Here is a 50,904-nt window from a genome sequence, read left to right on the forward strand (position 1 = left end):
TGAATTAAATGCAGTATGATGTGTGCTAAGTTCCGTGAACATCGGTTCACATATAGCTCCCGTAAATATTTTCGTCCGATTTAAGGTAAATGGTGCACAAAAGACTATATATATTCCTCGATTTGCACGAAATGTGGCATAGTGTATTGAAATGAGTCTAGATTGATGTGTACTATATGTCGTGAAAACCGAAATGATGTGTGCTAAGTTTCGCGAAAATCGATTCAGATTTAGATATAGCCCTACATATATTTTGTCCGATTTAATGTAAATGATGCTCCAAATTCCGAATATATTTTTTTTGCACGAAATTTGGTATAGTGTACTGAATTGAGTCTAGAATGATGTCTGCAAAGTCTCGTTAAGATCCGTTAAGATTTAGATATATCTCCTACATATATATTTTCGTCCGATTTTACATATATAATGTTTGTCCGATTAACAGGAAATTTTGCACAACGTATCAAATTGGGACTTGAATGACGTTATTGGGTTTTGTTGAAATTGTTGCAGATGCAGTGCGGCGTATCGAATAGCGTGTATCAATTTTGCTATAAATCGTTTTCCATAAGTTTGTCCCATGGTATGCTGACGATTCTAAATCTGCCCGAATGAAATGAAATTTAGCATAGGTTGCAGAAAGGCATGAGACTAGGGAACATTGACATTTACCCAAAGTGGTGAATGGTATCATATAGTCGGCCCAGTCCGACTTTACTACTTTCCTTACTGGTTTTTCAAGTAGATTTTTTAAAAAAAAATTTCAGGGCGTAGATTTTTTAAAAATATATTTATAAGGTCTATCCAAACACATTTTATCGTCGATGTGTTACAAATGTGATAACCAAATTAATACAATCTCCGTTTCTTGATGTGACAGCCATGAAAAAATACCGTAAAAACGAGCAACATTTTATCACAGAACATACATCAAGGGTGTTGGCTCTGGCCCTCAGTCTGCTGGCAGTGTAAATCCCTGAACATAAACAGGCCAACAACATTGTGGGATGTTGTAGCGGCTTGTAGCCTTTTAGCTTAAAGCATACTTATGTTTTAACACTTACTTTAGTGGAGTTTTTTTCGTTTTCTTCCTTTTTTTCCCAACATCCCCATGGAGTCCCAAAAATAAAGGAAGGAGGAAGAATTTCTTTTAAAAAGTTCTCATTTTGTTCGATTAAGTCATGTTGTTGTTTTTTTGGCTTCAGGTGGTGTTGATGGACACAGTTACGCGTTTAAATACATAAACAACTTTTAAAGAAGATGCACAGTTGACCTTACTCCGCTAGTTCCATCAAATTAATCGTCCGGATTTTTTTAGCAGATGTGCCTTTTAAAAGAACACCCATCAACATCACAATGGGTAATGGAGATCTTCATCATTATCATCAATTGAGAATGACGACGACGACATCATGGGGAACAACAATGAATGATTTTATTTTTAGCTTTGTGGCGGTTACATTTTAAAGGACCTTTAATGTTCCAAGGGCACATTGGAGACCATGGAGAAGTGTTCAAAAATATTCTTTAAAAAATCCAAGCCTCTGGCAGGCTTTAAAAAATATACTTTAAAAAATCCACGCCTCTGATAGGCCTTGTAAAAAATATTCTTTAAAAAATCCACGCCTCTGATAGACCTCTTCAAAAATATTCTTTAAAAAATCCACGCCTCTGATAGGCCTTGTAAAAAATATTCTTTAAAAAATCCACGCCTCTGATAGGCCTTGTAAAAAATATTCTTTAAAAAATCCACGCCTCTGATAGGCCTTGTAAAAAATATTCTTTAAAAAATCCACGCCTCTGATAGGCCTTGTAAAAAATATTCTTTAAAAAATCCACGCCTCTGATAGGCCTTGTAAAAAATATTCTTTAAAAAATCCACGCCTCTGATAGGCCTTGTAAAAAATATTCTTTAAAAAATCCACGCCTCTGATAGGCCTTGTAAAAAATATTCTTTAAAAAATCCACGCCTCTGATAGGCCTTGTAAAAAATATTCTTTAAAAAATCCACGCCTCTGATAGGCCTTGTAAAAATATTCTTCAAAAAATCCACGCCTCTGATAGGCCTTGTAAAAAATATTCTTTAAAAAATCCACGCCTCTGATAGGCCTTGTAAAAAATATTCTTTAAAAAATCCACGCCTCTGATAGGCCTTGTAAAAAATATTATTTAAAAAATCCACGCCTCTGATAGGCCTTGTAAAAAATATTCTTTAAAAAATCCACGCCTCTGATAGGCCTTGTAAAAAATATTCTTTAAAAAATCCACGCCTCTGATAGGCCTTGTAAAAAATATTCTTTAAAAAATCCACGCCTCTGATAGGCCTTGTAAAAAATATTCTTTAAAAAATCCACGCCTCTAATAGGCCTTGTAAAAAATATTCTTTAAAAAATCCACGCCTCTGATAGGCCTTGTAAAAAATATTCTTTAAAAAAATCCACGCCTCTGATAGGCCTTGGAAAAAAACATTCTTTAAAAAATCCACGCCTTATGTTGGTCTTTTGTAAAAAATATTCTTTAAAAAATCCACGCCTTATGTTGGTCTTTGTAAAAAATATTCTTTAAAAAATCCACGCCTTATGTTGGTCTTTGTAAAAAATATTCTTTAAAAAATCCACGCCTTATGTTGGTCTTTGTAAAAAATATTCTTTAAAAAATCCACGCCTCTAATAGACCTCTTCAAAAATATTCGTTAAAAAATCCACGCCTCTGATAGGCCTTGTAAAAAATATTCATTAAAAAATCCACGCCTCTGATAGGCCTTGAAAAAAATATTCATTAAAAAATCCACGCCTCTGATAGGCCTTGAAAAAAATATTCATTAAAAAATCCATGCCTCTGATAGGTCTTGAAAAATATTCTTTAAAAAGTCCACGCCTCTGATAGGCCTTGAAAAAAAAATTCATTAAAAAATCCACGCCTCTGATAGGCCTTGAAAAAATATTCTTTAAAAAAAATCTATGCCTCTGATAGGCCTTGTAAAAAATATTCTTTACAAAATCCACGCCTCTGATAGGCCTTGTAAAAAATATTCATTAAAAAATCCACGCCTCTGATAGGCCTTGTAAAAAATATTCTTTAAAAAATCCATGCCTCTGATAGGCCTTGTAAAAAATATTCTTTAAAAAATCCACGCCTCTGATAGGCCTTGTAAAAAATATTCTTTAAAAAATCCACGCCTCTAATAGGCCTTGTAAAAAATATTCTTTAAAAAATCCACGCCTCTGATAGGCCTTGTAAAAAATATTCTTTAACAATCCACGCCTCTGATAGGCCTTGTAAAAAATATTCTTTAAAAAATCCACGCCTTATGTTGGTCTTTGTAAAAAATATTCTTTAAAAAATCCACGCCTCTGATAGGCCTGGTAAAAAATATTCTTTAAAAAATCCACGCCTCTGATAGGCCTTGTAAAAAATATTCTTTAAAAATCCACGCCTCTGATAGGCCTTGTAAAAAATATTCTTTAAAAAATCCACGCCTCTGTAGGTCCTTGTAAAAAATATTCTTTAAAAAATCCACGCCTTATGTTGTTCTTTGTAAAAAATTTTCTTTAAAAAATCCACGCCTTTTGTTGGTCTTTGTAAAAAATATTCTTTAAAAAATCCACGCCTCTGGTAGGCCTTGTAAAAAATATTCGTTAAAAAATCCACGCCTCTGATAGGCCTTGAAAAAAGTATTCTTTAAAAAAATCAACGCATCTACTAGGCCTTGTAAAAAATATTCTTTAAAAAAGCTAAGCTAAGCTGATAGGCCTTGTAAAAAATATTCTTTAAAAAATCCACGCCTCATATAGGCCTTGAAAAATATTCTTTAAAAAATCCACTCCTTATATAGGCCTTGAAAAAATATTCTTTAAAATATTCACGCCTCTGATAGGCCTTGAAAAAATATTCTTTAAAAAATCCACGCCTCAGATAGGCCTTGGAAAATTATTCTTTACAAAAAATTCACGCCTCTGCTAGGCCTTGAAAAAATATTCTTTACAAAAAATTCACGCCTCTGCTAGGCCTTGAAAAAATATGCTTTAAAAAATCCACGCCTCAGATAGGCCTTGAAAAAATATTCTTTAAAACATCCACGCCTCAGATAGACCTTGAAAAAATATTCTTTAAAACATCCACGCCTCAGATAGGCCTTGCAAAAATATTCTTAGTAAAATCCACGCCTCAGATAGGCATAGAAAAAATATATTCTTTAAAAAATCTACACCTCTGATAGGCCTTGTAAAAAATATCCTTTAAAAATCCCCGCCGTGTATGGCCCTTGAAAAAAATATTATTTAAAAAATCCATGCCTTGTATGACCCTTGAAAAATATTCTTTAATATAAACCACGCCTTTAATAGGCATTGAAAAAATATTCTTTAAAAAATCCACGGCTCTGATAGACCTTGGAAAAATATTCTTTAAAAAAAATCACGCCTCGCCTCTTGTCCTGTTGGTCCATGTATTCCACAGTGCTACACAATCGCCAGGAAAAAAACATTATGTAACCCTTATAAAATTTGAATATTCTTCCGCTTTCGAAAGAAATTTTATACGAAAACATGGCCAAACTGCTTTTTCAAATTATTTTACATAAGCCATCATTGAATGGCCGTCGCTGCAGTCATCAAGAACTTCACAATTTTATATGAGCGGGGCATGACGTGTTCATCACAGCCCAGACAACCACTTTCGGCGTGCGTCCATCAATCCATCCGCATACATAGCTGAGTGACTCAATCCCATCATGCTGCACTCCTGCCATTCAGTCACTCCGTCAACCATCCATCCATCCTGCCATTGATCTCAATCAGTTTAGCTTATTGATGTATTCGATTGTGATCGGTGCCTTAGGATATGTGTTTTTGACCGCTGTTGCCTCTTTTATGCTAAAATGTAACGCACCGCAACGAAATTTGTGTGAATTATGATAATAAAAGTGTAAAAAATATGTTCGATGCATAAATATTGGCCGGCGATGGCGTTTAGCGATTTTTAACGCTATCAACAACGCGCTGTTGCACACTCGTTCGCAAGAAGGGTCACCGGACATAAATAACTGTAATTTTCAGAATATAATAAAGGCATATTTTATTTGCACGAACTACTGGATAAAAAATGCCAGATGGACGAGGGATTTGATTTCATTTCGTTATGGAGGATGGGATGGGGGGAGATATAAGTCAATGACAAGGAGGTAATTTACACCCTCATCTTCAATAAGGGAGGTAATATATGGCAATGACAATTCAAATCGTGGATTTTTTTCTTAAAGAATTTTTTAAAGAATATTTTTGAAAACGACCTATACAAGGCGTGGATTTTTTAAAGAATATTTTTGAAAAAGATTTTTTAAAGAATATTTTTGAAAAGGACCAATACAAGGCGTGGATTTTTTAAAAAATATTTTTGAAAAGGACCTACACAAGGCGTGGATTTTTAAAGAATATTTTTTCAAGGACCTATAAAAGGCATGGATTTTTTAAAGAATATTTTTGAAAAGGACCTACACAAGGCGTGGATTTTTTTAAAGAATATTTTTTCAAGGACCTATAACAGGCGTGGATTTTTTAAAGAATATTTTTTCAAGGACCTATAAAAGGCGTGGATTTTTTTAAAGAATATTTTGAAAAGGACCTATACAAGGCGTGGATTTTTTAAAGAATATTTTTGAAAAGGACCTATACAAGGCGTGGATTTTTTAAAGAATATTTTTGAACAGGACCTATACAAGGCGTGGATTTTTTAAAGAATATTTTTGAACAGGACCTATACAAGGCGTGGATTTTTTAAAGAATATTTTTGAAAAGGACCAACACAAGGCGTGGATTTTTTAAAGAATATTTTTGAAAACGACCTATACAAGGCGTGGATTTTTTAAGGAATATTTTTGAAAAGGACCTATACAAGGCGTGGATTGTTTAATGAATATTTTTGAAAACGACCTATACAAGGCGTGGATTTTTTAAGGAATATTTTTGAAAAGGACCTATACAAGGCGTGGATTTTTTAAAGAATATTTTTGAATAGGACCTATAAAAGGCGTGGATTTTTTAAAGAATATTTTTGAAAAAGAACCTTTACAAGGCGTGGATTTTTTAAAGAGTAGTTTTTCAAGGACTATTACAAGGCGTGGATTTTTTAAAGAGTAGTTTTTCAAGGACTATTACAAGGCGAGGATTTTTTAAAGAGTAGTTTTTCAAGGACATATACATGGCGTGGATTTTTTTAAAGAATATTTTTTCATGGACTCAAACAAGGCATGGATTTTTTAAAGTATATTTTTGAAAAGGATCCATACAAGGCGTGGATTTTTAAAGAATATTTTTTAATATTCTTTTTATTTTTTGGCAGCACTCGAGAATACCAAAAACTGGTTCCTAAGAATGTGGCATATCCCCACCATATGTCATATCCTTGTTAAGTGATAACATTGCATCTCGTCAAAGCGTTTATTTAAACGTTATTTTTAGCATTCCTGTTGAAATAGTTTCATTGGTCAATGACAAAATCGCCAACCCAAAATGTCTGGATGGACGGTTGGTTGGTGGCTGATTGGCAATGGGTGTTTGTTTGGTGCTGCTGAAACGATGTGGCAAATGTTGTTCATCATTCTGAATGGTGTTGTTGCTGATGTTGATATTCGTATGACCATCTTCGCTGGAACTGATGTTACTGCTGCTGCCGCTGATTTGGCTATGTCAACACAAGGGTACTAATTAACTTCAACTTGTCATAATTGTCAAAAAATTATCGGCAACTCAATCGTTTCAGTTGGTGCTCTTATCAATTGTTGGTCTTTGCCGTCGTCCTCATCATTTTCTTTTTTTATTTCACATTGTATTCGATATTTGTGTGTATTTCTTTGAATTTTATTTCAAACTTGGCAAGAAGATTCACTGCGACAGTCACTGAAGGTGTCTTCCTTTTTATTTCACGCCTCAATATTCGATTCTCTGCTGCTCATTAATTTGGGGTTTCAGGTGAATTACATTTAACACTCGGATCCCATCCTTCTCTCTTGCCTTTAGAATATTTGTATGTGTATGTATTTGTGTACGCTTGTGTCTGTGTAATTTTTATTTTCACACCTTTTTCATTTCTGTCAGTGAAATGTCGGTGACATATTCAAGATTAACTGGTTCCCGTGGCACTTTGTCACCGTTGACTTGTCCAACAAAGCGAATGGTGGTGGTGGTGGCTCCTCTTCCACAGCCAAAGATACAGATTCAAACTCATCACGGTGTGTGTGTGTAAATTATTATTAATAACTTTGTTGGATTGTGAAATTGTCAAAAAAAATGTTTGCCTGTCTTTACAACACATGGCAGAAGAATTTTTATTTGTAATTAATGAATCATCTGGAATATTGTCGACAAAAAATTGCATAATTTTCTTCGGTTCCGGCAGTATGACCGGATTGAATCGCAAAACAAAATGTCAATTTTTATCAGAAACAAAATTATAGATTTCACACGACACATGTCAGAAGTGTTAATGATTTGATATTTTCTTATTGATTGTCAAATTTGTATAACAAATTGGAATATTGAGAATTTTTTAAAGGAAATCAAAGCTGGAATTCGAATCAAAACTACGTGGTTAAAAAAAATTCAAGCATTCATAGAAGGCGTGGATTTTTTAAAGAATATTTTTGAACAGCTACCATCCACACAAGGCATGGATTTTTTAAAGAATATTTTTCAACAGCTACCATTCACACAAGGCGTGGATTTTTTAAAGAATATTTTTCAACAGCTACCATCCACACAAGGCGTAGATTTTTTAAAGAATATTTTTCAACAGTTACCATCCACAAAAGGCGTGGATTTTTTTAAGAATATTTTTGAAAAGCATCCCTTCACACAAGGCGTGGATTTTTTAAAGAATACTTTTGAGAAGCATCCCTTCACACAAGGCGTGGATTTTTTAAAGAATACTTTTGAGAAGCATCCCTTCACACAAGGCGTGGATTTTTTAAAGAATACTTTTGAGAAGCATCCCTTCACACAAGGCGTGGATTTTTTAAAGAATACTTTTGAGAAGCATCCCTTCACACAAGGCGTGGATTTTTTAAAGAATACTTTTGAGAAGCATCCCTTCACACAAGGCGTGGATTTTTTAAAGAATACTTTTGAGAAGCATCCCTTCACACAAGGCGTGGATTTTTTAAAGAATACTTTTGAGAAGCATCCCTTCACACAAGGCGTGGATTTTTTAAAGAATACTTTTGAGAAGCATCCCTTCACACAAGGCGTGGATTTTTTAAAGAATACTTTTGAGAAGCATCCCTTCACACAAGGCGTGGATTTTTTAAAGAATACTTTTGAGAAGCATCCCTTCACACAAGGCGTGGATTTTTTAAAATATATTTTTGAATAGCGTCCACCCACACAAGTCGTGGATTTTTTGAAGAATAGTTTTCAATACTTTTTTATACCTACCCTATAGAACCTTTAAATAAAACTCTGGCGTATTTTCGGTACTATAATCGAGTACATAGTAAGTGTTTATAATTTTTATTCAGACGATATTTATATTTTTGTTGTTGTTGTTTTTTATCATTATTGTTTAGTAGGTTATAATAATTATTTTTTTGTTGCATACAAATATGTTGTTGTTGGTTTTTTGGTTTAAATTACTAATTTTCTATCAGTCTACTTTAAAAAATGTGAATATTTATTTTTTTTTGTTTTCTTTAAAAAAATCATACATAGACAGATATTTTTCATAAAAAGGCTTGCCAATGTTTTAAAATTAAATATTTTTTGATAATTTCAATAAAAATAATACAAAACAATGACCACCAATTCATAAGATTGCTACATATATATCATTATTGTTATTATTAGATTTAAGGTAAAAAATGTTAACTTATTTTCATGTATTAAAAAAATCAAAGAAATCAACACTAAAAAAATTCTAAAATAAAAATTAAAATAATAATAATAATTAAACATAAATTTGAAATATATATATTACTATTTGCTTTCACTAAAAATACTTAATAACATCACAAATTCAGTTTGTTTGTTTTTGTTGTTGTTGTTGGTATTTCTTATACACTGTTTTGTAAAATATTTTTGCCTAACATTAAGATCTTTTGTTGTTGGTTGTTGGGAGTGATTATTTTTATATGTGGAATGGGAAAAGTGGGAAGTGTATTTTTTTATTTTTTGGTTTAGGGGTTCTAAAACATTTTTAGAATGTAATTTTTTGTCTTTTTAATAAATTGTTTATTCTTTTGTTTTAAAGGAAAGTCTTATTATTGTTTTCAGATTGATTTTAAAATTCTTGTAATTAATTATTCATTAAATCAATTTTTGGTGGGCTTTTGTTTAATTTGAGAATGCAAAGTTTCATATTATTGTTTGATTATTTTTTTATTTAGACATTATCATAAAAACAGTCTGATTACAAGGTGCTACGAAAAAATATTTAAATACTTCCAAAGTGAGAGCGTCATAAATGGAGACCTATTTTTAAATTATTATTTAGAAAATAATTTTTTATAGGAAGAAATTTGATTTTTTGTATTTTTTAAATTTCCTGAACTTCTAGACCGAATAAATATGTTTTTTAAAGAAATTTTCTAATAGACTATGTGTTCTTTATAGAAAAATATTACCAAAATTATAGATTTTTCTATAGATAAGTTTTCCATATAAAATAATAATGTACATTTTTTGCTTTGGGTAAACTATATTTTTCTGTGGGCATATAAAAAAAATCCCTGAAGGGACCCATTGTCTTTCTATAAAAAAAATCCTAAAGAACTAAAGAATCTTCCTGAAGTGCTAAATAATTTTTCTATTAAAAAAATTGCCAATTAGCCAAGATTGGGTAATGATTTTTTTTTCAATATAAAACAATGCCAAAAAAATTGCCTCAAGGGCTAATAATTTTTTTCTCTAGAAAAATTTTACATTTTTTTACAGAAAACCGTGAACGCAGAAAAAATATGCAACAATTTATCTCTGAAGACACCATTCAGACTTAACAATGAAAAACTCCCTAAAGTTCGCATATAAAACCTACCTTCAGTTTGTCCTGAAATACACTCTCAGACTCCCCCCATTTCGTTTCTATAGACTCCATTCTTCAGTTCATCTATGAAATACTTCCGATCAATCTATCAGTATTGCCTTCAGATTTTTTTTTAATTATTGCCTTTAGATCATATGTCAAGATTGCTTTCATGTATTCCATAAGGTCTAAATTTAGGATGCCTTCAAAGTCTTTCATCAGATTTCAATGAATGTTCTGTTTTGAAGACTCGAATATTTCATCTCGGAATACTCCCCTAGGCCTTTTCAAGGATGAAGCTCGTCCTTGAAAAAGTCAAAACAGTTCTCATATGAGTATTACCTTACGCTCGCCTTGAAATACTTCTCTCAAACTTCCCCCATTCCTTCTATGTAAAATCCACTTTTCTGATGGTCTCTGAAATACTCCCTATCAATCTATCGCTACTACCTTCAAATTTTCTATTAATATTATATTCTGATCATATATCTAAATTACCTTCAGGTCGTCTATAAGGACTACATTTAGGGTCCATATACGCACTCTCATAAGTTTCCAATGAATAAGTCATCAATTCTTCTATGTTGATTCTCTTGAACTCATCTATGAAGAAAATCTACCAGAGTCTTTAACTCGGCTTCAAATACTTCTTTCATTTCGTCTATGGAACCGATATTCTTCAGCTTAGCAGGAAAGAAGGAAGACCCCCTTCCTTCATCAACTGGCCTGCGAAAGACTCCTTGCTTCAGATTTCCTTTGAAATACCCCCTTCGTCAGCTCGTCTAGGGAAGCCTCTCTCCTTCAGCTCGTATATTAAAGACTCCCAGTTTCCGCTCCCGTTCTTCAGCACGTCTAGGAAAGATACCCCTTTTCGACACGTCTATGTAGGACTCCTAGCTAGTAAAGCCTTCCAGCTTTAGCTCGTATATAAAAAATGCCCCTGCTTTAGCTTATTAAAGAAAGTCTTCCATGTTCGGCTCGTCTATGAAAGACTGCCAGTTTCAATTCGTCTATGAAAATCTCCTGCCTTCAATCCGCCAATAAAATATCCCTTGCTTCAGTTCATCTATGGAAGACGTCCTATTTTAGCTCCTATAATATAGGGTCTCTTCCTTACTTCTATCAAAGAAAGTATATAAAAAGTCCGTACTTCAGCGTGCTTATGGAAGAGTCCCTGCTTCGCCATGTTTATGAAAAACTTCCTGTTGTCTCTAACTGGCTTTCTGCTTCAGCCTGTCTATGAAAGAGCCCTTGATTCAGATGGTTCATGAATGACAACTTTAGTTCATAAGTTCGTCTGTCAAAAACTCCCTGCTTCAGCTCATCTAAAAAGGTTTACTGCTTCAACTTGTCTAAAAAGACCCACCCCTAGCTTGAGGTGTGATAGACTTCCCCCATCACGTGTTCTATGAATGACTCCCAGCTTCAGTTCGTTTTCCGAAAAACTCCCCATTTCATCTCGCCTATGAAATACCAACTGTCTTCAAAACATCTACTAAAGTCATTTTACGTCGGAAAATCTAGGAAAGACTCCTCTCAACAAATTACTAAAGGCCTTCCTCAACTCATCTCGAATAGTCTATCAACTCATCTGCTAAATTTTCTTCATTCTGCACGTCTAGGAAAGACTAGTCGATGAAAGACTTTCTTCAGAAAATTTATGAACGATTCCCCTCAGCTCCTCTCCCTTCAGTTTGCCTATGAAAGACTCCTCTCAAGGATTTACTTCGGGTCATCTGCGAAAGATTTCCCTCTGCACGACATTACCAAAGAACTTCTTGCTTCAGTTCTTCTATGGAATGCCCTCTTTAGTTTGCCTATGAAAGACGTCCTTAAGCTTGCCCCTCAGTTCGTGTATTATTATCCGGCCTTCACTTGACTATCCTCAGCTCGTCTTTGAAAGAATGCCTGCCTTGTCAACTTGTCTATAGGGACTCACATTCAAAAAATGTATTTCTGATCGATTTTTCTGAATGATTTGCTTCATGTCGTCTATGAAAAACACTCCTTAGCTTACCTATGAAACGTCTCCTTAAGCAAGCTCACGAAACATATCTTCCGGTTGTCTATTAAGAATCCTCTCAGCCCCCGCCCCTTGAAAGTCTCACCCCCGTCGCCCCTCTGTTCGTGCATTAATGCCTTCAGCTGCACTCAATTCGTCAAAAATACTCGCCTTAGCTCGTCAATGAAAGGCTCCTCTCAGCTCGTCTATTAAAGAATGTCTGCCTTCAACTCGTCTGAAATAACTCAATTCGGCTCACCTTTGAACGATTTCCCTCTGTCCGATTTCTCCGAACCATTTTTTGCTTCACGTTCTCTATGAAAGAACCCCTCAGCTCGTCTATGAAACCCGCCCCTCTTTAGTTTACATATAAAATACCTCTATAAGCTCGACCTTCGTGGTCCATATCTTCAGGTCGTCTACTAAGTATCTTACTAACTCCTCTTTGAAAGTCTTACCCATGACTCATCTAAGAAGGGCGCCGCCTAAGCTCGTCTATGAAAGAATGCCCGTCAACTCGTCTAAAGAGGCTCGCTTTACCTCACCTTCGAAATATTTCCCTCTGCTCGACTTCCTTGAACGTTTTCTTATTCCAGGTCGTCTATGAAATACTCTCTTAGGATTACCTATGAAAGACCTCCATATGGTCGACCACAAAGTTTATCTTAGGGTCGCCTATTAAGACTCCTCTTTGAAAGTCTCACCTTCGGGCTATTCTAAGAAGGGCGCCCTATGAAAGAATGATAGCCTTCAAATCGTCTAAAAGGACTCACTTCGGCTCAACTTCGTCTGTGAAATGCGCTCCTCTCTTTCTTTTCTATATCTCTCTCTATGAAACACACACTTTCTTACTAATTCACTTTGGAAGTATCTAATTTTTGTTTTGTAAATATGTAGCACCCGTGTGTGTGTGTGATAAATTTTAATATAAATATTTTTAGTTTTTCTTATTTTCTGTTGGGGTTTGATTTTTAAAAGTATTTTTTTCAAGATAAAATATTTCTTGTTTGATATAATTATTTATGATTTTAAAATTTTTTAAAATTATTTGATTTTTGTAATTAATGCCCCAATGTTATTTGGTTTGGATTAAAATTGACGACAAAGATATTTACGTTTTGAATGGCTGACTGGCTGGGTAATAAAAATGGGGCCAATATGGGATGGGGAATAGTGTTTTTTGGCTTTACTACTAGAAAAGTGAACAATATATAATTTCTTGTTGTTGTTATTTAGTTGACTACAATTGCTGTTAATGTTCTTGTTGTTTGTTGTTGGTATATATCATGTTGTTTTCTAATATATATTTTTTGTTTGTATGTATGTAATTATTATTGTTCTTTGGTTTATTAGCATTGCTTCTTTCATTAGTTTCTTTCTTTGTCTACTGCTGCTTTGCTAATTATGTTGTTGTTGCCTTGCTTTCTTTCGCTCTTCTTCTTCTTCTGCTTATATTTTATGATTAGCATGACCATTTTGATGATGTGGATGTTGGTGTTGTTGTTGTTGGTGCTGCTGCTGTTGTTGGACTTTATTAATGACCGCATTCATGTCGACGATAACGGCATCCGGCATGGTGCAAGTACTGTCCAATTCAGTTTGTCCCTCCAAGCTGACATGACCATTTGGCGTGCTGATGGGAATTTCCTGTGAGTAAACACAAATTATAAAGTGTGTGGCACAAACCGAAACAGAATCCGCCACAAAACAAAAGACAAAAACAAAAAACAGAGAACAAAATTTATTATTAGTAATTATTCTAAAATATGAAACAATTATTTTTATTATTTGGATTTAAACAAATTGTACTGTTCTTTGCTTAGGGTTCATCGCTCGCTCACTATATTTTTTCGGTATTCGCAACGGTATCTGTAAGCGTACATTTTGCTTTTAGTGAGTTACAGAAATTTGAAATTTCTGTTATTTTTTATATTTGTGACAAATACTTAACCTTTTGGATGGGAAATTTTGGGGGTCTTGGAGGGGACAATTTTTTTTTTAATTTATTTGTATAGAAATTTATTTATTACCTGATATAGAATAGCTGCATCCAGAGCCATCAACTCTTTGCGAGATAACTCCTCAACAATGGCGGCGGTATAACAATCACCCAGCATGTTGTTGGTGGTGCGAATACGATCCCTGAAAATAGAAGAAAACCACGATAATGTTATGATTGCATTCAAATAAAAGTGGAGTATTAATAGTGTATAGGAAACAAAACAATTCAAAAATATTATTTTAAGAATAATGTCATATTCTTGTCACTATATATGAATTATATTGAAAAATTTGGTTTAAAATTTTCCGAAACCGAAAGACAGGTCTATGAACGATTCCCTGATTCAGATCGTCCATGAAGAGACTCATCCATCAGCTCATCTATACAAACTCCATTCATGTCGCCTACGAAAAATCACATCAACTCGTCTTTAAATAGACCCCCTAGTTCGTCTATTAAAGACTCCCGTCAGCTGGTCTACGAATGAATGCATGCCTTCTTATCTCGTCTAAAAGGACTCACTTCGGTCATCCTTGAAAATTTTTCTTCTGATCGACTTCTTGCTTCAAGCTGTCTATGAAAGACCTCCCTTTATCTTGCCTATGAAAGACCTCCTTAAGCTTACCCACAAGGCCTTTCTTCAGGTCGTCTATTAAGAATCAATTCGTATATTAATGTTCGTTCCTTCATCTAACTATCCACAGCTCGGCTGTGAAAGAATGCCTACATTCAATTCGTCTAAAAGAACTAGCTTCGGCTATTCTGCGAAAGATTTCCCTCAGCTTGACTTCCCTGAACTACTTTTTGGTTCAGGTTCTCTATGAAAAACCCCTTTAAGTTGGCCTATGAGAGACCTCCTTAAGCTGGCCCACGAAGCCTATCTTCAGATGTCTATAAGGAAACCTCTCAGCTCATCTTTGACAGTCTCATCCTGTGAGACTGTCAAAGGGGGCGACCCTTAGTTTGTCTATGGAAGAATACCTGCCTTCAACTCGTCCTCTTTAGCTTGCCTATGAACGACTTCCATAAGCTCGACCTTCGTGGTCCATATCTTCAGGTCGTCTACTAAGAATCCTCTTTGCTCGTCTTTGAAAGTATTACCCTCGGGCTAATCTAAGAAGTAAATCGTGTATAAATGAATCCAGCTTTTAGCTGCACTTAGTTCATCAAAAATTTTCCTCTTAGCTCGTCTAAGAAAGGCTCCCCTCAGCTCGTCTATCAAAGACTGCCTTCCTTCTCGTCTCGTCCAAATGGAAACACTTCGGCTCACCCTTGAAAGATTTCCTTCAGCTCGACTTCTTGCTCCAAGTCGTCTATGAAAGACCACCCTTTATCTACCTTATGAAATATATCCTTAAGCTCACCCACAAAGCCTATTTTCAGGTCGTCTATTAAGAACCATCTCAGCTCCTCTTCGAAAGTCTCACCCCCGGCTATCTAAGAGGGGCACTACTTAGTTCTTGTGTTAATGAATCCAGCCTTCTGCTGCACTCAGTTTGTCAAAAATACTCGCTATCGTCAGCTCGTCTATAACAGAATACGTCTTAAATGTCGTCTATAACAGAATACGTCTTAAATGTCTCATTTGGGTTCATCTTCGAAAGATTTCCCTCAGCTCGACTTGCCTGAACAACTTCTTACTTACTTCTTACAACTTCTTCTATGAAAGACCCTCTTTAGGTTACCTATGATACACATCTTTAAGCTCACAGCTGCAGCTCGTCAATAAAAGACCACATATTTTCAACTGATCAACTAAAGCCTTTTTGATCCTGTACAGACTTTTCTTCCTTGGAAGACTTTCCTCAAATAGTTTATGAACGACAATTTTCAGATCGTTTCAGCTTGCGTATGGGAGAATCGCTTACTTCAGGTCGTCTATATAATGTCCGTTTATATCGTCTAAAGAAAACTCTCGTCAGCTCTTCTATAAAAACTATCTTCAGTTCCACAATGAAAGACACTCCTCAGTTATGTCTATGAAAAAATTGCTGTCCACTCGTCTACAGGAATTCTCTTCTGAATTTAAGGATTCGTCCATGGCTGATTCAATGCTCCAGCTCGTTTATAAAATATTATCTTTAGTCAGTTCGTCTATGGAAGGATTCCCTTAAACTCATCTATGATCAGAGATAGCCTGTCAGAAACAGTGACGTAAATGACATACATTTTCGACGTATAATACTTACATCAGAAACATCGGAAACCTACCTAAATCCACTAGGTTTTTGACAAAATAGCTATTTCCATTAATCAATTTGGGAATTACGCATGCTTTACTCAAATCGATATAAAATTTCAAAATTTTCTTCTCAAAAAAATTTAGAAATGTTTATCAGTTCTAGTAAGGATTGTTGAAAATAACTGTATATGCTGATAATATTGATATAAATGACGTTTACTACGTTTATTACATTTTATATAGGTATATGACGTTTTCGACGTTTACACCTTTTTGACAGTCGAAAACCTAAAAATTCGTCACACGGACCATCCCTATCTATGATTAACACTAAAAAATAAAAAAAAGAAACAATAACCAGTGAGCGGAGCATTGTAGTCGGACGGGGCCGACCACATGACACCCTACACAACTTCCACGAAAATCTAACTTTATGAGGCACTACATTCTGAGCAACGGTAATTTTTCGCGATATTTGCACCCTCTTACTAATATTCAGTACAGCTCTTCTAGTTACTCGTACAGATTATTCCCTTCAGTGCGGGTGTTGTAATGTTCGGCTTATAATTGTGGCCTATAGATCGAATCGAACAAAATACAAAAAATTAAGTTTTCGGTCCACTTCATCCCAAATGTATTATCTGATCTTCACCAGGCGTTGTCCTTGACTATATCTGAAACATCAAGAAAATTTCAAAGCGATCAGCGCTATATTTCCGCCCTCTAGTGTGGTAATGGGTTACTACATAATATATGAATACGTAAACACCTATAATCATTTAAGTGTATCTACCACATCCGTATGACAATATAATTGGTATAAATTTAAAGTTCAATCACTCCTCTCGGATATACTATCAACTTCTCGGGTCTATGGCCTTCAGGGTTAAATATATACGCCAAAGAATACAAATTTTGAAATTTTCCACACAAAAGTCAGGGTCGATCTGACCCGCTACATATTGGCCGCTCTTTATCAAAACCGGCATGCTTATTCCTTTGTCCGATCCTTTTATCTATGTAATAATTTCGACTCAGCGATCGGTTTAATAAAAGGTGGTATTAGGACCAATATTTCCCGGCGTTACATACTCTTGGGGCTGCACAAAGCTATAATATCCTGACAACATAGTTGTGTACGACTCCAGCCTGATCGGGATTCCAAATCCAAATTACCCATAAGTACAAATATGCATAACCACATTCGCACCATCACCCTTCACTCCAACAGTAATTTTTATTCCAAATTTCAGGATTCCAGCTCTATCATATCACCTAAATCCAAATTGTATCTAATTTAGTATCATTTTGTACGCATAAGCACAAATTTCCATTATTACATACAACATACAATCCAATAGAAGTCGTATTTCCCAATTTCAGTATTCCGGTCCTATCCTAAATCCTAATTGTACCAAATTTATTACCATTTAGTTCACATAACTACGAATTCCCAAACCTATATTATACCTTACTTCTACACTCTAACAGCAATTTTTACTCCTACTCTATCGGTTCACCTAAATCCAAACATTAGAAAATGTAGTTCCTATAGGTACAAATTTTCAATCCTACACTCCAACAGTGACTCTCACTCCAAATTTTTGCATTCGAGCTCTATTGGTTCATCCAAAACTCGAATTGTTCTAAAATTTAGTACCATATTCTACAATGCACTAGTAATCTTATTTCCAGATTCAAGGGTTTCAGCTCTATCGGTTCCATCAAATACAAATTGTTGCAAAAATGGTACCATTTAGTACATTTTTCGTACACATAAGTACAAATTGCCAAAACTAACTACATATCCCACTTAATTTCGAAATTCAGGATTTCAGCTGTATCGATTCCTCCAACTACAAATTGTACCAAATTTAGTACCGTTTAGTAGTTTTCGTGTACATGTGTACACACTTCCAAAACCATATCTTTATTGGCTTTTTTCTACCCTATTTTTCTCAAACATGATTCGCATTCCAATTTTCAAATGGTTAACTCAATCCATTCACATTTTTCGAAAATGTACCAAATTTAGTACATTTTAGTACTTTTTGAAAACTTGTTGTTCGAATTTTCAAAAAAAAACCCTTTGATAAAAATATCCTACATAAAAATATATCTACCGATTCGCCAAAATACAAATGGTACTATTTCTGGTACTTTTCGCACCGTTCCAGATGCTTTCGGACTAAGAGTTACCAGCCGTTTCGCCTGGGCTTTGACGAATCTTTAAGTCAGTCAATAAGTCATAATTGGGTCGTTTATTTTGAAAGTGGCTTAAGTCCATTTTTTCTGATATTGAGATATTAAAAGGTTTGAGTTTGATTTGATTCAAATATATTCTTAAGTGGTATTATTATTATTTTTTTGTTTTGTAATTTAAACAAGAAAATACTTACACAAACCAATCGACAGCGAACAACAATGTGACATCCTGCACGGGAGCATCGATAGCCGTCAATACAACCAGTAGCAAAACCAAAGCAGCACTTGGAACACTTGCCGAACTCATAGAAGCCGCAGTCGATGTCAACAACACAGTGACAATTTCACCAAAACCCAATGTCATGCCGGACATCTGGGCAATAAAAATCGAAGCAATCGAAATGAAGAGAGCCGTGCCGTCCATGTTGATGTTACAGCCAATTGGGAGAACAAAGCGAGTTATGCGTTGATCCACACGCAACTTGTCGTTCATGCAACGGAATGTCACAGGAAGTGCAGCGGCACTGTAGCAGTAGTTGTTATATGTAGGTGATGTTGTTGTATCACAGTTATAGCAGTTGTAGAATATCACAGTTTTGCAAGTTTTTATCACAGGATGAATTTTTTTGTATTAGTATCACAGGATGTTTGAAAGGAACAAATTCATTAACGAACATGTTTGGGTTTGAAGATGTAATTTTTTTCACATTTTTTGGTGGTGTTGTTGTTTTGGGGAATTTTTGATTTACAATTTTTTGTTGTTGTTTTTTTTTATATAAGGTTGGGAAAATTTAGTTTGAATAATTTTCACAAAAGGAGGTGATTTGATTGTTGAAAGAACGTAAAAATCAAAATGTTGCATTCAAGATCGAACAAAAACCAAAAAAGGAAAGAAATATTTGTAGCAAATGTGGTAAAAATATAATTTTAAATTATTTTTTTTATAAGGAAGAAACTAAGGTTTCTCCCTCAGCATGTTAATAAATTTGAAGTGAATCGATTTTTTTCATAATTCTCTTATAGCAATATGATCCGAGGATTGGGAGGTTTCAGTGCCAGAAACGACACCCACCTCCCTGCATTATTATTTTTCAATTTAATTTTTGTTGTTGTTTTCCAACACATTAGTGGGTGTGTGGAAATTTCCAAACAAAAATGTTTTTTTCTCTCTCATCATCTGATGATTTACGATATAGTCTGTATATATAATATTTATATAGATTGTATGTATATGTATTAATGGCTTACGTTGAAGCTGTCGCAAATGCGGTCAGCATGGCTTGTATTAATCCAGCATAGAATTTGAATGGATTGCGACGCACAACAATATAATAGATGACTTGCATTATCACAAACTGATACAGCACCACACCAATGGTCACCGTCAGTATGAACCACATCAGCTGAGCCATCACCATATGCAGATCATCGACACTCAGAATTTTGCCAGCTATCACCGAACTGATACCGACTGGCGTCAGCCACATAACACAGGTGACCATTTTCATGACAACCTCAAAAATGGCCGAAAAGAAATCCACCACCACCTGGCCCTTTTCGCCGATTGTACCAAGGAATGTGCCAAAGACTAAACAGAAGAAGACAATGCCCAGGGTATTGGTGCCGCTACGATATTGGATAACACGTATCAATGTCGGCTCTGCGTCCTGTCGTTGGGCATCTACGCCGGCGTCTACATCTACGAGACTAGTTTCATTGAAGGTTTCATTGAATGTATTCGAAATGGAGGGTTTAGGCAGATAAACAGTGTGCGCTTGTTGAAATGAGGCTTGGAATAGATTGTCGGGGAAGACGTTCCTGGAAAATAAATATAAACAAATATTAATAAAAATATTGTTAAAATAAAACTGTTATAAAATATAACACTCATCTAATAGTTATAACATCTTTCATAATCATTTATAACTTCCAACCCTGGAAAAACATATTTATACAACCACCAATCCACAAACATCACATAACATATAAATATACTGCAGCATAGATACAAACCCAAACCTAGGGTTATACAACACTTCCCATAAACTATAAAATATAGCAGCATAGACACACACCACAAACGTTTGCTATAAACTATTCATTATAACACTAGAAGAAATACAGAAAATAAAAACTGTTATACTAGAGCGCATTATATTGGTCATGCTTGTTTCTATGCCCTCCTTGAAAAAATATTCTTTAAAAAATCCACGCCTTGTATAGAGCCTTGAAAAAATATTCTTTAAAAAATCCACGCCTTGTATAGAGCCTTGAAAAAATATTCTTTAAAAAATCCACGCCTTGTATAGAGCCTTGAAAAAATATTCTTTAAAAAATCCACGCCTCTGATAGGCCTTGAAAAACTATTCTTTAATAAATCCACGCCTCTGATAGGCCTTGAAAAACTATTCTTTAATAAATCCACGCCTCTGATAGGCCTTGAAAAAATATTCTTTAAAAAATCCACGCCTCTGATAGGCTTTGAAAAACTATTCTTTAAAAAATCCACGCCTCTGATAGGCCTTGAAAAACTATTCTTTAATAAATCCACGCCTCTGATAGGCCTTGAAAAACTATTCTTTAATAAATCCACGCCTCTGATAGGCCTTGAAAAACTATTCTTTAATAAATCCACGCCTCTGATAGGCCTTGAAAAACTATTCTTTAATAAATCCACGCCTCTGATAGGCATTGAAAAACTATTCTTTAATAAAGCCACGCCTCTGATAGGCCTTGAAAAACTATTCTTTAATAAATCCACGCCTCTGATAGGCCTTGAAATAATATTCGTTAATAAATCCATGCCACTGATAGGCCTTGAAATAATATTCGTTAATAAATCCACGCCTCTGATAAGCCTTGAAATAATATTCGTTAATAAATCCATGCCTCTGATAGCCCTTGAAAAACTATTCTTTAATAAATCCACGCCTATTCTAGGCCCTTGAAAAACTATTCTTTAATAAATCCACGCCTATTCTAGGCCCTTGAAAAACTATTCTTTAATAAATCCACGCCTCTGATAGGCCTTGAAAAAACATTCTTTCAAAATCTAAGATTCTTGTGGGCCTTGTGCGATAGGCCTTGGAAAAATCTCCTTTTAAAAGTCGACGCCTATGTTAGGCATTTGAAAATAGTTTTAGTCAATATGTTTACTCACCTTCCCAAATCCAACAAACTATCCAATAAATTCACAGCCCTTTTATCTGTGGAACGATCTATATTGTTATGTAAATCTGGATCTCCGGGGTGTATTAGTAGCACCAATGCAATGCCCAAGGCTGCATTCATCAGCGAGGTGGTGGCAAAGTATACCAAGGTCCGCAGGGCAATTTTACCATTCATGCGTGCATTTAAACTTGCCGAACCGGCAATGAGACTCGAGATGACCAACGGTAAAATCATTAATTTCAGGACACGCATAAATAATTCACCCGGATATGAAATCAGCATTATGGAGTCCTCATGCAGCTGCAGGGGGCGTAGTGAGAAACCTAAAAATAAGCAGAAGATAAAAGAAATAAAAATGAATGGCTTATTTATGATAAAAATTTAAAATAAAAACACATAATAGTGTTTGTTTATCTAACCCCCTCATCCCCGGTGACACCGGTGATGGTCTTCTGTATCCTTCGAAGTGAATACAAAGGATGTCAATGTGTCTCAGAATGCATTAATGTCCTCTTAGCTCGAAGATTATGTGACAATCAACACCATCAACACTTTTGCTCTTCAAAATGTGTTCATAGATGTTTTTGTTGGGTTTTAACACCTTCCCTCTATCCCTCCTCTTCCTTGGTATCCTTCCGCTGTATATAAAATTTCTTTCTATTTTTATCTGACCTATTTTGTATTAAATGCTTTGTTTTTTGTTTTGTGTTCTCAGAGAAATTATATTTACTCAGGCGAAAAACAAAACAAGTTTGTATGTAGCTGTTGCTTCTGATATGGTTTGTGTGTGTGTGTGTGAGGATTGAATTGGTTCCGTTTTTTATTGCCACCATATGCTGGTGTTGCTGATGTTGTTTACCTTGAACTTGAACCAATACATAGTTATCCCCGTTCTGTTTTCTATTTCCAAGTGCACTGAAGTGTGCAATGTGAAGCCTCAATAAATAATGCAACAGTTGGGCGCCATTAAGGGGAATTAAAATCTTTCACCAAGTGCAATTCATTTGGATTTTCCTATTTGTTTTTGTTTTGCGCAATAAGAGTATTGTTGCAGTTGTTGTGAATGCAAATTAATTAATTTATGTTTGTTTTGAACTTATACATAAAATTAAGAAGAACAATGGTAAATAGTGGATAAATAAAAAAAATATTCTTTAAAAAATTCACGTCTCTGTTAGGCCATGAAATAATATTCCTTAAAAAATCCACAACCCTGTTAGGCTATGAAAATATTCTTTAAAAAATCCACGCCTCTGTTAGGCAAAGAAAAACCATTTTTTAAAAAAAATCCATAAAAAAATATGGACCTAATTCAGTTCTCTTTGCCAAATTTCGTGTAAATCGAAAGATATATATGGACTTTGGATCCCCATTTACCTTAAATCGGACGATATCTCGATATTTGGCATACGTCATTCTAGATTCAATTGAGTACACCATGCAAAATTTCTCGCATATCGAAAGATATATAGCGACTTTGGTACATCATTTACATAAATTCGGACAAAACTATATATGGGAGCTATATCTAAATCTAAACCGATTTTCTCGAAGCTTAGCACACATCATTTTACCTTAAATCGGACGACTATATATGTATATATATACATGGGAGCTATATCTAAATCTGACCCAATTTTCTGCATATTTTTGCACACGTCATTCTAGACCCAATTGAGTACACCATTTACCTAAAATCGGTCAAAACTATATATGGGGACTATATCTAAATCTGAACCGATTTTCTCGAAACTTATCACATACCATTCTGGACAAAATTCTGCACCCTGCGCCAAATTTCGTGCAAATCGAAAGATATTTAGGGACTTTGGTGCCCCATTTACCTTAAATCGGTCCAAAAAATATATGGGAGCTATATCTAAATCTGACCCAATTTTCTCGAAACTTGGCACACATCATTCTAGCGTCAATTCAGTACACTATGGAAAATTTCGGAAAATATATAGGGACTTACCTACCATTTACCTAAAATCTTTCAAAACTATATAAAAATCTTAACCGGTTTTCTCGAAACTTAACACAGATAAATTTAGACTCAATTGAGTACACCGTGCCAAATATCGTGAAAATCGAAAGATATATAGGGACATTGGTGCGCCATTTACCTTAAATCGGACGAATATATATATATATATATATATCAAAATCTGAACCGATCTTCTCACACATTCTAGACACAATTCAGTACGATGTGCCAAATTTCATGCAAATCGAAAGATATATAGGGTTCGTCCTTGTTCCAAATAAGTGAGCTGTGCCAAATTTCATTCAAATCGGATCATAAATGCGACCTATGCATATCCAATTCTATGCATATTCTCAAAAGGAACCATGGGTCTATCTCGTTTCCTTTTGCCTGTGACAAACATATGCACAAAGACATAATACCCTGTATCACAGTGTGGTGAAGGGTATAAGAAATCCACGCCTCTGTTAGGCCATGAAAATATATTCTTTAAAAAATCCACGCTTATTTTAGATATGAAAAAAAATCTTTTAAAAATCAACGCTTTATTGAGACCATGAAAAAAATTCTTAAAAAAAATCGACGCCTTATTCTTAAAGAAATATCGCATCTGTTAGGCCATAAAAAATCTTTAAAAAAATCCACTCCTCTGTTATACCTTGCGAAAATATTCGTTAAACCAGTGAGCGGAGCAGTATAGTCGGACGGGGCCGACCATACGATACCCTACACAACTACCACAAAACTCTATCTTTCTGCGGATTTTTATTCCGATCTTGGGTAATATTTCGTGATAGTTGCACCCTCTTGCCCGATAAGAGGTCAACAGCACCTCTTCCTTTCACTGACATATTTTCCGAATATTACCAATATTCAGAACAGCCCTTCTTATTACTTGTCCATATTCCCATACATGTGTTGTGATGTTCGGCTTTCAATTGTGTCCTATAGATCGACTCGAAAAACAAATTATAGGCGTTGTCCTTGACAATAACTGGCACGTTTCAAAGCGATCCGCGCTATATTTCTGCCCTCTAGTGTGTTAATTGTTTATTAAATAATATCTTAATACGTAAGCTTCTGTAAATATTTACGTGTAACTCCCACATCCGAGTACATACGACAATATAATTGGTATCAATTTAAAGGTCAACCACTATACTTGGATATACTATCAACTTCTCGGGTCTATGTCCTTCAGACGTAAATATATACGCTATAGAATACAATTTTTTTCATTTTTCACACAAAAGTCAGGGTCCATTTGACCCGCTAAATATTGACCGATCTTTATCAAAACAGGCTTGCTAATTCTTTGGCCCAATCCCCTTCTCCATTTAAAAATTCGATATGTTTGGGCCATAATTGCGGCCTCGGCAAAAATGAAGTATTTGGTCCATTTCATCCCCTAAATATTAACCGATCTTTACCAAAAACAATAGGGGTCTTCATTCATCCTACATGCAAAAATTCGTGAAGATTGGTCCATAACTGTTGCCTGTATCGTCTTTACAAATTATAATGGACAGACGGGCGGTCACGCATGTCTAGGTCGACTCAGCTAGTCGAGATATGACGATCGGTATACTCAAAGGTGGGTCTAGGACAGGGTTAACCAACCACCACATATGCAGTGGGTTTGATTGTGTTTGTCTCACAGACAAGGCCCGTGGTGATCATTTTTCGTGATTATTTAAGAAACAAGCGACAACACTACCTCCTTCATCAATTGCTCATACGAGACTAATCTGTTGGTACGTTGTTTGTAAACAAGCAACCACTTCGGTGGTGGAAAAAGTGGTGAACTGTCGTTTATTCAACAAAAATTGTGATTGTATGAGTGCACACAAAAAGCGCCCGCGGGCGGTGTGGTGGTGATGCTGGGTCTAGGACCAATATTTCGCGGCGTTACAAACTCTTGGGGCTAACAAAGCTATAATACCCTGACAACATAGTTGTGTATGGTATAAAAATCCATGCCTCTTTTAGGCCATAAAAGAAATATTCTTTAAAAAAATTCACTCCCTAGATTTAAAAATAAAAACAACTCCATACAATTTTTTATTTATAAACAATCAAATTCCCATTGACCTTTAATTTGTTACTCAACTTACCTTTCCCCAAGTGCCAGTCACCAACTGAACCCATTCACAAGGAACTATTTCTAACGTCACGATTCCTAATTAAAATACCATTATTTACCAAAGAATAACAAATTTCGTTAAAGGATTTGAGAATTCGTTCAACGCCCACCCAACCCATCGAGGCAATCACGCCGGCAATTCATTGATGTGTAAGGCCCACTTTCGAACTCAACCAGCAATGAAAATAAAGTTCATTAACTTTGAGTGGCATGCCACATGTCAACGGAAAATAACGTAGTGAATAAATAATTTGGTTCCCTACTATCGTAACACCTCTCCGACCCTACCACCCAACTATTTCCTAATACCCGCAGCAAAAACGAAAATAAACTAAAAAAATAAAAAATAATTGTAACGTGTTGCTAACACCCAATTTGTTATGAATTTCTATTTTTTGTTCGTGTTGTTGTTATTTATTTATTTTTAGGTCGCAATAAAATAATTACATCAAGTCTATTTTCAATTTTGCAGTGAAACATTGTTCTCTTGAAATTTGAATTTCTTTTTAAATGGTGGTGGTCGTGGCCGTGGTGGCCAGTCAGCCACCAGGCGTAGCAATTGCGTCCGGTTACACATGACTGCCGTTATTGTTGTTGGGTAACAATCTCGGAACGGAATGCAGAGTATATTTTTTTAATAGACGACCACAACTATTTAGTGACAACATTCTTGGGCATCCATTTATCTGTCATCTGGTGCAAAATCTATTTGTTGTTGTTGCTGCTGTCTTCGATGACTGATGATATTCGTCTTTACTTCTGGTTGTTATTTTTAGCCATATCTGTCATCATAAAACCGAATAATGTTGTCATAATTTAGCCGGGTGATAAAGCCAAATTCTTGTTAAAAGAAAATGTTGTTGGGGGAAAAAATGCAGCAGTCGCTTTGATGTCTACATTTTGTGAAATAGTGTTTCGAAAATTTGCGATGCCTGCACAATTGAACATATGATCTATTTGAGTGGCTCTAAAAAAATATTCTTTAAAAAAATCATCGCCCCTTTTAGCTCTAGAAAAAATATTCTTTAAAAAAATCATCGCCCTTTTTGGCTCTAGAAAAAATATTCTTTAAAAAATCCACGCCTCTATTGGCATTTGAAAAAAATATTACTTGAAAAACTCCACAGCTCTATTGGTACTTTCAAAAATATTCTTGAAAAAATCCACGCCTTGGGAAGGCCTTGTAAAATATTCTTGAAAAAATCCACGCCTTGGGAAGGCCTTGTAAAATATTCTTGAAAAAATCCACGCCTCTATTGGCTTTAGAAAAAATATTCTTGGAAAAAAATCCACGCCTCTATTGGATCTAGAAAAAATATTCTTTAAAAGAATCCAAACCTCTATTGGCTTTAGAAAAAATGTTCTTTAAAAAATCTTCGTCTTTGATGGCCTTCGAAAAAATGTTCTAATCTACGCCTTGGTTGGCCTTTGAAGAAATATTTTTATAAAAATACTAGCATATGCCCGCAACTTCGTCAGCGAATGTAGGAAATATTTAAACATGAATTGACATATTATTTCATTTTCACAGCAAACTGCATATGTCAGAAAAATAATCTACACATTAATATCGACCATAAATTAAATTAAGTACCATTTAGTACCAAATTTCATGATTCGAGCTCTAAACGATCACTCAATTTCAAATTTAACAAAATGTAGTTTCATTTAGCACACATTATTTCCATAAGTACCCTCTTCAACCATCCAACAAAACTTCATGCATACCCCGATCCTACACCACCACAATGATTCCATTTTCAAATTTCAGGATTCCAATTCTATTGGTTCACCCACATTTACCAAATTTAGTACACAGTAGTACGAATTTCCAAAACTTCCTAAATACCCCAATCCTACACCCCGACAGTGATTATAAACCCAAGTTTCAGGATTCCAACTCCATAGGTTAACCCACAATTTAAATTGTACCAAATTTTGTATACAGTAGTACTAATTCCAAAACTTCCTACATACTCCAATCCTACACCCCGACAGTCATTCTAAATCCAAGTTTCAGGATTCCAAATCCATAGGTTAACCCACAATTCAAATGGTACCAAATTTTGTATACAGTAGTACTAATTCCAAAACTTCCTACATACTCCAATCCTACACCTCCACATTGATTCTAAATCCAATTTTCAGGATTCCAATTCTATAGGTTCACACACAATTCAAATTGTACCAAATTTTGTACACAGTAGTACCAATTACAAAACTTCCTATATACCCAAATCCTACACTCCCACAGTGATCCTAAATCCAAGTTTCAGGATTCTAACTCTATCGGTTCACCCACAATTCAAATTGTACCAAATTTAGTACACAGTAGTACGAATTTCCAAAACCTTCTACATTCCCCAAACCTACACCTCCACAGTGATCCTAAATCAAAATTTCATGATTTCAACTCTATCGCTTCACCCACAATTTAAAATGTACGAAATTTTGTGCATAGTTGTACGAATTTCCAAAACATCCGACATACCCCAATCCTAAATCCAAGTATCAAGATTCCAACTTTATCGGTTCACCCACAATTCAAATTGTACCAAATTTAGTACACAGTAGTAAGAATTTTCAAAACTTCCTACATACCCCAATCCTACACATCCACAATGATCCTAAATCAAAATTTCATGATTTCAACTCTATCGCTATTAAATTATCTATCGCAATTTAAAATGTACCAAATTTAGTACACGTTAGTACAAACTTTCTACAACATCCCACATATTTCAATCTTACACCTTAACAGTGATCCTGACTCCAAAGTTCATGATTTTAGCTCTATTGGTTCACCTAAAATTCAAATTGTACCAAATTTAGTACCATTTAGTACCCATAAGTATTAATTTGTTAAACTGAATCCTGACCTTAATCCTACATCCCTACTATGATCCTAACTCCAAATTCCATTGTTCCATTTCTATCGGTTCACCCAAATCAAAATTGTACCAATTATAGTACGATTTAGTACTTTTCGTACACATAAGTAAAAAATTTCCAAAACCAGCTCGATTTGTACCTCCAAGTCAAATTTGTACCAAATATAGTACCATATAGTACTTTTCGTACACATGAGTACACGCTTTCCAAACTATCCTCATATCGACCCTACTTCTCAACCTTAATTTGCATTCCAAATTTCAAGTTTTCAGCTCAATCCATTCACATGCTACGAAATTGTACCAAATTTAGTACTTTTCGCATACTTATAGTTCGAATTTCCAAAAAGCCCTTTGATATATATACTCTACGCTCCATCAGTCACTCAAATTTCAGAGTTCTAGCTCTACTGGTTCGCCAAGTACGAACTTCCAAAAACCCAGCCTTTTTCTAACACCTTTGGACCAAGAGTGACCCTCACCTAATATTCAAGATTCTAGCTTCAGCCGTTTTGACTGGGCGTTAATTAATCGTTAAATCAGTCAGTCAGTCAATCACTTCACTCTTTTATTAGTATAGATAGATATTAGTACTCACCCAATATCACTCCCAGCATAACACCGGACAGCGTGACCAGCAACATCAGATTCTCACTTAGCCATTTGCGTATGCCTTTTAGCTCACGAGGTGCTTCACAGCGTTCGGTAGTTTTGGGCGGTAACTCCGAACCGTTGACGGTGGTAGAATTTGGTGGACCCATTTTGGCAAAAAGATAATCTGAAAATTGTTCAGATTTTTCCATTTCAAAAAAAATTCCCAGGAAAAAAAAAAATAAACAAATAACCCGAACTTAAACGTAACCAAAGAACGTGAACGAAGCTCGAACAAATATTTTTTTTTCGATATTGTTGTTGGTCGGTTATTGGGTGGGTGTTTGTTGTTGTTGTGTTAATACGCCTCACGGCGTCAAACGGGCAGTATTTGTTTTCTTGCTGTTGTTGTTGTTCTTGTTTTACGATGTTGTTATTATTGAGAGTCAGAGAAAATTGTGGTGGGGGAGGGTAAGAGATGCTAGGCTCTTTATTGTCGGTGTTGTTGGTAGGGGTTGTTGTGGCCTACCCTCTTAGTTTTAGACACAGGTGTAAATATATGCAAATATATATGTGTGTGGGGAAATGCAAATGCAGTTGAGAGCTTTGTTTGTTGATTTTCCTTGTTGTTGTTGTTGCTTTGTTGCTGTTAATAAAGATGTTGTTGAGAGATTGGCCTCAAGGGCGCTCGTGCTGTGCTGTGCTCGGTTGTCTGTATGCCTTTTGTCTGTTTGCCTTTTGGCTATGATTTTTTTGTTTTGCTTTGTGTCCAGAGGTTTGATGGAACAGCTATTTAAGAGGATTTGCCTTTTTGTTGGTGTTGCTTCTGTTGGTATACTTTAATTGGATGAATATTTTTCTTGGGTGTTTTTAATTTTTTTTTTCAATATTATTGGTTACATATTTTCCGGATAGGAATATTTTTTGTCGTTTAAAAAAAATGTTTCTGAGAACACATTTAAATTTGGTCTCTGCAGTTCTTCTGGTTGCTTCAATATTTATTTATTTCCCAGATCGGGACGCCTTCTATGAGTTGTTGTTGGTGTTGTGGTTATTGTTGTTGTGGGTTTACAACACTACTCTCTTGTTCTTCTGCTTTGCAATTATATTATTGATTTTTTAAATATTTAATATTAAATTTCAATATATTAATTAAGTACTCCATTGATATGGGTTTATAAAACATTTATGTGTGGGTGTGTGAGTATGCGAACAGGAAATTACAATTTGGACAGAATTTGAAACCCCAAAACCAGAAATAAAAAAAAATTGTTATTTGTTACTGCTGTTGTCGTTTATCTGATACCAAGCTGAGCTAAGTTGTCGGCCCGCTTCGCCAACCGTCTGCTACCGATGGGGAGTGGTCTTGCGTTTATTTTCGAAATATTTGAGCCACAGACATGGATTGTTTTTATCCTTGCGATTAAGAAATTTGTTTAGGGGCTCCGTTGTTGGGGTAATTAAACGGACTTTTTTAATGAATTGAATTTTAGTGTTGGCTGGACGTTAACGTCTGGAGTTTGTTATCTTGACAATTGGTTCCAAGTAAAATTTAATACAAAAACGATTCCAATTTATGAGATGTTTGGTCTTTTTGATTGAAGTCTCTTTAATGAATAAATTCGTTTATTCAGTCTTTTTTTAAATAAATGATTTTTTTAATTATTTCCAAAAGTTATATTTTTTTACTGCACTTTTTTCAAAATATTTTTTTTCTTTTTTGTCTTTTAAATCTCTCTGTGATTGTGGTGCACGATTGCAATTTGAAATCTGTGTCAAGTCCTTGTAAACGTGCGTGCACCCACAATTAATGCCTGGCCTGCCGTCTCTCGAGTCTTTGTATACACAAGATTTTCTTTGCTTTCTTTTTTTTCTTCGTCTGCTTTAAATATGGGCGTTGTACTCCACTTCAAGAAAATTTCAATAATTTATATTAACTTTTGTTATTATTTTGAATTTTTGAAAATTATTTTTTCCGAAACGAAAATCCTTGCTTTTTTAACAAAGGAATTCCATGAACACTTCCTTGTATATATGTATTTCCTGCTGCTATTTTTCAGTTATACACTGCTTATTTCCGGTTATTCCGTTAACTGGTATCTTTTTATTATCCGTTCGAACTGTTCAACACTTGGCCAATGCTCAACAATAAATGTCTCCAGTCTGTCTCTTGTTAACGGTATTTATTTGATTTCCATGGTTGTGGCTGCGTCAGGATGTGTGTGTTCTCTCGAAAAAAATTGTGTGTGTACTCTCTCTTTCTTTCTCATTAATTTTGACTCGATTCTCACATTACAATACGATTTATAGCAACAATGCCATAATTTATTAAAGTGACGTAGATACACGTTATTGCGGTTGTACACGTTCGTAGATAAATTTCCGTTACAATGGAAATTTCACAAATAACAATCAATTTCGATTTACGTGCCATGCACCCTACTTTAGTGCACATATCTCAAAAATCGCATTTTTTGGACAAGAAATTATTGTGACGAGTCCCTGATATGAGCTAGCAATAAGATTTTCTGTTGCTACAAATTGGTATTGAAATAAGAATATGGTATAGATTGGTTCAGGCCGTACTTTTTAAACTTCAAAACATCTAAAATCGGCCAAGACCACTCATTGCGGGTTGTGGCAAAATCTGAACCGATTTTCACGAAACTTAGCAGACATCATTCTAGACACAATTCAGTGCGCTTTGGCAAATTTCGTGCGAATCGGAAGATATATAGGGGCTTTGGTGCACCATTTGCATAAAATCTGAACCGATTTTCAGGAAACTTAACACACATCATTCTAGACCCCAATTGTTAAGTCCGCACTATAGGGACTTGGGTGGTTGGCAGGTACAGTGCAACGAATTCTCCCAATAGAGTCAGTACGCCCAATGCGTACTCGTGAGCAAAAAAGAAATAGAAAATAAAACACGATATGTTTATTAAAAGGTTGTCGACCAATGCCGATATTTATTTGTTGGTAAACGATATTACCTTATTAGCACAACTATATGTGCGTAGCTTACAATTTAAGCGCTAGTGATCACAACAATATGTGTGGCCCGTAGGTTACAACGAAAGTTCAAGTTAATAATAACAATGCTTGTTGACATATAGATGCCTTAAGGTGGCGCAAACTCAAAAATGTAAACAAAGGCCGTTGAAATCTGTCAGCCTCATACTATTACAAGGGTGTAATAAAAAGGAGTAGACAGATTTCAACGGCTACGGCCTTTCAAATTAAAGGCTAACTATTTAACCATTTTAAATAGCATTCTCGCTTAAACATTTGCCGCCTCCCTTGAAACATCCATATGTTTTAACATATATGATAAATTATAATTAACGGCATAGTGCATGGTGAGCAAAACCTTTTACATTTTTTCAAATATTTTTTCCAATTTTTTTTTTCATCATTTTTTTTTACTTTTTTCAAATAACAAGCTTACATGCTAACGATAGGGCCATTAGGGACCCCGCGATTATATAGATCATCAATGACCTGTTGTTCGAATGGGCCATTAGGGACCCCGCGGTTGTGTGAGGCCAGAAAGGACCTGTGGTACGAAAGGGCCATTAGGGACCCCGCGAAACGATAGAGCCATGAAGGACCCCGCGAAACGAAAGAGTCATTAGGGACCCCGCGAAACGAAAGGGCCATTAGGGACCCCGCGATATGTGAGCCAAATTGTGTTATGTTTGTTGAGGGCCGCCTTACAACGATTTCGTACGATTTACGAAAAACAATTTATGTTATAGGACCAGTAATTATCCAGCCGAATTTTGTATTTTGAGCGAGCAGCGATCCAGACGAAAGTCGAAAACTATGATTTTTTACGATTTGTGGATATAAGTCTGCTCCTATCAAAATATCTACTGGACGAGATTCAAGGAAATCGGTATCTGCCAAAACTATATTTGACAAATCCGATTTAAGATCCGAAGTAATCGAAATGGATGGAAGATTTCCCGATATGGAATCTACTACCAATGCTGACGTTTCCAAACTGTGAGACCTATTACGACAACTACCCAGTTTAAATGAACATATTTTTCGACAAGTTGTGGCAACAGTACTATTTACTCCACGAATTGTCGAAATTGTGGGTTTAACCGGCAATTTCAATTTCTTCTGAAGCCGTTCAGAAATGAAAGACGACTCAGAAGCCGGATCTATTAACGCCCGAGCAGGAAAACAAGCACCATTGTTAACAATATTGACCATGGCTGTCCCCAATAGAACTGCTTTGTTCTGCGTGGCGTGAAAGGTCTGTCGAATAGCAGTGACCGCCGATGCGGGTGGATCAATCACAGTGGAAGAGGGCAAATGACTATTAACATTTAAATTGCGTGGACGAAAAGTTGGTGCCGAAGACGATAAATAAGAATTTATAGGAGTCACCATCTGACTCGGAGTGCTCACTATAGAGCTATCTCTGTGCAATAGAGTATGATGTCTCTGATTGCACTTTCGACAAGTACGACTGTTACAATTTTTGACTTCGTGTCCCCTACGAAGACAATTTACACACAAACGATGCTTTTTGACCAATTTAAATCTATCGGCAGGTGTACAATTTACAAACCGAGAGCAAAGATGTACTGGTGTTGCTCTGAACAAAGAACGCAACATGAATTATACGACGAACGAGGTGTAGAAGTCGCACATTTAGACGAAATGGAATTGATTTTATTATTCGATTTGGACACAGTGCCGAAATTTCTCATCTCATGCAAACACAGAAGAGTTCGAATTCTCTCTGTCAAGAATGCATCTAACTCTTTCCAAGATGAAAGAGACGATTTTGATTTTACATTTTGCTCCCATAATGCATGTGTTAATTTGGGCAATTTTTGCAAACAAAGAAATACCACAATCGGATCCCAATTTTCCGTTGGTATGTTATAAATTGCCATTGCGGAAAGACAACTATTAATTCCGCGTTGAATCGACTTTAGTCCCGAACTACTTTCCTGATTCAGCACAGGAAGGCCAAACAAAGTTTTCAAATGACTATGGACAATCAATCGTGGATTATTATAAGTGGAATTCAATGCATTCCACGCAGGTTCAAAACTCCGATGAGTTAAAGGAAATTTCGAGACGATTTCTCGAGCCTCACCACTAGTTTTACTCAACAGATGACATAGACGCTCAATGTCTGTCAATCGGGAGTTATAAATATATACCGCACTAAACAAATCTCTGAAAGTGGGCCAATCAAGAATATTTCCACTGAAAATATCAATAGTACAAGGAGGAATCGCAAGATTATGAAGGTTATCTGTTTTTGGAGGATCTACGACAAAGCTTTGGCCTATTCTAGTTTTCTCAATATTCAATATTGTGGAGCTAGATGCCTGTGTTCCCACCTCGAGAGAAGTGTGGGACGACGAGCTCATGTTTTTAACGGCGGCATCTACCGAAAGGTTTTCCGAAGAAATTTTGTCGGGATTTTCCGTTACTGACACTACTGAATTGCTCGATGAAGAATTCAGGGATGATTCATTAGATCTTCTGATCTTAGATATCAATCTTTTTATAGTGGATTTGCAAACGATATATTCTTTAGATGAAACCTCATACTTGCTATACAATGAATCGAGATCTTCAGGATTTTCTATATGTGAGAGACAATTATTGAAACTTTCCTCAACAGATTTCCACAATTTTCCAATTTCCTCACTCCTAACCTCAATATCATAAATATCTAATTCGTCTTCCTTCAATGCACCGAAGTGTGCAGCGAATCTCACCATAGAGTTGGAAGCACGAATGAATAAATTCAAGGGAGTGGAAGCCATTTTATAAATTTAACCAAAAATTTGAAACAATTATAAGTTCAGGGCAAATCAGTAGAACACAAGAAATATTAAATTCAAATAAAATAACACAAACAGGATGAAGACTTGAAAACTTTCAAATAAAAATTCAAAAATTATTCCAGAGGGAACGAAATTTCCCAAAAAATTAATATTATAAGACGAATTAGCGAATCAGAATACGAAAAGGTAATTTATCTCTATAGCTTTCAATAAAATCTAGTTTGAATATATTCACAAATCAAATATGAGATATATAAATTACCGTATAATGGTGCAAAAAATATACAAAAATCTCTGATAAAATTTACGAAAATCAACAACAACGAAAATAAACTACCAATTGTAGCTAAACAGTTTTAAATAAAATACAACAACTACCGATTGTAGCGTAAATTATCAAAATAACAACAAACACAAATAAGTAATTAAATTCACCAAGAAATTAATATGTAAAATATACACCCTACACAATACAAAAGTCCAAACGACCAATTGTAGGGCACAAAATATTCACAATATTAAATAAAAATTAAAAAATCAACAAATGCTTTTAGTTTGCAACGAAATGCAGAATAAATATTTTAAATCCAAAATATTAAATATAAGCAACAATATGCTAGATATTCACCCTACACTATACAGAAGTCCAATTGACCGATTGTAGGGTGCACTGGATTTTAAAATGTCCAAAAATATTTAAGTATTATTCCCTGACACAAATATTATATTTACCATAAAATATAATATTATGTGTCACTGTTCTAATATACCAGCCTGGGACTGTGTAATAATACACTGGCGGGAGACCGTGCAATAAAACGGACACAACAGAAAAGGGAATTAGCGAAAATGCAGTATGTATGCTTACATGCGTGTGTGTATTTATTCGCATGCAAGCGACTGGCTGACCAACTAGCCAGAACAACAAAGCGACGATGCTGGAGTATGTAACAATACGTACGTATGTAAATTAAGAAATAGGTAGCCACGAATAGGCTGTAAACGTACGTATGTCACACGCGTATATATGAAAATATTATTGTGTATTTTTGTAAACGAAAATATTCAAAGCAATATGATCGAGATGTAACAATAGAAAATAAGTTCTTCCACTAATTTTACAACAACAAATTATGGAATGTGAACGATAATTTCTCTACGAATTTAGAGAAAAACAAAAAGTAACCAAATATAAAGAAGAATTATTACTTTTTGTTTTGTTTTTAATATTCCCGTATGGTTGTCCGCGAATGGACTTTGACCGATCGTCAACAAAAGGAGGGAATCCGTGACGCGTTGTAATGACGGCCACACAAACAAACGAAACACTTTATTATTATTGTTTTTGCTCACTTGCACTATACGTACCAGTATTAATTAATATAATATTTATGCTGTGGACTGTAATTGCAGCAAGCCAATGGTCTTATCCAAAAGAAGCCAATCTGGTATCGAATTGACCAAATGTTAAGTCCGCACTATAGGGACTTGGGTGGTTGGCAGGTACAGTGCAATAGATTCTCCCAATAGAGTCAGTACGCCCAATGCGTACTCGTGAGCAAAAAAGAAATAGAAATAAAACACGATATGTTTATTAAAAGGTTGTCGACCAATGCCGATATTTATTTGTTGGTAAACGATATTACCTTATTAGCACAACTATATGTGCGTAGCTTACAATTTAAGCTAGTGATCACAACTGGGTGAAAGTTCAAGTTAATAATAACAACAATATGTGTGGCCAGTGAAAGGTTACAACGAGAGCAGATTTACGGCTACGGCCTTTCAAATTAAAGCTAACTATTTAACCATTTTAAATAATAAACAACAATGCTTGTTGCAAACATAAAGATGCCGAAAATATATAGGTATCTTAATCTAAACCGCAAAGTGTTCGTCCTTGGGCCAAAAAAATGTCCAATTCGGATCATAAATGTGACCTCTACTTTGTTTACAATTTAACATCGACAGACAGACAGCCAGGCGGACGGACATGCATAAGTCGACTCAGAAAGCGATTCTATGCATATTCTCAAAAGGCAAAAGGTAACGAGATAGACACATGGTTGTCTGTTACAAACATAGCCACAAAGACATAATACCCTACAGCACAGGGTGGTGAAGGGTATAATTTTAATACACATTGTTTGCTTATCTACAATAGCGTAAATTAAATACACACGAAAGCCTGTGTAATGTGGATAAAAAGATGTATGAATGTATATTATATTAATTTTTCGATATCATTTTATATTAATTTCCTCATTATAATCAAATTAAAGTTGTAGTATTAAAATTGCAAGTCGTCGCCACATTATCACAGGCCTAACAACTAAATGAGGTTGAATTATTATTATTAATATTTTGAAATTATATCCAGTAACTAATTCCATGAAAAAATATTCTTTAAAAATCTACACCTTTATTAGACCTTACAAAAATATTCCTTAAAAAATCCACGCCGTTATTAGGTCTTACAAAAATATTCGTTAAAAAATCCATGCCTTATTGAAGCAATGAAAAAATATTCTTTAAAGTGAACGGAGCTGTATAGTCGGACGGGGCCGACCATACGATACCCTACACAACTACTACAAAACTTTAACTTTCTGGGGATTTTTATTCCGAGCCTGGGCAATATTTCGTGATATTTGCACACCCTGACTGACTAGAGGTAAACAGTACCTCTTCCTTACACAGACATATATTCCGAATATTACTAATATTCAGTACAGCCCTTCTAATTACTTGTCCAGATCCCCTTCACCGTTGTAATGTTCGGCTTATAATTGTGGCATATAGATCGACTCGAAAAAAAAGTTTTCGGTCCACTTCGTCCCAAAATGATTATCATCGAAAATTATAGGCGTTGTCCTTGACCACAACTGGAATCTCATGGAACATTTCAAAGCGATCAGCGCTATATATCAGCCCTCTAGTGTGCTAATGGTTTATTTAATAATATCTGAATACGTAAGCACCTGTAAATATTTAAGTGTAACTCCCACATCCGAGTACATACGACAATATAATTGGTATCAATTTAAAGGCCAACCACTCCTCTTGGATATACTATAAACTTCTTGGCTCTATGTCCGTCAGGTGTAAATATATACGCTATAGAACACAAATTTTGTAATTTTTCACACAAAAGTCGGCGTCCATTTAAATATTTACCGATCTTTATCAAACCAGGCATACCTTTTTCTTGGCCGAATCCCCTTCTTCATGTAAATATTTGAGATGTTTGGCCTCTGGAGCGACCAGAAAAACCGACAATAATTTAGAATTTGGTCCATTTAATCCCCTAAATATTAACCGATCTACAAATTATAATGGACGGATGGACACACATGTCTACATCGACTCAGCTAGTCGAGATATGACGATCGGTATACTTAAAGGTGGGCCTAGGACCAATATATCGCGGCGTTACAAAATCTTGGGGCTGCACAAAGATATAATTCCCTTACAAAAATATTCTTTAAAAAATCCACGCCTGGTTGAGGCCATGAAAAAATATTTTGTAAAAAATAAACACACAATAATTAGATTCCATTAATGCAAGACTAGCAAATAATCGAAATCCTTGACTACATTGGACATATGTCAAAATGAAAACGCAAGAATGTGCCCTGCTCCTTCATGTCCTGGCGAAACTAATTTCCTTTTCAATTATATTGCAATTGATATTGGCCACTAGTCACAGACACTAATGGCCTATAATTTTATGTCAAACTAATGGCCCAAAGAAGAAGAGGAATGGCAAGAAAACCATGAACGAGTCTAAGGGTCAAACGCGTGGCAAAAAAAAAAAATAATAAAGAAAATACGCCACAGCCATCATTAGTACGACATTAACATTGGCGAGGTACAACCAAACATCATCGATAAAGGTTAAATGTTGGTTAAGTTCGATAGCGATGTGCGTTATCGCTTCCTATAACAAATTAACTTGGAAAACAGAGACGATTATTTTTATATTTTAGTAGCAGCGAATTAATGACCTTGTGAAATTATTGTTCATCAATTTTTGTGTAATAGGGGATATTGTAAAGTCAGATATCCTATCAACAAGATAAAAAATTGAGGACCCTTATTTATATATTACAGTATTGAAAGTCGTCGACCTATAATCGTTCTATTCCTGGATGTCAAGCATTTATTTTTATAGGCAGAGATATAAATACATCAAATTGTGTGGGAAAATTCATGTCTACAACACAATTATTACAATAATATAATTTATAAAAAAAAAAACTTTCCTTATCTTAGTAAAAATTCAAACACTTTCTCTTGACGTCAAGGAATAGCAAATTTCGATTCATGACGACATTGTCAGTTTCTTTTATTGACATTTGATTATCACTTGCTGACCAAATAAACCAAAATAATCAACATTTTATTTACATGACTTTTAGTAAGATTAAAATTTACGAGATACCCCTACGTCCCCTTAGTAGGTCTAGAGGCTACATGTCAATGCATGTGAGAGGTTTGCTTTTATTTTATTTATTCTTTCAGAATACTATCTAAAATAAAAATAATTGTTAAATTAAATTATATTTATAGAATAGAAAACCAAAATAGATGTCCTCATATATTTAGTATAATTTGTGAAACTAACGTATTCTCTTGTAAATTGACTGGCACGTGGATGTCGTATCGACACTAAGACACTAAAAATCGAAAAAAAACTATAAATTACGAAATTAATTTGGAACCTCAATAAGTCGTTGATTTTTTAAAGAATATTTTTTCATGGCCTCAAAAAGGCGTGGATTTTTTAAAGAATATTTTTTTAACCATCCACACAATGCGTGGATTTTTATATCCTACACAACTATGTTGTAAGGGTATTATAGTTTTGTGCAGCCCCAAGAGTTTGTAACGACGTGAAATATTGGTCCTAGACCCACCTTTATGTATACCGATATCTCGACTAGCTGAGTCGATCTAGACATGTGTGTCCGTCCGTCCGTCTGTCCATTATAATTTGTAAACACGATACAGACCACAGTTGTGGACCAATCTTCACGGATGAAATGGACCGGATAATTATTTTTTTTTTTTGTTTTTTTCTGGTCGCTCTAGAGGCCGCAATTATGGCCCAAACATCACAATTTTTAACATGAAGAAGAGGATTGGGCCAAAGAAAAACCATGGCTGTTTTGATAAAGATCGGTCAATATTTATAGATTTACTTCTAAAGAATATATACCCGAGAAGTGGATAGTATATTCTAGAGGAGTGGTTGATCTTTAAATTAGATGTGGGAGATACACTTAACACTAGATTGCCGAAGGCGGTCATTTTGAAAGCGGTCAAAATCACCGCCTTCGGCAATCTAGTGTTCAATATTTACAGGTGCTTACGTACTGAGATATTATTTAGTAACCCATTACCACACTAGAGGGCGGAAACATAGCGCAGATCGCCTCGAAATTTTCCATGAGATTCCAGTTGTGGTCAGGAAAAACGCCTATAATTTTCGGTGATGGTCAGATAATAATTTTGGGATGAAGTGGACCGAAAACTTTTTTCTTTTTGATTTTTTAAGAAGGGCTGTACTGAATATTAGTAATACTCGGAATATATGTCAGTTTAAGGAAGATGTACTGTTGACCTCTAATCTGGCAAGAGGGTGCAAATATAACGAAATATTGTCCAGGCTCGGAATAAACGGCTATAACGCCTATAATGATCAGGTGATGATCAGATAATCATTTTTGGATGAAGTGGATCGAAAACTTAATTCTTTTGTGTTTTTTTTTCGAGTCGATATATAGGCCACAATTGAAAGCCAAACATCACAACCCACGGTAAAGGGAATCAGGACAAGCAATTAGAAGGGCTATACTGAACATGAGCAATATTTGTCGGTCAAGGGGTTTCAAATATCGCGAAATATTGCCCAAGCATCGAATATAGAACCACAGAAAGTTAGATTTTCGTGGAAGTTGTGTTGGGTGTCATATGGTCGGCCCCGTCCGACTATACTGATATACTCACTGGTTTTAAATGATATTATTATAAGGTCCAACAAAGGCTGTGATTTATTAAAGAATATTTTTGTAAGGCCTAGTAAATGCGTGGATTTTTTAAAGAATTTTTTATAAGGCCTAATAAAGAATGTTTTTGAAGGACCAAAAAACAAGGCGTAGATTTTTTAGGGAAAGTTTTTCAAGTACCAAAAAAGGCGTGGATTTTTTAAAAAAAATTTCAAGGCCCCAAAAAAGACATGGATTTCTTAAAGAACAATTTTCAAGGCCCCACAAAAAGCATGCATTTTTTAAAGAAAAATTTTAAAGACACCAAAAAAGGCGTGGATTTTTTAAAGAAAAAATTTCAAGGCCCCAAAAAATGCATGGATTTTTTAAAGAAAAATTTTCAAGACCAAATAAAGGCGTGTATTTTTAAAGAAAAAATTTCAAGGACCAAAAAAAGGCGTGGATTTTTTAAAGAAAAAGTTTCAAGGACCAAAAAAAGGCGTGGTTTTTTTAAAGAAAATTTTCAAGGACCAAAAAAGGCGTGGATTTTTTAAAGAAAAATTTTCAAGGACCAAAAAAGGCGTGGATTTTAAAAAAAAAAAATTTTCAAGGACAAAAAAAAGGCGTGAATTTTTTTAAGAAAATTTTTCAAGGACCATTTTTAATGAATATTTCTCAAGGACTACTAGATAAAGCTTGTTAATTTATAGGAAGCTAGGCATTTCACTGCAAAATTTGATCTCTATATAGATTATTATTTTTTTATTCTACTACGAACATCTCAATATGACCTTGACATTATCCCTGTTTCATTGAATAAACAAACGTTCTGAGCAATTATCATTGTTTGCTTCTGGGGTGTCTTCTTCCTCTATTCTTTGTTTGTTTTGCCAATAAGTTGAACAGAAATAGGGTTGGCCATTGTCAAGAGTCAAGAGTCAAAGCTACAAGTATGAAGGTATGTGTGCGTCTACTGTCATATTGTATTCTTGTTATTTATTATTGTTGTTGTTTTTAACATGACAAATATTTATATATCTGCAGGACAGGGGCGCATACCAGAGGAATTCAATATCCATTTACATTTTAGGGATATTTCATTCCATTTCAGATGATTCCTATCAATTTTTACAGTTGTCTACAATTCATCAATATTTGTAAGTTTTTCAAATACCTTTTTTCGATTTTTTTTTTAAGATTTTCTTAATTAAGATAATTTAATATAGACAAAAGGGAATGTATTTCAATTAAGATGTTACATAAATTTGCTCATGTAAGCCTCTGACTTGATCAAGACATCTAAATGACAAATTATTTGTGATTGGTTAATGTTGTCACAATTTTTGTTCCAAATTTCTGAGCTGAGGGAATAAACAAATATTTTGCCAAAACAATTTTCTTGATGACGAAAATTTCGGTTTTGCGTGATTTCTTGTTGTTTACAAACATAAACACTCAAACACACACACACATAATAACATACATGCATATAGTACTTATATATGTCACAACTAATTTATCCCCTAAATACTAGAGGTAAAGAGAATTAAAAGCGAATAAACAAAAACATTGTTAATAAATATATGTCGGAATATTTCCCAGACACGTTCATAGCACAAGTACGATGGGCACAACGTCAGATAGCAGCAGCAACGACAACGACGATTGCTATTAAATAATGATAAAATCATCATAAATCAATTTTGTGTAAAAAGTTTCCATTGATTCGTGCCATGTGCAGGGAATTTCGGCTAACTATTTACACCAATTAATTCCGAACACGAACGATGACACAAAAAGAGGGGAAAAATGACAGCAGCCAAATAAATAAACAAGGTAGAAAATAAAGCACAAAATGCGGAATATTCCCTGCTTCATAGTTTTCGCCGATGAACGGAGGGGCGATGCACAAAATAATTGCTTACAAATTTATGAATTTCTGCCAAAGAAAATACTAAATAAGAAATTAATCAGTTGCTGCAAACAAATATATATACGCCATAGAGGCAGAACTTGTTGGAAGATATATTTTGTATGCCTCTTTCAAGGACAAATAGGTTTAGGAATTTTAAAAATTATTTTTTAAAGAGTGGAATAGGCGTGGATTTTTAACAATTATTTTTTTAAATATAGATGTTTATTTCTAAATAATATTTTTTCAATACCATCCAGCAGGCTTGTATTAAAAAAAAACATTTTTTCAAGTACTCTCAAAATTTTTAACAAATATATTTTCAAGTATCTTCAACAGGCATGGATTTTTAAAACATTTTTTTGAGAAACTTCCACAGGCGTGGATTGTTATACCCTACACAACTATGTTGTCGGGGTATTATAGCTTTGTGCAGCCCCAAGAGTTTGTAACGCCGCGAAATATTGGTTCTAGACCCACCTTTAATTATACCGATCGTCATATCTCGACTAGCTGAGTAGATCTAGACATGTGTGTCCGTCCGTCTGTCCATTATAATTTGTAAACACGATACCGGTCACAGTTATGGACCCATCTTCACGAAATTTTGCATGTAGAATGGATTCTGGCCAATGAAGAAAAGATCGGTAAATATTTAGAGGATGAAATGGACCAAAAACTTTAGTTTTGTCGGTTTTATGGTCGCTCCAGAGTCCGCAGTTATGGCACGAACATCGCGAATTTTCACATGGAGAAGGTGATCGGGCCAAAAAATAAGCGTGCCTGTTTTGATAAAGATCGGTCAATATTTAGCGGGTCAAATGGATCCTGATTTTTGTGTGAAAAGTTACAAAATTTGTATTCTGGAGCGTATATATTTACCCCTGAATGACATAGAATCGAGAAGTTCATAGTATATCCAAGAGAAGTGGTTGACCTTTAAATTGATACCAATTATATTGTCCTATATACTCGGATGTGGGAGTTACACTTACATATTTACAGGTGCTTATATATTCAGATATTATTTTTAGTAACCCTATACCACAGTAGAGGAGGGAAAGATAGCGTTGATCGCATTCAAATTTTCCATGGGGTTCCAGTTATTGTCAAGGACAGCGCCTATAATTTTCGGTGATGATCAGATAATAATTTTGGGATGAATTGGACCGTAAACTTTTTTTGTATTGAATCGATCTATATTCCACAGTTATAAGCCGAACAACACCATACAACCCACGGTGAAGGCAATCTGGACAAGTAATTAGAAGGGCTGTACTGAATATTAGAAATATTCGAAAATATGTCAGTGTATGGAAGAGGTGCTGTAGACCTCTAATCGGGCAAGAGGGTGCAAATGTCATGAAACATTGTCCATGCTCGGAATAAACATCCGCATAAAGTTAGATTTCCGTGGTAGTTATGTAGGGTATCGTATATTTGCTCCCGTCCGAAGATACTGATCCGCTCACTGGTTTAAAAAATATTTTGTCAAAGGCCGAAAATAGGCGTGAATTTTATACCCTTCACAACACTGTGGTACAGGGTATTATGTATTTGTGAATTTGTCTGTAACATTCAAAAGGAAACGAGATAGACACATGGTTCCTTTTGAGAATATGCATAGAATCACTTTCTGAGTCGATTTATATATGTCCGTCCGTCTGTCCATGTTAAATTGTAACCAAAGTACAGGTTGCATTTTTGATTCGAATTGGCACAGCTCATTTGTTTGGCCAAAGGACAAACCCTATTGAAATTGGGAAAAATCGGTTCAGTAGGTCGATTCAGTAACTTATAACGATCCGACAATCGACAATTTTGTCAACACGTAAAATCGTTTGCAGTAACGAAAATGTTATTCTGTAAAAATGTAGACAAATTGTCGATAAACTTTCAAAAAGCTTTTAATTTTTAACATTTTGAAAATAAAATACATACAAATTTAGAACACAACAAGGCATGTTCATTATTGAAAAATATTTGTCGATAAGTTAACTTCGAATATGTTGGTGTTATTTATTAACAAAATTGTTAACAATTGTTGTTAAAAATGGTTATAGAATTGAAATATGGTTTATTTTGTCGTTATAATATTTTATCGGTTTGAGAATTGTTAAAATTTGATAGTGAATCGACCCACAGATTTAGATATAGCTCCCATATATATTTTCGTCCAATTTAAGTGCTCCGAAGTCCCTATATATCTTCCGATTTGCACGAAATTTATCATAGTGTATGGAATTAAGTCTATAGTGACGTGTGCTAAGTTTCGTGAAAATCAGTTCAGATTTAGATATAGCTCTCATATACATTTTCGTCCGATTTAAGGTAAATGGTGCAACAAAGTACCTATATATCATTCGATTTGCACGAAATTTGGCATAGCGTACTAAATTAAGTCGAGAAATATGTATGTCGAATTTCATGAAAATCGGTTCAGATTTATATATAGCTCCCGTATATATTTTCGTCCGATTTTATGTAAATGGTGTACCAAAGTCCCTATATATCTTTCGATTTGCACGAAATTTAGCACAGCGTATGGAATTAAGTCTATAGTGATGTGTGCTAAGTTTCGTGAAAATCGGTTCAGATTTAGATATAGCCCCCATATAAATTTTAGTCCGATTTTATATAAATGGTGCACCAAAGTTCCCATATTTTCCCGATTTGTACAAAATTTTCCGTAGCGTACTGAATTGAGTCTATAGTGATATGTGCTAAGTTTCGTGAAAATCGGTTCAGATTTAGATATAGCCCCCATATAAATTTTAGTCCGATTTTATATAAATGGTGCACCAAAGTCCCTATATATCTTTCGATTTACACAAAATTCGGCATAGCGTACTGAATTGAGTCTAGAATGATGCGTGCTAAGTTTCGTGAAAATTGGTTCAGATTTAGATAGAGCTCCCATATACATTTTCGTCCGATTTAAGGTAAATGGTGCCCCAAAGTACCAATATATCTTTCGATTTACACAAAATTCGGGATAGCGTACTGAATTAAGTGCAGAATGATCTGTGTTAAATTTCGTGAAAATCGGTTCAGATTTCAACATAGCTCCCATACATAGTTTCGTCCGACTTGAGGTAAATAGTGCACCAAAGTCCCTACATATCCTACGATTTGCACGAAATCTGGCATAGCGTACCAAATTAAGTCTAGAAAGATGAGTGCTAAAATTCCATTAAAATTGGTTCAGATATAGCTCCTATATATATGTTCGTCCGATTTTATGTAAATGGTGCACCAAAGTCCCTATATATCGTTCGATTTACACAAAATTTGGCATAGCGTACTGAATTAGGTCTAGAATGATGCGTGCTAAGTTTCGTGAAAATTGGTTCAGATTTAGATATAGCTCCCATATATATGTTCGTCCGATTTAAGGTAAATGGTGCACCAAAGTACTATATATCATTCGATTTGCACGAAATTTGGCATATAGTACTAAATTAAGTCTAGAAAGATGTGTGTTTAATTTCATGAAAATCGGTTCAGATTTAGATGTAGCTCCAATACATATTTTCGTCCGATTTTATGTAAATGTTGCACCAAAGTCCCTGTATATCTTCCAATTTGCACGAAATTTATCACAGCGTATGGAATTAAGTCTATAGTGATGTGTGCTAAGTTTAGTGAAAATCGGTTCAGATTTTAATATAGCTCCGATATATATTTTCGTCCGAATTTAGGTAAATGTTGCACCAAAGTCCCTATATATCTCTCGATTTACACAAAATTTGGCAGAGCGTACTGAATGCACAAAACATACTGAAATAAGTGTAACCTAACATGTGACAAGACAAAGACATAAAAACCGTAAAGACTCGACAAAATGCATTTTGACAAAATAGTTTATAAAAAAATATCCAGGGGGAATCAGGTATAAAAGAGGCATGTTAACAATAAAAACGCCAATACGCTATAATGTGTTTATAAAATGTAAATAAAATCAGAGATCTGCACTCAAAATATATATTTTTTATTTAATAAGCTTAAGATATAGCTTTAAAAACGTTTAATATTGTTCTCTCTGTTGTTATGATATCGTAACAACATAGGAAAAGCCATCTGTTGGAAATTGTATACGTATCAATTGTCCTATCTTTATACTTTTATGTCTTTGGACAAGAGTCGATGAAATCGGTTTAGATTTCGATATTTTGCTTTTAATTTATTTACATAATTTAGTCCCATTGTAAGATTCAACTCTATATCTGTCCAAAATTTAGTATAGGTTGTAGAATTACATTTTTAATTTCATGTTAATTGACCTTCAAAAACGCGACGTCTGTTAGGATTCCACCGGTTGAATATACCCAAAGTGGTGAAGGGTATCATATAGTCGGCCCGTCCGACTTTACTACCAAAATAGGCCTGGATTTCTCAAAAAATATTTTGAAGTACACACAATAAGCCTGTATTTTTTAAGACAAATTTTGAAGGACCCACAATAGGCTTGGGGTTTTTTAAATACTTAGAAGGGCCACAAGAGACGTAGTTTTTTATGGTCTCGCTTAAGGCGTTGGTGATGATTTTTTCAAGCACCCAAAATAAGTACATAGTTTTGTAAAACATATTTTTAAAGACCTCCAATAGGCTTGGATTTTTTAAAAAATATTTTTAATGTCGTGGATTTATAATTTGTTTTAAGATTTAACAATAAGTGTAAATTTTGTAAAGACAACTTTTTTAAAGACCGTCCGGTAAAATCCATACCTAGGTTTTAAAAAATTATATTTTCAACAGCCGACGATAGGCGTAGAATTAAAAAATCCATGTAATTCCCATATTCTCTTCCGATAGTCGATGCAAGACTCCCTTCACTTCGTGTACACAATAGCTAGGTCATTATAGATAGATAGCCTGCATACAGACACCATATCAGTAGGAATTACATTTTTTTAACATCCTGAATTTGAACTAGGTGGAATTTATTAGTATTTAATTTTTTTTTATCCGAGAAACCTTTGGTGTGAATCCATATCCTTAATTTGTAGAGGTATCCTTTGGATCTCCCTCTCTCTCCATCGGCGGTTTTTTTCTTCGTTCTTGCTACCTTACGTTCTTTGGTTACATTTCGGTTTTCGTATATTTTTTGAAAATATAAATAATTATGAAATCTAAAAGACTTACCTTTAAATATACACCACAGTTTACCCAGCTTAACAAAAGTTCTATTTAACTTTAAAGGTAACAGTTTCAGGTACTTTAAAATTGTGTAGAAATATATTTTTTTGTAATTACTATTATTTTTTTTTAAATTAATACTTTTTGTTTAGCTTTAAATAATTATTGATTATATTTGTTGTTTATTTTAGTTTAAATGAGGTATTTAGTTTAATTTGTAGATGATTTGTTTTATTTATTTTATATAATTAAAAATATTATACATTTAGTTTTTATTGGTTGGAGCGAGGTGGTTTTCCGTTTCATAGGTTTTTCTCTTTTTTTTATTTATTTATGATTAAATATTAAATTGAATTTTATCACTAAATCGGCTTATCTTGTGGATGGCTTTGGTGGCACTTGGATCCGCACTTATATCTCCCCTAGAAGATATAAATGCTAATGCAGTTCAGTTGACTCCGCAGCAATTTATGCTGCAATTGCATTAACAATTTTAAAATCCGTTGCACTGCTGTAGCCGTTGTAGTAAATTTAGCTGATGGTCGAAAACAAAAAACAATTAATAATTATTAAATATTTTTTATATTTATTTAATATTTTAAAATTTAAAATGCGGCGATTGTAGTTATTGTTTGCTTTGTTGTTGTCGAATGCACAGTGTTTCGTTGACTATGGTTCCGGGTTGCTTAGACTTAGGATTGCCGTTATGGGAGGGTGTTGTTCTCTCTTAATTTAATATTGACTGGTTATGAAATTTTCTTTATGACATTTTTCTTTGTAAAGGGCCATAAGAATTTGTTTTATTTATAGATTTCTTTATGCAACATGTTCTTAATGTTTTTGTTGTGATTCTTATTCATATTTTCTTTTCTTTTTTCATTTTAGCATTGTATTGTACCGAGGTATGTATACGTTCATAACAATAAGAATTCGATTTGCCCTTCACATTATTATGCGTCATATTTACAAAAAGGGTAATTTTTGGAAAATATTTTTTTAACTGATAATATTTCATTGAAATATGCAGTAAATATTTTGACATTGAAAATTTTAGTTTTCTTAAAAGGTACAATTATTTGTTAATTTTTGCGGTTTTTTTCGATCACATTTATATTTTTTGGGAAAAGCGGAAAAATATGCGATTAAACTTGATCGGAAATCTACCTTTATGTAGGTGACATTTTTACCAATACCATCTTCTTATATTTAAAACATTTTACTGAGAAATTTTGAATCTACACAAAATGTGGACCATGAAAAATTTTTAAATTGGTCGAAACCGTTTTGTGATAGCCCCCATGGCTATCTCAAAACATTAACCTCTCAATCCTATTGAAAATATGAATTGACCCAATCTCTGTACATCGTACTATTTTCCCTAACTGGTACCACCCCAACATAGTATAGAAATCTGTAAATCTTATTTAAAGGGAATGTAGTAATGCAGATGATTTTTGTGAAACCTACAAAGCGATCTATCCGTCATCTCCGTCAAGTATATGCGACACAACATTTGAAATTGACGCAAGCCATGCATATCGTCCTCTTGTTATTGATATAATTTTGTACAGATGTGCGTGGCCCTATACGATAGTACCGTCCAATATATGGTTCGAAGCTAGATTTTCTAACCGAATTCTTTAGGTATAGTTAGTTTTTGGTATTTTGAGGATATTTTTTTAACATATAATTTCCTGTAATTTGGTATTTGCCTTCTCATAATCGGTACTTTAAGGCACATTTTGCAAGCGAATTCTCATTAATAAAATATCCTAATTCCTACCAAACATTATTAATATTGGTCCACTTTTAAGGATAATCCTTATGTATGGCTACCTCCGTTATTATGGGGAGTTCGGGAACGCTTTCTACCAACTTGGCAATCATTTAGAATTTTGGGTAGCAAACCTTTTTACCAAAAACGAAAAAAATTTTTCCATGGTATTTGTGGGGGTTTGTTTCAACCAAAAATTCCCACAGCATAGGCCGCAGTATATAAAGGTCTCGAACGATTACAAATATAACCAGTGATCGGAGCAGTATAGCCGGACGGATTCGACCATATGGTTCATTTGCTGCAAGACATGCATAACTCAAAAAAAAACTATTTTGCAGAAAATGCGTTTTAAGTTTTCAATTTACACAGACATTACATAGAACAGAGGGAATTCTACAGTGTATCAATTTATAGCGAACAATCGTACATCATTAACTAGAAAATTACGTTTTTTGAGTTATGCCTGTCCTGCAGCAAACACGCGATATAATACCAAACACAACTACCGCCAAACACAACAAACCGCAGAGCCGTATTTCGAACCTGGGCGATACTTCGATATATTTGCACCCTAGAATTCGAGAGGCCAGCAGCTCCCCTCTCTTACCCAGGTATCTTTTCGGAATTTTATTTTTCCGTTGCATCTTGTTTATTTTATACACAAAAGTCGTGGTGCATTTTCCCCTTAATAAATGATTAAGCCAGATAATTTCCCCGGGTAAAATAAAACCATACAAAAAAAAGTTGTTGGAAATATCATCTGATCATCTACCGATTTTTTTTTTGTGTTGTCCTTGACCATAAGCGAAAACTCCTGTCAAATGTTATAACGATCAGTGTGAAAATGTTGCCTTCTAGTTTGGTAATGGTAATACTAGCCAAATAAAAATATGTAGACACATGTAGTTATCTTCGTATAACTCCCACATCGGAGTGCATGCAACAATATAATTGATATTAATTTAAAAGTCAACCACTTCTCCACTCGGGTCTATGTCCTTCAGAAGTAATTGCTCACACAATAGTCTGGGTCAATTTGACCCGCTAAATACTGAACGTATATTCTTTAGATA

General features: G+C 34.6%; 1 protein-coding gene across 2 annotated transcripts; it reads right to left on the minus strand.

Moving 5' to 3' along the window:
- Positions 1 to 13,456: 13,456 nt before the first annotated feature.
- Positions 13,457 to 48,179, minus strand: LOC133330781 (excitatory amino acid transporter). 2 transcript variants are annotated; one of them, XM_061539190.1, is made up of 7 exons: positions 48,061 to 48,179; positions 29,193 to 29,372; positions 21,563 to 21,896; positions 19,651 to 20,220; positions 18,597 to 18,926; positions 14,044 to 14,155; positions 13,457 to 13,660 (listed from the first exon to the last, which is right to left on the minus strand). In XM_061539190.1, the coding sequence occupies exons 2-7, from the start codon at positions 29,353 to 29,355 to the stop codon at positions 13,463 to 13,465; spliced, it is 1,707 nt and encodes a 568-aa protein (XP_061395174.1). In that variant the 5' UTR covers positions 29,356 to 29,372; positions 48,061 to 48,179; the 3' UTR covers positions 13,457 to 13,462. The 2 variants fall into 2 exon arrangements, with proteins under 2 accessions (XP_061395174.1, XP_061395173.1); XM_061539189.1 differs by lacking the exon at positions 48,061 to 48,179 and having other exon boundaries at positions 29,193 to 29,432.
- Positions 48,180 to 50,904: the final 2,725 nt, after the last annotated feature.

This window comes from Musca vetustissima, unplaced genomic scaffold (genome assembly GCF_032173495.1).
Source record: "Musca vetustissima isolate MV318-11 ecotype Yass unplaced genomic scaffold, APGP_CSIRO_Mvet_v1 utg30935, whole genome shotgun sequence".
In the NCBI taxonomy this organism is placed as follows: domain Eukaryota; kingdom Metazoa; phylum Arthropoda; class Insecta; order Diptera; family Muscidae; genus Musca; species Musca vetustissima.

What these genes read in the sequence shown, in the direction of transcription:
- LOC133330781 (XM_061539189.1), bottom strand. Translation starts at nt 29,397, where the DNA reads ATGGAAAAATCTGAACAATTTTCAGATTATCTTTTTGCCAAAATGGGT. An exon ending in TTCGCTGTCGATTGGTTTGT is followed by an intron (nt 14,156 to 18,596) that starts GTAAGTATTTTC and finishes TTCTATTTTCAG; the next exon opens with GGATCGTATTCGCACCACCA. An exon ending in ATGCAGCTATTCTATATCAG is followed by an intron (nt 13,661 to 14,043) that starts GTAATAAATAAA and finishes GTTTACTCACAG; the next exon opens with GAAATTCCCATCAGCACGCC.